This window comes from Panicum virgatum, chromosome 2N, assembly GCF_016808335.1.
Source record: "Panicum virgatum strain AP13 chromosome 2N, P.virgatum_v5, whole genome shotgun sequence".
Taxonomy (NCBI): Eukaryota; Viridiplantae; Streptophyta; class Magnoliopsida; order Poales; family Poaceae; genus Panicum; species Panicum virgatum.
The window spans coordinates 64,666,337-64,735,494 of record NC_053146.1 but is presented as its reverse complement, the minus strand read 5'-3'; the positions used below and the strand labels follow the sequence as shown (position 1 = coordinate 64,735,494).

The 69,158-nt window shown below is 43.2% G+C and overlaps 5 protein-coding genes across 13 annotated transcripts; 2 read left to right on the top strand and 3 right to left on the bottom strand.

The window, feature by feature from the left end:
- The first annotated feature begins 282 nt into the window (after positions 1-282).
- On the top strand, positions 283-3,494 carry LOC120658604 (40S ribosomal protein S3a-like). The gene is made up of 6 exons (XM_039936875.1): positions 283-425; positions 555-660; positions 2,380-2,517; positions 2,599-2,784; positions 2,884-3,084; positions 3,166-3,494. Exons 1-6 carry the CDS (start codon positions 367-369, stop codon positions 3,262-3,264), a joined length of 789 nt encoding a protein of 262 aa, XP_039792809.1. The 5' UTR covers positions 283-366; the 3' UTR covers positions 3,265-3,494.
- A 36,565-nt stretch (positions 3,495-40,059) lies between these two features.
- Positions 40,060-43,477, top strand: LOC120658560 (golgin subfamily A member 4-like). Of its 3 annotated transcripts, none has more exons than XM_039936822.1 (7): positions 40,060-40,441; positions 41,180-41,254; positions 41,383-41,488; positions 41,582-42,183; positions 42,547-42,714; positions 42,889-42,999; positions 43,119-43,477. In XM_039936822.1, exons 2-7 carry the CDS (start codon positions 41,180-41,182, stop codon positions 43,323-43,325), a joined length of 1,269 nt encoding a protein of 422 aa, XP_039792756.1. In that variant the 5' UTR covers positions 40,060-40,441; the 3' UTR covers positions 43,326-43,477. The 3 variants fall into 3 exon arrangements, with proteins under 3 accessions (XP_039792756.1, XP_039792757.1, XP_039792755.1); XM_039936823.1 differs by having other exon boundaries at positions 40,093-40,574; positions 42,889-43,009; positions 43,119-43,266; XM_039936821.1 differs by having other exon boundaries at positions 40,096-40,574.
- Positions 43,478-45,979: 2,502 nt separating this feature from the next.
- Positions 45,980-59,435, bottom strand: LOC120658505 (DNA annealing helicase and endonuclease ZRANB3-like). 4 transcript variants are annotated; one of them, XR_005668709.1, is made up of 25 exons: positions 58,893-59,435; positions 58,157-58,495; positions 57,658-57,790; positions 56,824-56,996; positions 56,420-56,493; positions 55,808-55,843; positions 55,614-55,704; positions 55,148-55,207; positions 53,638-53,857; positions 53,275-53,471; positions 52,878-52,979; positions 52,648-52,758; positions 52,328-52,393; positions 52,151-52,249; positions 51,587-51,671; positions 51,057-51,151; positions 50,818-50,949; positions 50,642-50,734; positions 49,745-50,050; positions 47,639-47,756; positions 47,442-47,544; positions 47,161-47,306; positions 46,908-46,987; positions 46,690-46,832; positions 45,980-46,333 (listed from the first exon to the last, which is right to left on the bottom strand). XR_005668709.1 is itself a non-coding variant. In XM_039936754.1 (25 exons), exons 1-25 carry the CDS (start codon positions 59,322-59,324, stop codon positions 46,217-46,219), a joined length of 3,615 nt encoding a protein of 1,204 aa, XP_039792688.1. In that variant the 5' UTR covers positions 59,325-59,431; the 3' UTR covers positions 45,980-46,216. The 4 variants fall into 4 exon arrangements, 3 of the variants coding, with proteins under 3 accessions (XP_039792688.1, XP_039792687.1, XP_039792689.1); XM_039936754.1 differs by having other exon boundaries at positions 46,911-46,987; positions 47,639-47,823; positions 58,893-59,431; XM_039936753.1 differs by having other exon boundaries at positions 47,639-47,823; positions 58,893-59,430.
- Positions 59,436-59,945: 510 nt separating this feature from the next.
- On the bottom strand, positions 59,946-62,906 carry LOC120658606 (EID1-like F-box protein 2). The gene is made up of 3 exons (XM_039936877.1): positions 62,741-62,906; positions 61,254-62,077; positions 59,946-60,328 (listed from the first exon to the last, which is right to left on the bottom strand). Exon 2 carries the CDS (start codon positions 62,018-62,020, stop codon positions 61,274-61,276), a length of 747 nt encoding a protein of 248 aa, XP_039792811.1. The 5' UTR covers positions 62,021-62,077; positions 62,741-62,906; the 3' UTR covers positions 59,946-60,328; positions 61,254-61,273.
- Positions 62,907-64,562: 1,656 nt separating this feature from the next.
- LOC120658561 (tRNA (guanosine(18)-2'-O)-methyltransferase-like) lies at positions 64,563-68,588 on the bottom strand. 4 transcript variants are annotated; one of them, XM_039936824.1, is made up of 6 exons: positions 67,959-68,584; positions 67,049-67,187; positions 66,472-66,533; positions 65,736-65,874; positions 64,969-65,236; positions 64,563-64,839 (listed from the first exon to the last, which is right to left on the bottom strand). In XM_039936824.1, the coding sequence occupies exons 1-5, from the start codon at positions 68,540-68,542 to the stop codon at positions 65,099-65,101; spliced, it is 1,062 nt and encodes a 353-aa protein (XP_039792758.1). In that variant the 5' UTR covers positions 68,543-68,584; the 3' UTR covers positions 64,563-64,839; positions 64,969-65,098. The 4 variants fall into 4 exon arrangements, with proteins under 4 accessions (XP_039792758.1, XP_039792759.1, XP_039792760.1 ...); XM_039936825.1 differs by having other exon boundaries at positions 64,989-65,236; positions 67,959-68,583; XM_039936826.1 differs by lacking the exon at positions 65,736-65,874 and having other exon boundaries at positions 67,959-68,588.
- Between the last annotated feature and the right edge of the window lie 570 nt (positions 68,589-69,158).

The window sequence follows — 69,158 nt, the reverse complement described above, 5'->3', positions numbered from 1 at the left end:
GGGGAAAACAGAGGATCCAGCTCGCAACGCTCGGCTGCGATCGGGCCGGCCGTCTCTCTCGCTCGCGGGGCCGAATTGCTGGCCGTGACTGGAGGCCCACGTCGCGATCGGATTGGGTCGGCTGCCGGGCTCCGCTCGGTCCAGGTCACCGAAGCCCAAGTGCTGTGCCACCAGGCACACGTCTCTCTCATATGCTACTGGGCTGTGTGCCACCAGGCCCCTGCGGCGTTCGCAGGCCCAACTATCAACGCGGCCCATAACAATCCGCCTACAAAAGGCCGCCCGGAGCAACCCTAGCACTCCCGCTCCCGAGCCTGCAAGCGCCTCCCCCCCGCCGCCGCCGCGCCGCCCTCCTCGCGCGCAGCCATGGCCGTCGGGAAAAACAAGCGCATCTCCAAGGGGAGGAAGGGCGGCAAGAAGAAGATGTGAGTCCCCGCGCCCTCTTCCCTTCTCTCCGCCGTCCGTTCTGCAGATGCGAAATCGTCGGTTTCGCGGCATCCTCTGGAGAGCCGGCGCTGATCTGTTTCATGGTGACTGCATGTCTTGCCTTGCAGCGTCGACCCCTTCGCCAAGAAGGACTGGTATGACATCAAGGCCCCGTCGGTGTTCAGCGTGAGGAACGTCGGCAAGACTTTGGTGTCCAGGACCCAGGGTACCAAGGTAGGCCCGCCACTCTTCTCTGGCTCGCTCTAGTTGGCGAATCGTGCCGCGGCGTCGTTTACCGTGGTGAAGTTGTTCTTGCTTTAGTCGTTGAGATGCGTAGGTAGGGTCGGTTTGTTAGATGCGTAGGTCCCTATTTTACAGTAGTCCAACAGGAACTTTGCTGTCTTGAATTGAAGTCTTGATCTTAAAGATGGGATGTTTGTAGGTTGTAGACTTGTAGTTGGTGTAAATATAAGCTATGAAAGCATTATGTCCTAGTTATTGGGTGTTATGAGTATTGACTTGATTTCTGATGTCCTGTTATGCCTTTCAATTCACTATTCTGTAGCAAGTTTACATAAGTTGATGCTAATGGCAATGAATCATCCTTTATTTGGTTTATTTCCTGATCATGCACAGTTTGGTTTGTTTTTTACATTCATCATTATATTGGCAAATGAATCAGTACCAGTGCTAGGATTTTTTTAACAACTCTTGGCCTTTGTCCTGGCTTTGCTTAGGTTACAGAACAATTTTCCATAAGTATAGTATCTTTTGTGAAATCATACGAATTACCAACCCTGGGATATTATTTCTTATTTTTTATGCAATTCCTTTGATTTATATGTAGTTCCTGTTTTATGGTAGTCTGTGTTGAATTGTTTGGTCTTCATTTTAGGATGGGATGGTTGTTGGTTTCAGTTGGTGTAAAAATAAGTTATGGATGCATTAAGGCAGAATTGTTTGGTGTTTATATGAGGATTATATTGATGTATATGCTTTTTGGTTCACTATTTGTAGCATGTCCACATAAGGATGCTGATGGCAATAAATTTCATCTTTTGTTTTGAATATCTGATTATGCACTGTATAGTTTAGCTCTTGTCCATCTCTGTACATGTAAAAGAATTGCTACCCATGCTTCTGAGAGCTTTAGCAACTATTGGCCTTTGCCCTTGGCTTGATTACAGATAATTTTTATTATTAACCATGGTTCCGCTAGGCGCTAGGCGGATTCTAGGCGGTGACCCGCAGCCTAGAGCCTAGTCGGGATTAATCGAGCCTAGGCGTTTCAAGGCGGCTTGCTAGGCGGTACCATATACGTACATATACATTCTTATATACATCATATATACCTCTAAAAGAAAAAAACAGAGGACCACTAAGCCTTAGAGTCAAAAAATAAGCCCATCAAAGCGGCTCGATGGCCCAACAGCCCACCTCCCACCTTATCTCCTCCCCTATCCTCCTCTCCTTCCCCTTCCCGACGCCCCTGCCTCCTTCCCTTCCCAACGCCGCCGCCCTGCCTCCTCTGCGCCGCTGCTGCCGCCCTGCCTCTTCCTCCGCGCCTGCCCCTGCCTCCTCCTCCGCCGCCGCCGCCCGTACCTCCGCCGGCCCGTCCCCTGCTTCCTCCTCCACTGGCGCCCTCCGCCGGACGCTTCTCCACCCCCACCGGCGCCGCCGCCGAGCTGTGCCCGCCTAGGGGTCCGCCTACCCCCCTAGGCCAGGCGACGGGCCTCGCCTTGCGATTAATTGATTGGAATCGCGCCTAGGCGAGCGCCTAGCGGAACAGGGATATTAACTATATGGAAGGATGTGTGCTGAGAGGATCAGTGAATTTATGTACCTCTGCTAGTTCCTCTGTAGTTTTATTAGAATTCTCTGTCTACACTTTTTAATTTAAATTTACTAGTGATTATAATTACCTGCAGCTCAGTTTCTTACTTTTGTTTTCAGATTGCCTCTGAAGGACTGAAGCACAGAGTGTTCGAGGTCTCCTTGGCTGATCTTCAGAGCGATGAGGATCAGGCGTACAGGAAGATCAGACTTCGTGCAGAAGATGTGCAAGGAAGGAACGTGCTCACAAACTTTTGGGTAATGATCTATGGTTCACTGCACACAGTTGCTCACCCTATGTTCTATATCATGTGCCTAAACAGCTTGGCATCTTGTTAGGGCATGGACTTCACCACTGACAAGCTCAGGTCACTGGTGAAGAAGTGGCAGACCCTCATTGAGGCTCATGTAGATGTCAAGACAACTGACAACTACATGCTCAGACTTTTCTGCATTGGCTTCACCAAAAGACGCCCCAATCAAGTGAAGCGCACCTGCTACGCCCAGGCGAGCCAGATCCGTCAGGTAACAGTTCTGGAGATATCTCATGTGTTAAAGAGGCTTGAAACTCCATGAGCTAGTCTAGTGGCTCTTTATATTGATTAACATAATTTCTTTGTGCAGATCCGGAGTAAGATGGTGGACATCATGTCGAACCAAGCGTCAACATGTGACCTGAAAGAGCTTGTGTCGAAGTTTATACCAGAGGTCATTGGCAAGGAGATTGAGAAAGCAACATCAAGCATTTTCCCACTCCAGAATGTTTTCATCCGGAAGGTGAAAATCCTGAAGGCACCCAAGTTCGACTTGGGAAAGCTCATGGAGGTAACTACTCTAAGCAAAGTAATTGGGTCTTCATGTAGTTTTGTAACTGTTGCTTGATCTAATACTGTGTGTGACTCCCAGGTCCATGGTGACTACAAGGAAGATGTTGGCACCAAGCTGGAGAGGCCTGCCGACACGGACGAAGCCATGGCTGGACAGGAGGTTGCTGCTGCAGAGTGATGATGCTTTTGGGTTACTTTCAGTCGTTTATGTGTCTAGGAATCTATCTTAAGTTGATATGAACTTCCCAGTCCATGTTTGATATTGCACCACACTTTTGTCGAGACCTGTTCTGTGGCTGCATGATTTCGGATGAAAACTGTTGAATATTTGCTGGGTTTTCCGTGAGTACGACTGAGCATATGAAATCGAACCTCTCACTCATTATGAATCCAGTAACCTTTTTTTCAGAAGAATTTTTGGCAGCAGAGTTAATTGTGAGGGTACTCCCTTTAGCCAGTGCACAGTGAAGATCACTGGCAGAAGATTTTTGGGTGCAGAGCTGGAAACCAGTCCGTCACTTGAACATACCACAATGATCTGCCTTACCACTTGAAAACGTGTTTTTATATGTATTTTTGAGAAAGTGAGCGTTTAACCTGAGGATCACAAGATCAGAGTACGGACAAGTGTTTTTGTTATATTTATTTTTTGAGAAATTGAGCGTTTAACCTGAGGATCACAAGATCAGGAGTAGTGTGTGACTGATGCGCGGACAAGTGTTTTTGAGGTGGCAGAAAGCTACTTTGACAAATTTATCAATCGAAGCATATCGAGCCATTTGAAATTAGCTTCACTGGGAAGGTTAAAACATTTCGAGTTCGTATGTCTGATTGACTAGCGGCATGGTTTTGGGAATTAGGAGTTCCAATAAATGAACTGTTTCTGCTATGCTTATTCCAAAATTTGCAAGGGTGAATTGACTCATTGGAATTTCATTGTAGTTTCAATCAACATGAATGAATTTAACATCTTGGGCATATTCTTTCCTCCTGCCTTCTTTCTTGTCATTCAGCATCTCCTTTTTATGCGCATCCCCAAATATTTTTTTTTCTGAAAAGGGCACACACCCTTTGGTGAGATCCATGTCTGATACTCGGGATGTCAGAAGCGATTTTTTTTCATACCACAACAGAGACACAACTGGCATCATGTTTTTTTTTTTGCGGGTGAAACTGGCATCATGTTTAGTAGGATACAATCATACAAAGTGATAAGGTAAATGCATTTGAGCAGCGTGACAAATTATTCTTCAACCATTGTATTCAGTCCGTAGATTGGGTAGGGAGCAAGGGAGCAAGGGCTTGACACTGCGTTTCCTTCCCTACGAATCCGAATTTGTGCCGACTCACTAACAACCTCAGTGGCTCTCTCAGTCTCAGACCATTGACGCTTCTCCATCGACTCAAAGCATCGAGTTTTATCACGCCTTGTGCGTCTGCCAATAAAAAAAATCTTCCTCCTCTCCTTTTTATGTATTTTTTTGGTCAGGAAAAATGAGACCTCGTCGAGCATCTGCCTCGGGCCTTCGTCGACCTCATACCATCCAGGGAAAATATTTCAGGCCGGGAGAGGTGAACTTTTATCGCAAAGAGACAGCATGTGTTCCGTTATCTGTGGCTGATGGCTGGTGCTGATCTATTATGAGAGAATAATACTGCTGACTGGCTGGTAGCTGGTGGTTAGTGCTGATTTAATAGGAGAGAACAGAACTGCTGGCTTGTTGGCTGACAAGCTAAGCGAATTGTGAGAACCGCCCAATTTAATACTATTTTAAACAAACCACCGGTCATTATTTTCCAGATGATAGTTAACACGTGCTTGCCAGAGAGCATGCCACGTGTTACCCCACATCTAGAGACACGAATAACCGACACGTCATTTGCCTAAAATAATATTAAATCCGGTAGTCCCGGTATGTGCTCTAACATACGCCCAGAATCAGCATATACACATACCGTTTACAATCGAATACATCGTCAATGAACCACAAAGAGCAGTTTTACATTACCAGAGTTCAAAACTTAATTTTACAAGTTCAACATAGGAAGGTTCAAACTAATCTCCATTACAAGCCTTGGGCTCACGGAAGCCATATTATACAGAAACTTAAAGATTATTATATTTACATGTTCTCACGGAGTTCTGCTGCGAGAAAAACTAAAAGATAATGGTGCCTTGCTCAAGGACACCATCACAGTCTCAACGACCTACTCCTCCCCAGCACCAGGATCGGCGGGTAGAAGTGGCCGAACACCACTTCGTGTTCACCTACAACTAAGTTTAGAAGCAACCTGAGTACAAAGGTACTCCGCAAGACTTACGCGATTAAACAAACAAGGATCATGCAAAGGCTCAAGTAAAGCCTTTAGGGTTAAGTAATTATTGCATAAGCAGGAGCTGTCTAGACTATCACCTAGCGAACTTAATTAATGTTGCCCAACCCCCAAAATATTTTAGTTGATTAAGAGAGTAATATAATAAACATAAGGTCATTACTATGACACGAATCCAAAGCCAACAACACCGAAATTCTCTATGAAGAATTCGACGAACCAAGAGATTGCTCAAATCCGAGAGCGCGGCAATTCAAATTGATTATAACCTTGCAAGGGTGTACTACTTTACCCACACGACGCGAGGACCATGCGACTCACCCAACCGATCACGTCAGGCAAGGGGGTGCTCACGTCAACCGTTCCCAACAAGGCTCAACCATTGAGGGTACACCCAGCTTGCGCGTGGAGACTTAGTTCCACCGAGGACATCTCTAAATTTTCCTATACATAGTTCCACTCGGGGACCCGCTAAGCCTCCATGCATAGACCTTGGCCACGTTGTACCGAAAATGGCCTCTCATACCATATTTTAATATAATGTTTTGGCGATTGATGACACACACAACACTTGGACTAATATATGTGTTAAGATGATCATTATCAGGCTTATAGGTCCAAGGGATGAAAAGATACAAAACCCCAAAGAAATCAGGTCGAAAGGACCAAGACAGAGGTAATTTGCACTCGCCGATTACACCGGCGTGAGGCAAATTACACTCACCGGTGCAATGGGCTCAGAGAAGGCTCAGTTAGCAGAGTGCACCGATTGAACCGACGCTGAAGAAAGTTGAATACGTCGGTGCAATGGATCCAGAAGCTAAGGCAAGGTCTATACACCGGATGAACCGACGATTGGATTTTGGTGAATGTCGGTGCAGTTATCCAGAGAGTTGGTTTTTCAGAGTCATCAATCAAATCATCGCCCATGAGTATAGTATGGGGATAACAAAGAAGAAGGAGCAAGAATCCACCTCTTCTTCAAGCCACGAGAGTCTCGCCGCCAAGCACTCATGCAAGCACCAACCAAGGCGGCAAGACTCATCAAGCTCAAGTGAACAAGAAGAAGGGGATGAGGAAGATAGTGATGATGAATCAAGTTCAAGTGATGAAGAATATCCAAGGGCCGTGGTATACCATCACCGCAAGATTGCCGAGCATGTACATGAGCTCTATGAGCTTGGGTACAAAACTCTCATTAGAGGGAGTGCGGTGGGGATGGAGAAGATGGTGAAGAAAAAGAACAAATCAAGATCTCAAGCTCTCTCCGCCATCTACAAGTCCAAAAAAAGTGGTGAAAGCTCAAGTCACAAGAAAAATTCCAAGAGCTCCACCACCCATCGCCCTCGGAAATCATCACCACCTCCCATGTGTCTCATGGTACAAGGTAATAACGATGTAAGTGATGACTCCTCCTCCAATGATGAATCCGATGTTGAAACTAATGAAATTAGTGAGATGATGACACTTCTTCATAATCAACAAGAACATCTCACTAAACAAAATAAAGAAATCAAAGCTCTCAAGGCTAAAGAAAAACTTCATGCTTCATTTGTCTCAAGATATGATAACTTGCTAAACAAATTCAATTTGTTAGACAATGAGCATAAAGATCTTAAAATAAAATATAAGAGTTTTCAATCTAAAAGTGAATCATCATCAGATAAATCATTTCCTTGCAATATTTCTTGCGCTATTCCCATTGTCAAAGTAGATGCGTCTACCTCTTGTGATCTAACCCCTTGCAATGAGAATGTGATTGTAGAAACATGTGATGATCTCATTGGCAAGGAGAATGATGAGCTCAAGCAAGAGGTAGAAAGGCTATATACGGACTTGAGGCGACTCAAAGGAAAGTACACTCAAGAGCAAGCCCAACCTTCTCAAGATAACACCTCCGCGGGCGTGAAGAAGGTTGAGAAGGGAGAAACCGTGACTTGCTTCAAGTGTTTCAAAGAAGGCCACAAGTCCTACCAATGCAAGGAGAAAGAGGGCAAAGCAAAGGGCAAAGAAAATGGCAAGCCCAAGAACTTGAACAAGAGCAAGAAGGGACACAAGAAGGCTAAGGAGATCAAGAAAAACACATCTCCAAACTTGAAGGCGTCATTGAAAGGCCCTTGTTTGGTTTTGGTAATTGAGTGACAACTTAGGTGGACTAATAAGTGTTTATGTTGAGATACACAGGAAATTAGTCCACACAAAGACACTAGTATGAGCAACATGTGCCATGGTGGAGAAATGGCTAAGGGATTGATGCTATGCTCATATAGTGTGATCGAGGAGCTCATTGCATATGAGACATGACATGGAGTCATGTGACCAAAGTGGAGAAGATCAAGACAATGCTTGGCTTGATGGACCGGTTGCAATGGAGAAGGGCAAGTCAAGGCTTTGAAGCGATGGACCGCGAGGCGGTGAAGCTTGGGCAAGATTTGGCGCCGATGGACCGAGGCAACGGTGAAGAGCGAGCAAGGTCAAGATCGATGGACCAAAGAGGTCATGTGATGATATGGAGTGGATCATATCATTTAAGAAAGATCAAGCCAAGTGTTGACTCATGAAGATGATCAAAAGGCTTGATGGAGTTTGGTGCTTGTGTGGCATCAATATTTGGAAAGATGAAATGGAATGCGCAAGGCAAAGGTATGACTTGTAGGGCATTTCATTTCACCGGTCAAAGGTTGTGTAGAGAAGTGCATGACCGGATTTAGGATAGATGGCCGTTCTATCAAGAGGGGCAAACTTGTTTGCATATCGGTCATCTAGTGCCACTTGAGTGATCTAACATTGCAATGTAGCTAGGATCGAGTGGCGTGGTGAGATCAAGTGAAAATCCTTTGAAAATGATTGTGAAATGCTAACACACATGCACATGGTGTTGTTCACGTGGTTGTGTTGGCACATTTGCAAAGGAGAAAGAGTTGGAGTTGATGTTGATCAACATTGGGAAGTAAGAAAGGTTTTTCGGTGTTCTCCGGAAATTAGGTGGCTCTTGGAGTGGAATACTGCTTTGATCCATTGTGTTTTGGATCAAGAATTCAGTTGGGTTGTGTAGCCCTCTGAATTAGCTTTCCATAGAGTCCAAGATCACCTAATTTGGACATCGGAGCTAAGAGTTATGGCCGTTTTACCGAGGTACATTTCTGCTGGAAATAGACCTGCGGACGGTCCGCTAGACCTGCGGACGGTCCGCCCTTGAGTGGCGGACGGTCCGCCGTTATCTCGGTTGAGCTCAAACAGAACCGTTTTTGGCTCTGTGGGTGGTCCAAAATGACCTGCGGACCGTCCGGTCCATGAGGGCGGACGGTCCGCCTTTAAAAGCTGAAACGGGCGCAGAAACTTGGTTGTTCTGTCTTGGGTGCCCAAAATGACCTGCGGACCGTCCGGTCCTTGGGGGCGGACGGTCCGCCTCCTACTGAAATTTCTGGGACAGAAACACTGCGGTTTCTGTGTGTGCTCATGTTTTGAACTGCGGACAGTCCGCCCCTGGGGAGCGGACAGTCCGCCGGTAACTTCCAGATTTAGTCAGAGACGTTTGCAAATCGGTTGGTTCGAAGTTTTGAACCGCGGACAGTCCGCCCCAGGGGCGCGGACAGTCCGCCCGGGGCTCTAACGGTCGACTCTGACACATAATCATTGCAGTTCTAGCCGTTGGTTTTAAATGGCGGACGGTCCGGTTTTTGTGAGGCGGACAGTCCGCGAAAACTCAGTTTTCACGGGATTTGAGTGTAACGGCTAGTTTGGGGCCTCCCTCTATAAATAGAGGGTGTGGCCGGCCATTTGAGAAGGCTTAGCACCTTGGGGACTTAGTGTCCATGTGTGAGAGTGCTTGAGAGCCCTCTACTCACTCTAACTTGATAGTAATCATCCGATCGAGTGAGAGAGCGATTCTAGTGCGATTGCTTTGAGAGATTGCATCGAGTGGCACTAGGTGATCGTGTTGCAAGCCGGTGTGCTTGTTACTCTTGGAGGTTGCCACCTCCTAGACGGCTTGGTGGCAAGAGGCTCCGTTGAAGCCCGCAAGAAGATTGTGCGGTGCTCCGGAGAAGAGATTGTGAGGGGTATTGTGCTCACCCCGCGGGAGCCGCGAAGAGCAACTCTAGTTGAGCGAGACTTGAAGAGCAACAAGTGGTTCGGCCGGATCATGTGCTAGAGCTCGGTGTGAGCACTCCACGTGGGAGAGTGTGACTTGAGAGTCACCACTAGCAAGAGGATCGGCGGCAACCTTGGAGCTTGTCTCAACGGGGATTAGCTTGGTGGCAACCAAGTGAACCTCGGGATAAAAATCACCGTGTCAACTTTGTCTACTCTTCTCGGTGGTTTGCTTTCTCCAAATCACAAGCATTGTATTTACATTCTTCTTTATCTTGTGCTTGTGTAGTTGCTCTCTAGTGATTAGTTAGCTTGTGTAGCTTGCTAATCAACTTCTTGCTTGTGTAGCTAGAAGTAGAGATCCTAGTGTATCTAGTTAGCTTGTGTAGCTTAATTAGTTGCTCTTGCTTAGATTGTGTAACTAAGCAAGTTGAGCTCTTGGATTTGGATTGTGTATCCTTGTCCTTGAGCATCTAGTGAGCTTAGGTTGGCTTTGTGCTTTTGCTCATTAGAATTGTGTAGGAGCTCCCCCGGTTTGTGTAGTACTAGTGCTTAGGCTTGTGTGACTTGGCTTTAGAATTTTTAAGAGAGCTCTTACTAGCTTGGCACTCCATTTGCTTTGTGTAGGATCTTTTTGGAGGTGCCTTAAAGTTATAGTTAGAGGGGTGTAGTCTTGGCTAAGCGAATAGTTTCAATTCCGCATAAGTTTCGGTTAGCCGACGCAATTAGTTTTAGAAAGGACTATTCACCCCCCCTCTAGTCCGCCATCTCGACCCTACAAGTGGTACCAGAGCCGAGGTCTCTCATTTGTGGTCCTTACCGACCCGAGAGGATGGCGACTTATGGGCTAGATGTTGAGTGTCCACATATTTTTGATGGCACACACTTTGCACGATGGAAAAATTGGATGATATGCAATTTTAAATTTATTTGCCCTCAAATGTGGTGGATGGTGGATGTAGGTTTTTCTCATGTGTTAGATGAAGGAAATCTAACTCCAACACAAGAGAAATGCCTAGATCTAGACATCCAAGCTACTAACATCTTGTTTAGATCTTTGCATAATTGCATTCTTGGTGAGATCATGGACAAGGAAACCGCCCATGAGATTTGGAGTTATCTAAATGAGAAATATGGGGCGGCCTCCGATGATCATGATGATTATAAGACCAAGGAGGAAGTGCATGAGGATGATGAGCACATCCATGACATGGTGGTTGTGGAAGATTGCTCCACTTCATGGTCAAGTGATGACGATGATAATCAATCTACAACAAGTTCACTTGACATGATTGATGATGATTCAAGTGTTGCAAATTATGATTCTACTCCAAGCACACTTGATGATCAAGTTGGCTCATGCACGGATGATATTGCTACGTCAAGCTTATCTCCATCATCACATTGCTTCATGTCACAAGGTGACACAAAGGTATCAAATTGCAATGTGATTGATCCTAATTCATATGATGAGCTCTTGAATAGATATGCTAGCATGACCAAATTATTTGAGGAAGTGTTAGCCAAAACAATCAAATTTGAAAAAGAAAACTCTTTTCTCAAAGACACATGTGAACAACAAAAGCATCTACTTTATGTCATGAGTTGTTCACATGAGGAGTTAAAATTGACTCATGAGGAGCTTAGTGTTGCTCATGAGAACTTGGTACTAGACCATGCTTTACTCACTAGCAAGCTTTGTAATAAAGGAATTAAAACTAGTGAGAGCTCATCACATGGGTCAAATGATCAATTGCAAAATATTGCTAACCCTTGTGATGTAGGCAAGAAACATGTATCCACCTCTTGTGATGATTTATTGTCTATGCCATGTACTTCACATATAGATGCTTGTTCTTCTTCTACTATGCAATATGAGACTAACCTTGTAGAAGAAAACAAAGAGCTCCAAAGTCAAGTGAAGTATTTAAGCAACAAGATAGAGAGATGGACAAAATCAAAAGTCACCCTTGAAAGCATAATCAAAAATCAAAGAAGTTTCGGTGACATGAGTGGCATTGGTTCCAACAAGAGCAAAGCCAAAGGCAAGAAATGGGGCAAAAATAAATATAATAGAAAGATGAAGAAGCAAGAAGAAATGAAGCTATCTCATTTCATGTGCTTTCAATGCCATGAGATGGGACATCTTGCAAATGGTTGCCCCAACAAAGAAAAGCTAAAGTTAAAGAAGGAAGAAGAGAAGCTTAAACATATCAAATGCTTCAAGTGCCGCACTTGGGGTCACCTCACCTCAATGTGCCCAACCAAGCAATTGGTGAAGCAACAAGAACCTCAACCAAAGCCACAAGTTGAGCAAGAGAAGGCACCCCAACCTCAAGTCAAGATCAACCATGATGATCAAGTTGATGACTTGAAGATGATGAAAAAGAGAACAAGAAGGGGTGGCAAGGCAAGAGCAAGGCATCCAACTCATATTCAAGATGCCAAGATGTTAAGCAAAGACATGATTCAAGATAAGAATCCACATGCTCACATCAAGTGCTATAGTTGTGCAAAATTGGGTCACCAAGCTTCGGGTTGCCCAAACAAGCTTGAGAAGAAGGCTCAAGCAAACTATGAGAAGCAAGGCAATGAGAAGCATCAAATGAGTAAGAAAGAAAAGGCTCAACAAAAGAGAAGATGCTACTTATGCCGGGAAAGGGGACACATGGCTTATTCATGTCCCTTAGGTAACAATTCTAAGCTTATTTCAATTGATGCAAATATTATGCTTAGAAAGGATGGTAATGGTACCTCATTTGTTACTATTGCAAAACATCCCGCTATTCATACTAAGGCTTTGCCAAAGTATGTTGCTCCTAACTTGAGAGGACCCAACCTAGTTTGGGTACCATCAAAACGTGGATAAATGTGTGTAGGTACCAATGACATTGGAGGCTTGACTCAATTGGTTTTATCTTGTTTATCATGTGATTGAGTCAAGTAATCGAAGCCTAGTGCTATTCTCATCCCAATGTCAAGTCAAAACAATGAAGTCCAAGTTCCACAACATACAAGTATCTGTTTCTAGTTGTGAAGATTTATTGGAAATATTTGATGGCTTGCAAATTTATTTGAGTTGAATCTCGTTTTTGGATGAAAATCTTTTTGCAAGTTGAGAAATGAGCTACTTGTCATTTGACTTCTCAAATATGACTTGAAAACTAATACTTATGGCATTTGGTTCATATATGCACTTCTTATTTCATTTTTCTGAATTTTTAAGCCATTTATGAGTTTTCATGATTCTACTCGATTTATTTTTGAATTCTTGTTGAAACTTGCTCATATGAGTCTTTTGAAGGTTTTCATGCAATATTTGAGATTTTTGGATTTTTATATGAGCAATGATCCCAAATTGAGGTTGAAATTGAGAAAGTTAGCACAATTCTGGACAGTCTGAAATTTGGCACTGCGGACAGTCCGCGGGTAAGGGGCGGACAGTCCGCCGTTCATGAGACTTGTCCTCCAGAGGCTCTGCAGAGAAGTTCTCAACCGCAAAAATACACTGCGGACAGTCCGCCAAAGGACCGCGGACGGTCCGCGAATGGACAGAAAGGAGGATCCTGACTTATCATCAGCTACAAAGAAAAGTGACAAATATTGGATTGATCTTGAGTCACTTAAATTGAAAGGTCCTCAAGTTGAAATCATCTTTACAAGTGGTTGAGGAACCTAGGTTTGGTTTTGAAATGATCTAGAAGCATGACAAGTATTGGGTCACACTCTTGGCACTTAATTGAAAGATCAAGACCAAGCTCAAGAAGAAAGAAAAGGACTTAAAGAAAGATGTGAAGATTTTTCATCATGACAAGTCCATAGTTTGATCAATCAATCAAAGTCACTCAAGTGAGTGTCAAGAATGGTTCTTGGAGAGATCACTTCTCCCTGGAGGGGGGCCGGGCCGCCCAAGAGTGGGATGGACAAGCAAGGTGCTTGGAAGGCCGACATGGAAGTGGTAATCTAGAGTCATTGGAGATGCTTAGTTGAAGCTATCAAATGGGTTGATCAAGAAAAGCAAGCAACACCTAACATAAGAGAGATTCATGATAGTTCAAGTATATTCAAGTGGTATTCTCTCAAACAAGCAAAGATAAAAAAGAAGAAGCAAGCCAACCACAACAAGATAGTGCACTTGATTATAAATAATTCTCAATTCATATGGGTGAAGGATGGTTTTCATATTGGTATTCATTGTCTTCACCAAGCTATTATAATTGGACTTCGTGATGCTAGTTGGAGAACTAAATTGGAATCTAATGACTATCCTCTACTCCAACATAGCAAGGTGAAATTGCTTGACATATGCATTCATTATATGCTAAGGACATGATTAGTGCATATAGTCATATATAGTGATCATTCATGAAAAATAAAATATTTTTAAATGTTTTATGATGCCACTATTGCTTCTATGGTTGATATGATCTAGTGGTAACATATGACATGTTCATGAGCTAGTAAACCCAAGTAGTTGATCTAGAAAATGAGTTTTCAAATGTTTAACTCAACATTGTCAAGATAACCCTTACAATGAGGTGTGAAGAAGCTTGTCATTGGTTCAAACCGAGTTGAATTATTTGGGCAAGTAGTCTAGATCAAGTCAAAGAGAAAGAAGCTCATGGAAACAATCTAGTTCAAGAATTGGTTATCAATGTCAAATTCAATAAAGTGGTCCATCATGATTTTACAAGTGATACTAGATTCAACAAAAGGTATATCATTGTATCTCTACAAGTGATATACATGGTCATACAAGTAGTATTCATTCAAGTAGATCTAGTGCAATAATGGTGGTTCCACAAGTGATCCTCAACTTTAAGTGATCAATTCAAATCAAGAAAGCTATCCTCATCAAGAAGAGCCCAAGATTCAAGTAGATTGACAAAACTCTTTGACATAGGGGGAGGAGCCCCACTACAAAGTATCAAGGTCAAGGATCCTACTAGTATCCTACATGTGGCATTTCAAGGTGATCTTCATGCTTCCACATGTTGTTGTTACAAGTGGTGTAAATTCCAATCAAATTGAAAGTGTCCATCAAAAATGAAGATTCAAGACTCAACCATCTACCCAAGTCCAACTCTTTGTATCAAACCACAAACGCTTCATATGATTGCCTACAAGAGGTATTCAAGTGGTAACCCTATAAGTACAAGAGGTACAACCTCAAGTGGTAGCCATTGATCTTCACATGGCCAATTTCATGTGGCTTCGGCCCTTTTTATGGTCATTGATGACAAAGGGGGAGAGAAATGAACAAAGATATGAATTATCCTTGGATGACAAAGGGAGAGATGAGATGAGAGTACGATCATGGACATGGATCAAGAGGGGCAATATTGAGGAGGATCAATATTCTTGGACAAGAGGAGCACACAAGTAGGGGGAGCAAGCTCATGAACTTAGTTGTTTGCATTTGATATGTGCATATTCATGTGCTTGCTTGCATTTGCATAAGTTTTAAAATTTATATATGCATTGCTTGTGTGTGATGTATGCTAGTCATAGAACTTAATTGATGATTTGATAACTAGCATGCATAGATTGTAGCTAGACATTTTTTTTACAAATGGATCAAGAGCCTTGCTAATATTGTTGATCTCATGAGGTATCTTGAGTTTTTGATGAATGTCTAGTTACTCATTGATGCTAAGGAATGAACTCCAAGGATGCAACTCAAATTGGTATCACGCTTCAAAGGTTTATCCTATATACCTTAGCATCACTTAGTAGTGATAACAATCCCACAAATTTCATATTTATGCATGTGTGTGAGTTTAAAACCAAATCTCTTGAGCACACATGTAGGGGGAGTTATCACTACCAAGTCGGATTTTTATGGTGTTTATCCAATCTTTACAAGTGGTCTTAATGGTGGATAAGAAACATAAAATCCAAACCAAGTTAGCTATTTACACATGTGTGAAGTGCTAGCTTGGAATATGCTTAATTTCCATATCTTTGTAGAGTTGTCATCAATTACCAAAAAGGGGGAGATTGAAAGGCCCTTGTTTGGTTTTGGTAATTGAGTGACAACTTAGGTGGACTAATAAGTGTTTATGTTGAGATACACAGGAAATTAGTCCACACAAAGACACTAGTATGAGCAACATGTGCCATGGTGGAGAAATGGCTAAGGGATTGATGCTATGCTCATATAGTGTGATCGAGGAGCTCATTGCATATGAGACATGACATGGAGTCATGTGACCAAAGTGGAGAAGATCAAGACAATGCTTGGCTTGATGGACCGGTTGCAATGGAGAAGGGCAAGTCAAGGCTTTGAAGCGATGGACCGCGAGGCGGTGAAGCTTGGGCAAGATTTGGCGCCGATGGACCGAGGCAACGGTGAAGAGCGAGCAAGGTCAAGATCGATGGACCAAAGAGGTCATGTGATGATATGGAGTGGATCATATCATTTAAGAAAGATCAAGCCAAGTGTTGACTCATGAAGATGATCAAAAGGCTTGATGGAGTTTGGTGCTTGTGTGGCATCAATATTTGGAAAGATGAAATGGAATGCGCAAGGCAAAGGTATGACTTGTAGGGCATTTCATTTCACCGGTCAAAGGTTGTGTAGAGAAGTGCATGACCGGATTTAGGATAGATGGCCGTTCTATCAAGAGGGGCAAACTTGTTTGCATATCGGTCATCTAGTGCCACTTGAGTGATCTAACATTGCAATGTAGCTAGGATCGAGTGGCGTGGTGAGATCAAGTGAAAATCCTTTGAAAATGATTGTGAAATGCTAACACACATGCACATGGTGTTGTTCACGTGGTTGTGTTGGCACATTTGCAAAGGAGAAAGAGTTGGAGTTGATGTTGATCAACATTGGGAAGTAAGAAAGGTTTTTCGGTGTTCTCCGGAAATTAGGTGGCTCTTGGAGTGGAATACTGCTTTGATCCATTGTGTTTTGGATCAAGAATTCAGTTGGGTTGTGTAGCCCTCTGAATTAGCTTTCCATAGAGTCCAAGATCACCTAATTTGGACATCGGAGCTAAGAGTTATGGCCGTTTTACCGAGGTACATTTCTGCTGGAAATAGACCTGCGGACGGTCCGCTAGACCTGCGGACGGTCCGCCCTTGAGTGGCGGACGGTCCGCCGTTATCTCGGTTGAGCTCAAACAGAACCGTTTTTGGCTCTGTGGGTGGTCCAAAATGACCTGCGGACCGTCCGGTCCATGAGGGCGGACGGTCCGCCTTTAAAAGCTGAAACGGGCGCAGAAACTTGGTTGTTCTGTCTTGGGTGCCCAAAATGACCTGCGGACCGTCCGGTCCTTGGGGGCGGACGGTCCGCCTCCTACTGAAATTTCTGGGACAGAAACACTGCGGTTTCTGTGTGTGCTCATGTTTTGAACTGCGGACAGTCCGCCCCTGGGGAGCGGACAGTCCGCCGGTAACTTCCAGATTTAGTCAGAGACGTTTGCAAATCGGTTGGTTCGAAGTTTTGAACCGCGGACAGTCCGCCCCAGGGGCGCGGACAGTCCGCCCGGGGCTCTAACGGTCGACTCTGACACATAATCATTGCAGTTCTAGCCGTTGGTTTTAAATGGCGGACGGTCCGGTTTTTGTGAGGCGGACAGTCCGCGAAAACTCAGTTTTCACGGGATTTGAGTGTAACGGCTAGTTTGGGGCCTCCCTCTATAAATAGAGGGTGTGGCCGGCCATTTGAGAAGGCTTAGCACCTTGGGGACTTAGTGTCCATGTGTGAGAGTGCTTGAGAGCCCTCTACTCACTCTAACTTGATAGTAATCATCCGATCGAGTGAGAGAGCGATTCTAGTGCGATTGCTTTGAGAGATTGCATCGAGTGGCACTAGGTGATCGTGTTGCAAGCCGGTGTGCTTGTTACTCTTGGAGGTTGCCACCTCCTAGACGGCTTGGTGGCAAGAGGCTCCGTTGAAGCCCGCAAGAAGATTGTGCGGTGCTCCGGAGAAGAGATTGTGAGGGGTATTGTGCTCACCCCGCGGGAGCCGCGAAGAGCAACTCTAGTTGAGCGAGACTTGAAGAGCAACAAGTGGTTCGGCCGGATCATGTGCTAGAGCTCGGTGTGAGCACTCCACGTGGGAGAGTGTGACTTGAGAGTCACCACTAGCAAGAGGATCGGCGGCAACCTTGGAGCTTGTCTCAACGGGGATTAGCTTGGTGGCAACCAAGTGAACCTCGGGATAAAAATCACCGTGTCAACTTTGTCTACTCTTCTCGGTGGTTTGCTTTCTCCAAATCACAAGCATTGTATTTACATTCTTCTTTATCTTGTGCTTGTGTAGTTGCTCTCTAGTGATTAGTTAGCTTGTGTAGCTTGCTAATCAACTTCTTGCTTGTGTAGCTAGAAGTAGAGATCCTAGTGTATCTAGTTAGCTTGTGTAGCTTAATTAGTTGCTCTTGCTTAGATTGTGTAACTAAGCAAGTTGAGCTCTTGGATTTGGATTGTGTATCCTTGTCCTTGAGCATCTAGTGAGCTTAGGTTGGCTTTGTGCTTTTGCTCATTAGAATTGTGTAGGAGCTCCCCCGGTTTGTGTAGTACTAGTGCTTAGGCTTGTGTGACTTGGCTTTAGAATTTTTAAGAGAGCTCTTACTAGCTTGGCACTCCATTTGCTTTGTGTAGGATCTTTTTGGAGGTGCCTTAAAGTTATAGTTAGAGGGGTGTAGTCTTGGCTAAGCGAATAGTTTCAATTCTGCATAAGTTTCGGTTAGCCGACGCAATTAGTTTTAGAAAGGACTATTCACCCCCCCTCTAGTCCGCCATCTCGACCCTACAAGTGGTACCAGAGCCGAGGTCTCTCATTTGTGGTCCTTACCGACCCGAGAGGATGGCGACTTATGGGCTAGATGTTGAGTGTCCACATATTTTTGATGGCACACACTTTGCACGATGGAAAAATTGGATGATATGCAATTTTAAATTTATTTGCCCTCAAATGTGGTGGATGGTGGATGTAGGTTTTTCTCATGTGTTAGATGAAGGAAATCTAACTCCAACACAAGAGAAATGCCTAGATCTAGACATCCAAGCTACTAACATCTTGTTTAGATCTTTGCATAATTGCATTCTTGGTGAGATCATGGACAAGGAAACCGCCCATGAGATTTGGAGTTATCTAAATGAGAAATATGGGGCGGCCTCCGATGATCATGATGATTATAAGACCAAGGAGGAAGTGCATGAGGATGATGAGCACATCCATGACATGGTGGTTGTGGAAGATTGCTCCACTTCATGGTCAAGTGATGACGATGATAATCAATCTACAACAAGTTCACTTGACATGATTGATGATGATTCAAGTGTTGCAAATTATGATTCTACTCCAAGCACACTTGATGATCAAGTTGGCTCATGCACGGATGATATTGCTACGTCAAGCTTATCTCCATCATCACATTGCTTCATGTCACAAGGTGACACAAAGGTATCAAATTGCAATGTGATTGATCCTAATTCATATGATGAGCTCTTGAATAGATATGCTAGCATGACCAAATTATTTGAGGAAGTGTTAGCCAAAACAATCAAATTTGAAAAAGAAAACTCTTTTCTCAAAGACACATGTGAACAACAAAAGCATCTACTTTATGTCATGAGTTGTTCACATGAGGAGTTAAAATTGACTCATGAGGAGCTTAGTGTTGCTCATGAGAACTTGGTACTAGACCATGCTTTACTCACTAGCAAGCTTTGTAATAAAGGAATTAAAACTAGTGAGAGCTCATCACATGGGTCAAATGATCAATTGCAAAATATTGCTAACCCTTGTGATGTAGGCAAGAAACATGTATCCACCTCTTGTGATGATTTATTGTCTATGCCATGTACTTCACATATAGATGCTTGTTCTTCTTCTACTATGCAATATGAGACTAACCTTGTAGAAGAAAACAAAGAGCTCCAAAGTCAAGTGAAGTATTTAAGCAACAAGATAGAGAGATGGACAAAATCAAAAGTCACCCTTGAAAGCATAATCAAAAATCAAAGAAGTTTCGGTGACATGAGTGGCATTGGTTCCAACAAGAGCAAAGTCAAAGGCAAGAAATGGGGCAAAAATAAATATAATAGAAAGATGAAGAAGCAAGAAGAAATGAAGCTATCTCATTTCATGTGCTTTCAATGCCATGAGATGGGACATCTTGCAAATGGTTGCCCCAACAAAGAAAAGCTAAAGTTAAAGAAGGAAGAAGAGAAGCTTAAACATATCAAATGCTTCAAGTGCCGCACTTGGGGTCACCTCACCTCAATGTGCCCAACCAAGCAATTGGTGAAGCAACAAGAACCTCAACCAAAGCCACAAGTTGAGCAAGAGAAGGCACCCCAACCTCAAGTCAAGATCAACCATGATGATCAAGTTGATGACTTGAAGATGATGAAAAAGAGAACAAGAAGGGGTGGCAAGGCAAGAGCAAGGCATCCAACTCATATTCAAGATGCCAAGATGTTAAGCAAAGACATGATTCAAGATAAGAATCCACATGCTCACATCAAGTGCTATAGTTGTGCAAAATTGGGTCACCAAGCTTCGGGTTGCCCAAACAAGCTTGAGAAGAAGGCTCAAGCAAACTATGAGAAGCAAGGCAATGAGAAGCATCAAATGAGTAAGAAAGAAAAGGCTCAACAAAAGAGAAGATGCTACTTATGCCGGGAAAGGGGACACATGGCTTATTCATGTCCCTTAGGTAACAATTCTAAGCTTATTTCAATTGATGCAAATATTATGCTTAGAAAGGATGGTAATGGTACCTCATTTGTTACTATTGCAAAACATCCCGCTATTCATACTAAGGCTTTGCCAAAGTATGTTGCTCCTAACTTGAGAGGACCCAACCTAGTTTGGGTACCATCAAAACGTGGATAAATGTGTGTAGGTACCAATGACATTGGAGGCTTGACTCAATTGGTTTTATCTTGTTCATCATGTGATTGAGTCAAGTAATCGAAGCCTAGTGCTATTCTCATCCCAATGTCAAGTCAAAACAATGAAGTCCAAGTTCCACAACATACAAGTATCTGTTTCTAGTTGTGAAGATTTATTGGAAATATTTGATGGCTTGCAAATTTATTTGAGTTGAATCTCGTTTTTGGATGAAAATCTTTTTGCAAGTTGAGAAATGAGCTACTTGTCATTTGACTTCTCAAATATGACTTGAAAACTAATACTTATGGCATTTGGTTCATATATGCACTTCTTATTTCATTTTTCTGAATTTTTAAGCCATTTATGAGTTTTCATGATTCTACTCGATTTATTTTTGAATTCTTGTTGAAACTTGCTCATATGAGTCTTTTGAAGGTTTTCATGCAATATTTGAGATTTTTGGATTTTTATATGAGCAATGATCCCAAATTGAGGTTGAAATTGAGAAAGTTAGCACAATTCTGGACAGTCTGAAATTTGGCACTGCGGACAGTCCGCGGGTAAGGGGCGGACAGTCCGCCGTTCATGAGACTTGTCCTCCAGAGGCTCTGCAGAGAAGTTCTCAACCGCAAAAATACACTGCGGACAGTCCGCCAAAGGACCGCGGACGGTCCGCGAATGGACAGAAAGGAGGATCCTGACTTATCATCAGCTACAAAGAAAAGTGACAAATATTGGATTGATCTTGAGTCACTTAAATTGAAAGGTCCTCAAGTTGAAATCATCTTTACAAGTGGTTGAGGAACCTAGGTTTGGTTTTGAAATGATCTAGAAGCATGACAAGTATTGGGTCACACTCTTGGCACTTAATTGAAAGATCAAGACCAAGCTCAAGAAGAAAGAAAAGGACTTAAAGAAAGATGTGAAGATTTTTCATCATGACAAGTCCATAGTTTGATCAATCAATCAAAGTCACTCAAGTGAGTGTCAAGAATGGTTCTTGGAGAGATCACTTCTCCCTGGAGGGGGGCCGGGCCGCCCAAGAGTGGGATGGACAAGCAAGGTGCTTGGAAGGCCGACATGGAAGTGGTAATCTAGAGTCATTGGAGATGCTTAGTTGAAGCTATCAAATGGGTTGATCAAGAAAAGCAAGCAACACCTAACATAAGAGAGATTCATGATAGTTCAAGTATATTCAAGTGGTATTCTCTCAAACAAGCAAAGATAAAAAAGAAGAAGCAAGCCAACCACAACAAGATAGTGCACTTGATTATAAATAATTCTCAATTCATATGGGTGAAGGATGGTTTTCATATTGGTATTCATTGTCTTCACCAAGCTATTATAATTGGACTTCGTGATGCTAGTTGGAGAACTAAATTGGAATCTAATGACTATCCTCTACTCCAACATAGCAAGGTGAAATTGCTTGACATATGCATTCATTATATGCTAAGGACATGATTAGTGCATATAGTCATATATAGTGATCATTCATGAAAAATAAAATATTTTTAAATGTTTTATGATGCCACTATTGCTTCTATGGTTGATATGATCTAGTGGTAACATATGACATGTTCATGAGCTAGTAAACCCAAGTAGTTGATCTAGAAAATGAGTTTTCAAATGTTTAACTCAACATTGTCAAGATAACCCTTACAATGAGGTGTGAAGAAGCTTGTCATTGGTTCAAACCGAGTTGAATTATTTGGGCAAGTAGTCTAGATCAAGTCAAAGAGAAAGAAGCTCATGGAAACAATCTAGTTCAAGAATTGGTTATCAATGTCAAATTCAATAAAGTGGTCCATCATGATTTTACAAGTGATACTAGATTCAACAAAAGGTATATCATTGTATCTCTACAAGTGATATACATGGTCATACAAGTAGTATTCATTCAAGTAGATCTAGTGCAATAATGGTGGTTCCACAAGTGATCCTCAACTTTAAGTGATCAATTCAAATCAAGAAAGCTATCCTCATCAAGAAGAGCCCAAGATTCAAGTAGATTGACAAAACTCTTTGACATAGGGGGAGGAGCCCCACTACAAAGTATCAAGGTCAAGGATCCTACTAGTATCCTACATGTGGCATTTCAAGGTGATCTTCATGCTTCCACATGTTGTTGTTACAAGTGGTGTAAATTCCAATCAAATTGAAAGTGTCCATCAAAAATGAAGATTCAAGACTCAACCATCTACCCAAGTCCAACTCTTTGTATCAAACCACAAACGCTTCATATGATTGCCTACAAGAGGTATTCAAGTGGTAACCCTATAAGTACAAGAGGTACAACCTCAAGTGGTAGCCATTGATCTTCACATGGCCAATTTCATGTGGCTTCGGCCCTTTTTATGGTCATTGATGACAAAGGGGGAGAGAAATGAACAAAGATATGAATTATCCTTGGATGACAAAGGGAGAGATGAGATGAGAGTACGATCATGGACATGGATCAAGAGGGGCAATATTGAGGAGGATCAATATTCTTGGACAAGAGGAGCACACAAGTAGGGGGAGCAAGCTCATGAACTTAGTTGTTTGCATTTGATATGTGCATATTCATGTGCTTGCTTGCATTTGCATAAGTTTTAAAATTTATATATGCATTGCTTGTGTGTGATGTATGCTAGTCATAGAACTTAATTGATGATTTGATAACTAGCATGCATAGATTGTAGCTAGACATTTTTTTTACAAATGGATCAAGAGCCTTGCTAATATTGTTGATCTCATGAGGTATCTTGAGTTTTTGATGAATGTCTAGTTACTCATTGATGCTAAGGAATGAACTCCAAGGATGCAACTCAAATTGGTATCACGCTTCAAAGGTTTATCCTATATACCTTAGCATCACTTAGTAGTGATAACAATCCCACAAATTTCATATTTATGCATGTGTGTGAGTTTAAAACCAAATCTCTTGAGCACACATGTAGGGGGAGTTATCACTACCAAGTCGGATTTTTATGGTGTTTATCCAATCTTTACAAGTGGTCTTAATGGTGGATAAGAAACATAAAATCCAAACCAAGTTAGCTATTTACACATGTGTGAAGTGCTAGCTTGGAATATGCTTAATTTCCATATCTTTGTAGAGTTGTCATCAATTACCAAAAAGGGGGAGATTGAAAGGCCCTTGTTTGGTTTTGGTAATTGAGTGACAACTTAGGTGGACTAATAAGTGTTTATGTTGAGATACACAGGAAATTAGTCCACACAAAGACACTAGTATGAGCAACATGTGCCATGGTGGAGAAATGGCTAAGGGATTGATGCTATGCTCATATAGTGTGATCGAGGAGCTCATTGCATATGAGACATGACATGGAGTCATGTGACCAAAGTGGAGAAGATCAAGACAATGCTTGGCTTGATGGACCGGTTGCAATGGAGAAGGGCAAGTCAAGGCTTTGAAGCGATGGACCGCGAGGCGGTGAAGCTTGGGCAAGATTTGGCGCCGATGGACCGAGGCAACGGTGAAGAGCGAGCAAGGTCAAGATCGATGGACCAAAGAGGTCATGTGATGATATGGAGTGGATCATATCATTTAAGAAAGATCAAGCCAAGTGTTGACTCATGAAGATGATCAAAAGGCTTGATGGAGTTTGGTGCTTGTGTGGCATCAATATTTGGAAAGATGAAATGGAATGCGCAAGGCAAAGGTATGACTTGTAGGGCATTTCATTTCACCGGTCAAAGGTTGTGTAGAGAAGTGCATGACCGGATTTAGGATAGATGGCCGTTCTATCAAGAGGGGCAAACTTGTTTGCATATCGGTCATCTAGTGCCACTTGAGTGATCTAACATTGCAATGTAGCTAGGATCGAGTGGCGTGGTGAGATCAAGTGAAAATCCTTTGAAAATGATTGTGAAATGCTAACACACATGCACATGGTGTTGTTCACGTGGTTGTGTTGGCATATTTGCAAAGGAGAAAGAGTTGGAGTTGATGTTGATCAACATTGGGAAGTAAGAAAGGTTTTTCGGTGTTCTCCGGAAATTAGGTGGCTCTTGGAGTGGAATACTGCTTTGATCCATTGTGTTTTGGATCAAGAATTCAGTTGGGTTGTGTAGCCCTCTGAATTAGCTTTCCATAGAGTCCAAGATCACCTAATTTGGACATCGGAGCTAAGAGTTATGGCCGTTTTACCGAGGTACATTTCTGCTGGAAATAGACCTGCGGACGGTCCGCTAGACCTGCGGACGGTCCGCCCTTGAGTGGCGGACGGTCCGCCGTTATCTCGGTTGAGCTCAAACAGAACCGTTTTTGGCTCTGTGGGTGGTCCAAAATGACCTGCGGACCGTCCGGTCCATGAGGGCGGACGGTCCGCCTTTAAAAGCTGAAACGGGCGCAGAAACTTGGTTGTTCTGTCTTGGGTGCCCAAAATGACCTGCGGACCGTCCGGTCCTTGGGGGCGGACGGTCCGCCTCCTACTGAAATTTCTGGGACAGAAACACTGCGGTTTCTGTGTGTGCTCATGTTTTGAACTGCGGACAGTCCGCCCCTGGGGAGCGGACAGTCCGCCGGTAACTTCCAGATTTAGTCAGAGACGTTTGCAAATCGGTTGGTTCGAAGTTTTGAACCGCGGACAGTCCGCCCCAGGGGTGCGGACAGTCCGCCCGGGGCTCTAACGGTCGACTCTGACACATAATCATTGCAGTTCTAGCCGTTGGTTTTAAATGGCGGACGGTCCGGTTTTTGTGAGGCGGACAGTCCGCGAAAACTCAGTTTTCACGGGATTTGAGTGTAACGGCTAGTTTGGGGCCTCCCTCTATAAATAGAGGGTGTGGCCGGCCATTTGAGAAGGCTTAGCACCTTGGGGACTTAGTGTCCATGTGTGAGAGTGCTTGAGAGCCCTCTACTCACTCTAACTTGATAGTAATCATCCGATCGAGTGAGAGAGCGATTCTAGTGCGATTGCTTTGAGAGATTGCATCGAGTGGCACTAGGTGATCGTGTTGCAAGCCGGTGTGCTTGTTACTCTTGGAGGTTGCCACCTCCTAGACGGCTTGGTGGCAAGAGGCTCCGTTGAAGCCCGCAAGAAGATTGTGCGGTGCTCCGGAGAAGAGATTGTGAGGGGTATTGTGCTCACCCCGCGGGAGCCGCGAAGAGCAACTCTAGTTGAGCGAGACTTGAAGAGCAACAAGTGGTTCGGCCGGATCATGTGCTAGAGCTCGGTGTGAGCACTCCACGTGGGAGAGTGTGACTTGAGAGTCACCACTAGCAAGAGGATCGGCGGCAACCTTGGAGCTTGTCTCAACGGGGATTAGCTTGGTGGCAACCAAGTGAACCTCGGGATAAAAATCACCGTGTCAACTTTGTCTACTCTTCTCGGTGGTTTGCTTTCTCCAAATCACAAGCATTGTATTTACATTCTTCTTTATCTTGTGCTTGTGTAGTTGCTCTCTAGTGATTAGTTAGCTTGTGTAGCTTGCTAATCAACTTCTTGCTTGTGTAGCTAGAAGTAGAGATCCTAGTGTATCTAGTTAGCTTGTGTAGCTTAATTAGTTGCTCTTGCTTAGATTGTGTAACTAAGCAAGTTGAGCTCTTGGATTTGGATTGTGTATCCTTGTCCTTGAGCATCTAGTGAGCTTAGGTTGGCTTTGTGCTTTTGCTCATTAGAATTGTGTAGGAGCTCCCCCGGTTTGTGTAGTACTAGTGCTTAGGCTTGTGTGACTTGGCTTTAGAATTTTTAAGAGAGCTCTTACTAGCTTGGCACTCCATTTGCTTTGTGTAGGATCTTTTTGGAGGTGCCTTAAAGTTATAGTTAGAGGGGTGTAGTCTTGGCTAAGCGAATAGTTTCAATTCCGCATAAGTTTCGGTTAGCCGACGCAATTAGTTTTAGAAAGGACTATTCACCCCCCCTCTAGTCCGCCATCTCGACCCTACAGTCATACATGTACACCAAGCCCACCGACAAGAACAAGTAAAAGAGCAACAACTACATACTTGAAAAGAAGAAGAATGGCAAGGTGGTAGCTCATGTCATGGGGTGGAGAACATATGGATGGAACCGGCCTATTTGGGTGCCCAAGGATATTATTCATACCATGGATGGCTCTCAAAAGGTTTGGATCCCTAAAACTTAGGCGCCAAACAAGCATAACGGGGAATTTGGAGGCTTGGCAAGGTTTGGGATGCATAAGTAGGGATGCATCATGCAAAGTTGAATTAAAGCCAAGTTATGGATTAAAGATTAGTGACCCAAATTCCCCTCCCCTACATATGAGGTAATGAGCAAGGTAAAAGGATGATCTCATTTCATTTGATATCCTTCATGCACCATTGTAGCTCAATGCCTCTCTAGGATATCATGATCTTATCTTTACTATTGTTATCTTTCATTTGATATGCCTTTTTAGAAATTTCACATGGTAGGTTATCCATGCCTTATTCATATCTTGTTGTAACCTACATGAGCTTAATTGATTCTCTTACATGGCATATGTCTTTCATAGCATATCTTGCAATTTGATATCTCTCATATTCGTGGTAAAAATGCTTTTGATATCAATTGCTTGCTTATGATGCCATGATTAGCAAGTTATGAAGTTAAATCCCCATTATGTGAATTACAAATGCATACATTTGTTTAAAGTGATTCAAACACTAATGCACACATTTAGGGGGAGCTAACTCTATAACTTACGTTTGTGTGACTAATATGCTTTACAAGTGCTATTTGTTGTAGTCACCTAGAGCTATCTCCATGAGTTCAAATTTCTTTTGAACACTACCCCTACAAGTCACAATTGGCACCACAATTGGTGTTAAGATGAGAAGTGCCACAAGCTTTGAAAAAGGGGGAGCTTGTTCAAACAAAGAGAGATATGCCAAATTTAGTGGGTATAACACTCTATCACTAGTAAATTCCTTTTGCTACTAATGCTTCTTGTTGTTAGTGGTTATGAAGCTTTTAGGTGTTTGATGACAAAGGGGGAGAAATGTACCCTAAAAGCAAGCAAATAGTTTGGAGTAAATGATGCCATTAGCAAGGGGGGAATGGAAAATGCAATGCAAAAAGATGCATGGTGATAGGGGGAGGTACTTAGTCAATATGTGGGAGAAGTGCAATTTGATGATCCCATAGACTAAGGTACAAAAATTTTCATTGCTCATATGGTTCAAACCACACAATTGTCTTACATTGGCCACAAGCCATTGTTTCATAATTGCTATCAAGCCGGAAGCATCTCGTCCTATGGACTAATCAAATGCCGGTGGCTTTTAAAATGAGCATTGAAATGTCATCCGAGCAAGCTAAATAGTTTCTAACTTTTCAATTTGGTACCAATTTCTTATTCTTGCAATTCATCTTGCTTGCTTTGGTTGTGTTATCATCAATCACCAAAAAGGGGGAGATTGTAGCGAAAATGGCCTCTCATGCCATATTTCAATATAATGGTTTGGCGATTGATGACACACACAACACTTGGACTAATATATGTGTTAAGATGATCATTATCAGGCTTATAGGTCCAAGGGATGAAAAGATACAAAACCCCGAAGAAATCAGGTCGGAAGGACCAAGACAGAGGTAATTTGCACTCACCGGTTAAACCGGCGTGAGGCAAATTACACTCACCGGTGCAATGGGCTCAAAGAAGGCTCAGTTAGCAGAGTGCACCGGTTGAACCGACGCTGAAGAAAGTTGAATACGTCGGTGCAATGGATCCAGAAGCTAAGGCAAGGTCTATACACCAGATGAACCGACGATTGGATCTTGGTGAACGTTGGTGCAGTTGTCCAGAGAGTTGGTTTTTCGGAGTTCACAGGACAACTACACTCACCGGTTAAACCGACGCAGCATCGGTTGATTGCCCGTATACGTAACGGCTAGTTTTTGAGGCGGGCAGTTTAGTATCACCGGTTGAACCGACGATGGCTATTGGAGGAGCGTCGGATTAACCGGCGTTAGGGGCTTTTCAAGCAGCTTTTCTCCAACGGCTATATTTGCTTGTGCTGCCTATATATACCCCCATGACCGGTTGTCACATATGGTTGGAAGCCTCAAGAGCTGAAGAAAGTGCTGCCCAAGCAAAGATCCATCACCAACCATCCTAGAAGTGCTTAGTGTCATATCTAGCTTGTGATAAGCTTTGAGAGAGTACTTTGTGCACTTGTATAGGCTTAGTTCTTGAGAGAGCTAGCTTAAGAGAAGTCTTGCCGAGGCAAGCAAAGCATTCCCGTCGACGACCCTCCGACTTGGTGTAACACCCCAGGTGTTAATCACCTGTAGTTAAGGTTAATCATGTGTTTGGTATCGTCATTAACACTAACCGTGCATGCAAAAAATATTTTTTAATTACATTTTTGCTAGCTTGTTAACACATGAAATGATGACTATTTTTCAAATCCAATGAAACATGTTTTAAAAATAACTTTTAAATTTTTGCTTAAATAAACTTTTGCCTAAAAAACAAACTTGTAGAGTTTGGAGTGGTGAAAAACTTTCGTGTTTATGTTTTTTTTAAGTTTCAGCACAAAATTTGAAGAAAACTTTTCATTTTGCTTTGAATAGAAAATTAATGCTTTGGTTTTAACATTTCAAATTTTAAACCATGATTTGATTTTCAAATGAAGTTTTGCCTAAAACAAAAGTTGGAGAAAATCAAATTTTGAACAACTTTCATTCTTGGAATTTTTCAAGTTCCTATATGAAATTTGGAGTTTCAACCGGTCAAAATCGAGTCAAAATCGTTCAAACGTGTTACTGTGCTTCTCCTGTGCATCACTGTGCTCGTACGCCGCCCATACCGGTGCTGTGGCCGCCGGCGAGCTCTCCACGCGTCGGCCGTCGCGACGATCGACCGCCAAGTGAGCCCGTGCTTATCCTGTCCCGGTGCCGTCTCCGTTCTTCCCTCCCCTTCGTCTTCTCCCTCGAGCTCACACCGAGCAAGCCGAGCAGAGCCCGCTGCCGGCGCCGCGCCGGCCACTCCTCACCGCCTCGTCTCGACTCCTCGCGCCCCAACCTTCCTCACCTCGCCCCGCACCCACGCCGCACCACCCCGACCTCGATTAGGTCGTTAACCGGCCGGAATCGGCCGCCGCCGCCATCCGCCATCGTCGTCCGCCCCTGAAGCTTCGCCTCGCCGTTGAACTTCCCTCTTCGGCCATCCTCCGACCGATTCGAGCCCATGGTGAGCATCCCCGCAAGCTCCTCCTACTCCCCGGCATTTTTTTCCCCTTGATTCCGAGGCCGCCGGTGTCGGAATGTCACCTCGCCGCCGTGGCCGCCGCGCGCCACCGTCGGCGCACGCCGCGGGGCCCCTCTTGCACATGCCCGCACGCCCCGCCGCGCGCTGCGGGACCGCCGGGCTTCCCTGGGCGCGAGCCCGCCCCTCTCCCCGCCGTCCTTCGCCGAGCTGGCGAGGACACCGTGCGCCGTCGTCGCCCCTACCATGGCACCGCAGCGGAACGCCTGCATGCGCCACTGCGCCGCCCCGTGAGCGCGCCCTGCTCCGCCGGTCTGCCCTGGCCGCGGCCTTGCCGCGCCGCCGGCCGGGCACCGCCGACGGGAGCGCCGCCGCCGCCGTGCATGCCCGTGGCCACGGCCATGGCCACGGCGTGGGCAGAGCAGGGGAGGGGGAACTGGGAGCTGGGCCGGCGCCCACTGACATGTGGGGCCTGGCTGTCAGCCCCCCTATAATGTTTTCTTTATTGTTTATTTTGGCTAAAATTTCATAAATGCATAACAATTCACAGAAAAATGCAGAAAATGCAAACTAAATTTTTTTAGGTTTCTAAAACCAAGATCTTCAGAAGAAAAATACTGATGCTTGTGACATGTCAATTTTTCCCCTGCTAAAAATGCGGTTTGTGATTAAGCTAGTTTGTTTCATACTGGTTGTTCAGTGGATCTAAAAATTATGAAATTTATTCAGTAGATTACTCTTTGTATGTGTAGTCCACTGAAAAATTTTCAAGTGCATGGCCTATGTGCATATTTGTCGATCTATTGTTGTTTGATTTTCTTTTCTAGGGTTAAGGTAAATACTCTTCTATATCAATAAGTGTTGGTAATTTATTTATGCACTCCTTATCAGTAGTTTTTCATGATAGAAAAGTTGTGCTACTAGAACTTTGTGGCGTGTTAAGTTTTGATCTTTAATTAGTTCCTAGCTTCGGTTTTTATCCCCGATTCTTGTGGTTAGTTAATTTTAAGTCTGTAGTTTATATTTTCCTTGTGTTCTAGATGTGCGATTAGTCATCCTAAGTAAGTTTAATAGCTTTGCTTGAAAGGAAACACTTCAGGCTAAAATACTTGAATGAACTCTCGTGTTGCAGCACCAACTCTTTTGCCTTTTGAGTTTGTTTGTTGTGTTTACTCGATAAATGATTGCCCAGTCATTTCTTTCCTCTAATTGCATTGCATTTGCATTGTTGCATATCATCTAGGTACGCTAAATATGCGACACGTGGAACCGGAGGGCAATGTTGAAGCCGAGACAGAAGATGGTGCATGGGTGGATCAATCCAGAAGACGGAAGGACCGACTGGAGTGCATGCTGGAACTGGGATGATGTCAAGCCGGTGCAAGACTACAAGCTAACTAACTGACTTTGTGTCAAACCCAGGCAAGCCCCGGAGCATAACCCTAATTTTAAGTATTCAATATTTATTTTAAGTATTTCGTGCATTTACGTTCTAGGAGTTGTATGGAACTCTAGTATGCATGTTCTCCCTAGGTACCTGAGGGTCAATACTAGTATGCAGATGTCGTTAGAAATGCTTTGCTAAGTAGGATCTCGGTAGAAGTCGAGTGATTCCTGTCACTCGCGAGATTTAAGATCTTGTTACTTGTGGCAATGTGGTTTGAGAATGAATCAATGAGGAAAGAGAAATGAAGACCGGGCGGAGATGAATTGGTTCTGGATATGAAATGGATGGAAAGTAAGCCTCCGCCTGTGTCGATTGAGGACCATACCGTTGTTGGCATTGCTGACCGAGTTTGAACAGTACTAACCACATGCCGGAAGTAGGAAGCAGTCGAAAACGGTAAACTAAATACCTGATTTGCAACGATACTTTGAATCGCGACCTGCTATTCTGGGAGTGGAATGATAGCGGGTGTTGGAGTGCATGTCGCCTCCTAGTTCTCTAGGAGTTCACTGTGAGGGACCCTTCACCCGGGTTTTGGCAGGCGTGATTCAGACGTCGGGGCAATGATGGGAACGGTTGACATATGTGGTCCAGCGTGGCTGCACGTGTCGTGTGAGTTAGATCCACCTTGCATGGTTAAATCGGATCGATTCGCCGTCTCTCTCGGTTAAGAGAACATTGGTCACTTTTTCACATCGTAGTAAAGAAGTGAAAATGAGAAGAGAAGTATGATGAGATATGTTTGTGGTACTCTGTAAAGATTAATGTGATCAACCATGCTTATTTTAGATGCTCAGGCAAATCTAGTTGGTACTTGATAAACTTAAATTGAGCTAAAATATTGAAAGTAAGGATCCAGTATTAGTAGCTTTTCAGCAAAACAAACTCCAGAGCCAAAAAGCTTTGCATGTCTAGATAGTGGGCAAAGTATACCCGTGTCGGGTAAGTCTTGCTGAGTATTAGTATACTCATGGTTTGTTGTTACCCTATTTTCAGGTATTTATTGTTGGTGGAAGCTGATCAGGATTCACGTCGGTGGGCTCGATGTGACATCCTCCCGACTTTGTAGATCTCGTGGTTTTCAAACTGAACTTCCTTTCTAAATTTCCGCTGCACTTTTAACTCTAATAACTTTTATTTAAACTTAATTGTAATACTTTGCTTTGTAAACTTAATTTTGAGAACTTTAGTCTGCTTGTAATCATCTGTGCCCGCCTTCGGGTGAGACTTCCGTTGTTTTCGATCCTTAACCCAGCAGGCTGCCGGATTACACCGTTTTAAGTGCGCGGTGGCTTGATTAATACTTAAAATGATAGTTAGCGCACTTAAGCTGGTTTAATTTGGGCGGTTCTGCTACAGCTGGTATCAGAGCCGAAACGCACTGGGGATGATTACTTGCATGCTTAATTTAGTTTAAAACTGACAATTGTCTTGCCAATTTGTTGGTTTCAAAAACTTGACGCTAGTTGCGCTAAGGAATAAGATAGATAGCTCGTATGCCCTATCTAGGTTTTATTAACTATGGTGGCATCTATATATCTATTTTATTCCAGCACTTCCAGTACTTTACTTTCTGTTAAACTTACTTTTTGGCACCACCAATATTTAATATCTGTAACGACACACCTACGCTCAGGTAAGCAAGGTAAGCATTCTTGGTAGTCCTTTAGAATAGCCCACGTGTTTCATACGTGCGCGGGTCCCGTATGGTGAGCATACGAGAAGGTGATAAGGTTTAATTCAAACGAGCCTGTCGGTATCTGCCGCCTGATATGGAGTGCGGATTTCCCACCGTGTGATTGTAATCACGGCCATCTCGTAAGGCAATGTTACGAGGTGAAGACCTGTTATGTGGTTAGACATAACTGTGTACCTTAGGACACGTGTACCCTTGGGTGTCCCGTAAGGCGATTTGTACGGGAAATGAATACGTTGCCCTGGTAACGTATGAAGCGCTTCCCATTCAGCGTCGAACGTTTGGGTGCCATCTCTATAGTGGATGGTAATGTATGTGTGAATATGTGGGAAACTGCATAAGCGTTACACGTGTGGCGTAGGACACATGGGGACCGTTCGTGTGTGCTGGCACGAAGGGTCCAGAAATGGAATTGTATATCTCTTTATATCTTGTGTTTGTCTACAGGTACGCTAACCACGTTACGTAAGCTTTGAACGTAAGAATGACTAGTATATATAGGGAGAGTACATATTGTGCCACCGGTTGTCCCCGTATGCCTAGTTATTGGCAATTGTTTCGTGAGGAACGATAGAACGTGCATGCATCATAACATATCTTGAGTTTGTGTGAGTGTCATGCTTGTTGCGTCGGTTTACCGAAATGTGTTGCTTGTACCTAATTCTCCACCTAGATTTTGTGTTGTTAGTAGTGAGACCCATGCAATCTGCTAGTCTGACCTTGGTTGAGGAGATCTTCCTCAGTGGCTTTGGATCATGTGAGAACCTTTCCAGTAAATCTTAGCTTGTCATTCAAGTCAACCTCTTGATCCATGTCTTGGACCTATTCCAACAAAACCACTGTTACTTTTCGTGGCTAAGCCTTGAATTTGCCAACAAAGTCCTTCAATCCATTGTTCAATGACCGGCCTATCATTGATGTCGTAATCTATATTGTTGGCTATTTTGATTCTAACACCGGAACCTTGTACATTCCATTCTTGCTCAATAGTTTTGGATAAATTAAAAAGGTTCATGACAAAATAACTTTTTGAATATAGTCATTGCAACAATCATGCATCACGTCATTGGTTAGTGCATGTTGTTGCATCATCATTGAGAATCCATAGATTTACTAACGGGAATGCGTTCGAGTGTAACATCGTGGGTTGTCTTGGGTTTCCTCTAACCTATCTTGCCTCTTCTGGCCTGTTGGGTTGCTACTCTTGATTTCTCTTGTGGATGTGATTAATCACATGACTCTGATGCCGCGACGGAATCTAGAGCCTCATGTGTGCTGCAGCCACATGATTGAGCCACTAGGAGCGCACTGGTGCTAAGGTATATGTGACATAACTCACTACAATCCCCTTTTATGCAATCTTACTATTGTCCTAACTATTCGGACCTCACTCAAGAGTGTAAGGGTAATGAGGATTAGTTCCGAAATAACGGTTATGGGGTGCATTTTGCATGTGCATCATAAACTCATGTGTGTATGCATCATATTTTAAGCACCTCATACATGCATAAAACAAGAGCATCATCATCTTTGCATCATGGTGTATGCATCATTGAGTCGGCATCATGACAAATGCACCATGTCATGTGCATCATTTCATTCGCATGGAACATTCCATCATTGTATTGCACCAGTATTGCAATCATACATCTTAAGAGTGCATCATTATCGTGGTTATTAAGCATATGCATCATGAGTTTGAACATTCTGTCACTATCCCTAAGCATAGTGACATTTCATTGGCATAAAAATCATGATTTGTGACTAGCAAAATCCTGAGCAAGGATGTTCCAAAAACTCCTCATAAGCCAATCATCAGTACTATCTTCCTCTGCTATCAATAAATGTTAAAATAACTCTCATCGATATATGCAAACATTCAACACTGAAGGATGTTTTTATCTCGACTCTGCGAGAACTTGACCACTTTGCTTCATCGTCATTGATTATCCTTTTACCTTTTCTTTCTGGACCTGAAAATCGTGCATGGCGTGCTTGTACAATCTACTTGAAGTGCCGTGCAAGAATCGAGTTCGGATGTCTTCTTGAATGAGCCGTCGTCATTAAGAGGTGGTAGACAAGCGATCTTGTTGAAGATGCCGGGATGATCAAGCTACCTATGCCATTGCTGTTGGAACGAGAGGGCATACAACACTTGAAGTCGGACAAGTTACCAATCGAATAAAATCGTGGGAGATATCGTGCTTCTTATACCTTGCTTCTTAAACTTTCTCTAAGTTCTCACTCTTTATCTGCAAAGGATCATATCGTCAACATCAATCTTCTCTAGTGTGACTTTGTCATGCTGGCTTTGATGGTTGGTCTGCTCCTCTTCCCTTAAGAGTCTTCCATTCTGAATCTCGGGGCGAGATTCTTTTAAGGGGGTAGGGTTGTAACACCCCAGGTGTTAATCACCTATAGTTAAGGTTAATCATGTGTTTGGTATCGTCATTAACACTAACCGTGCATGCAAAAAATATTTTTTTAATTACATTTTTGCTAGCTTGTTAACACATGAAATGATGACTATTTTTCAAATGCAATGAAACATGTTTTAAAAATAACTTTTAAATTCTTGCTTAAATAAACTTTTGCCTAAAAAACAAACTTGTAGAGTTTGGAGTGGTGAAAAACTTTCGAGTTTATGGTTTTTTTAAGTTTCAGCACAAAATTTGAAGAAAACTTTTAATTTTGCTTTGAATAGAACATTAATGCTTTGGTTTTAACATTTCAAATTTTAAACCATGATTTGATTTTCAAATGAAGTTTTGCCTAAAACAAAAGTTGGAGAAAATCAAATTTTGAACAACTTTCATTCTTGGAATTTTTCAAGTTCCTATATGAAATTTGGAGTTTCAACTGGTCAAAATCGAGTCAAAATCGTTCAAACGTGTTACTGTGCTTCTCCTGTGCATCATTGTGCTCGTACGCCGCCCATACTGGTGCTGTGGCCGCCGGCGAGCTCTCCACACGTCGGCCGTTGCGACGATCGACCGCCAAGTGAGCCTGTGCTTATCCAGCCCCGGTGCCATCTCTGTTCTTCCCTCCCCTTCGTCTTCTCCCTCGAGCTCACGCCGAGCAAGCCGAGCAGAGCCCGCTACCGGCGCCGCGCCGGCCACTCCTCGCTGCCTCATCTCGACTCCTCGCGCCCCAACCTTCCTCACCTCGCCCCGCACCCACGCCGCACCGCCCCGACCTCGATTAGGCCGTTAACCGGCCGGAATCGGGCCGCCGCCGCCATCCGCCATCGTCATCCGCCCCCGAAGCTTCGCCTCGCCGTTGAACTTCCCTCTTCGGCCGTCCTCCGACCGATTCGAGCCCGTGGTGAGCATCCCCGCAAGCTCCTCCTACTCCCCGGCCTTTTTTCCCCTTGATTCCGCGGCCGCCGGCGTCGGAACGTCACCTCGCCGCCGTCGTGGCCGCCGCGCGCCACCGCCGGCGCACACCGCGGGGCCCCACTTGCGCGTGCCAGCATGCCCCGCCACGCGCCCCGGGACTGCCGGGCTTCCCTGGGTGCGAGCCCGCCCCTCTCCCCGCCGTCCTTCACCGCGCTGGCGAGGACACCGTGTGCCGCTGTCGCCCCTGCCATGGCGCCGCCGCGGGCTGCCTGCGTGCGCCCCTGCGCCGCCCTGTGAGCGTGCCCTGCTCCGCCGGTCCGCCCTGGCCCCGGCCATGGCCACGGCGCGGGCAGAGCAGGAGAGGGGGAACTGGGAGCTGGGCCGGCGCCCACTGACATGTGGGGCCCGGCTGTCAGCCCCCCTATAATGTTTTCTTTATTGTTTATTTCGGCTAAAATTTCATAAATGCATAACAATTCAGAGAAAATGCAAACTAAATTTTATTAGGTTTCTAAAACCAAGATCTTCAGAAGAAAAATACTGATACTTGGGACATGTCACTTTTTCCCCTGCTAAAAATGTGGTTTGTGATTAAGCTAGTTTGTTTAATACTGGTTGTTCTGTGGATCTAAAAATTATGAAATTTATTCAGTAGATTACTCTTTGTATGTGTAGTCCACTGAAAAAATTTCAAGTGCATGGCCTATGTGCATGTTTGTCGATCTATTGTTGTTTGATTTTCTTTTCTAGGGTTAAGGTAAATACTCTTCTATATCAATAAGTGTTGGTAATTTATTTATGCATTCCTTATCAGTAGTTTTTCATGATAGAAAAGTTGTGCTACTAGATCCTTGTGGCGTGTTAAGTTTTGATCTTTAATTAGTTCCTAGCTTCGGTTTTTATCCCCGATTCTTGTGGTTAGTTAATTTTAAGTCCGTAGTTTATGTTTTCCTTGTGCTCTAGATGTGCGATTAGTCATCCTAAGTAAGTTTAATAGCTTTGCTTGAAAGGAAACACTTCAGGCTAAAAATACTTGAATGAACTCTCGTGTTGCAGCACCAACTCTTTTGCCTTTTGAGTTTGTTTGTTGTGTTTACTCGATAAATGATTGCCCAGTCATGTCTTTCCTTTAATTACATTGCATTTGCATCGTTGCATATCATCTAGGTACGCTAAATATGCGACACGTGGAACCGGAGGGCAATGTTGAAGCCGAGCTAGAAGATGGTGCACGGGTGGACCAATCCAGAAGACGGAAGGACCGACTGGAGTGCATGCTTGAACTGGGATGATGTCAAGCCGGTGCAAGACTACAAGCTAACTAACTGACTTTGTGTCAAACCCAGGCAAGCCCCGGAGCATAACCCTAATTTTAAGTATTCAATGTTTATTTAAGTATTTCGTGCATTTACGTTCTTGGGGTTGTATGGAACTCTAGTATGCATGTTCTCCCTAGGTACCTGAGGGTCAATACTAGTATGCAGATGACGTTAGAAATGCTCTGCTAAGTAGGATCTCGGTAGAAGTCGAGTGATTCATGTCACTCGCGAGATTTAAGATCTTGTTACTTGTGGCAATGTGGTTTGAGAATGAATTAATGAGGAAAGAGAAATGAAGACCGGGCGGAGATGAATTGGTTCTGGATATGAAATGGATGGAAAGTAAGCCTCCGCCTGTGTCGATTGAGGACCGTAACGTTATTGGCATTGCTGACCGAGTTTGAACAGTACTAACCACATGCCGGAAGTAGGAGGTAGTCGAAACCGGTAAACTAAATACCTGATTTGCAACGATACTTTGAATCGCGACCTGCTACTCTGGGAGTAGAATGATGGCGGGTGTTGGAGTGTATATCGCCTCCTAGTTCTCTGGGAGTTCGCTGTGAGGGACCCTTCACCCGGGTTTTGGCAGGCGTGATTCATACGTCGGGGTAATGATGCCAACGGTTGACATATGTGGTCCGGCGTGGCTACACGTGTCGTGTGAGTTAGGTCCACCTTGCAAGGTTAAATCGGATCGATTCTCCGTCTCTCTCGGTTAAGAGAACCTTGGTCACTGTGTCACATCATAGTAAAAAAGTGAAAATGAGAAGAGAAGTATGATGAGATATGTTTGTGGTACTCTGTAAAGATTAATGTTATCAACCATGCTTGTTTTAGATGTTCAGGCAAATCTAGTTGGTACTTGATAAATTTAAATTGAGCTAAAATATTGAAAGTAAGGATCCAGTATTAGTAGCTTTTCAGCAAAGCAAACTCCAGAGCCAAAAAGCTTTGCATGTCTAGATAGTGGGCTAAGTCTACCCGTGTCGGGTAAGTCTTGCTGAGTATTAGTATACTCAGGGTTTGTTGTTACCCTATTTTCATGTATTTATTGTTGGTGGAAGCTGACCAGGATTCACGTCGGTGGGCTCGATGTGACATCCTCCCGACTTCGTAGATCTCGTGGTTTTCAAACTGAACTTTATTTCTAAATTTCCGCTGCACTTTTAACTCTGATAACTTTTATTTAAACTTAATTGTAATACTTTGCTTTATAAACTTAATTTTGAGAACTTTAGTCTGCTTGTAATCATCTGTGCTCGCCTTCGGGTGAGACTTCCGGTGTTTTCGATCCTTAACCCAGCAGGTTGCCGAATCACACCGTTTTAAATGCGTGGTGGCTTGATTAATACTTAAAATGATAGTTAGCACACTTAAGCCGATTTAATTTGGGCGGTTCTGTCACACTTGGTGTGGAGCGGTGCCGACACTTTGTACGGGGGAAGAGGAGACCCCCCTCCTTGGTGGAGAAGCTCCGTAGTGGATTTCGGCCGGGTGACCGAGAGAGACGGTGGCGGTGCACGAGACTCGGTGTCTTGTGGGCACTTGCCATTGCTTGCCGGTGCGCCTTGGTGGCCTAGTGCAAGACGGTGATCGGAAGAGCCTCGGTGTTCCGTGGACGTAGGCGTTTGAGCCGAACCACATTACATGACCGTGTCTACTCGGGAGTTTGCATCCCTCTTGCACTTACCTCTTTACTTACAGCATTACGTTTCCGCACTTACTCTATCTTGCGTGCCTTTACTTTCCTAGTTAGTTTGATTAGGATTGGCTATAGGTTGCAAGTCTTTTGGGGTAAGTAGAGAGTAGCATAGATAAAACTTAGTCATAACTAGCATGTGTAGGACGTGTTAGGTTTATCTTATGCAAGTAGATTGAGCCCTAGGTTAGAAAGCGAATTAGCGACCCTATTCACCCCCTCCACCTCTAGGGTCGGACACCCCGGTGATCCTTACCCAATATTACTCGATGAGATAACTAAACTAAATCAGGTTAAATAAGAGTAAGGATTCATGCTTAGCTGCTTGCCTTGGTTAACTTCGGGTCCGACCACGAACTGGACTCCGGGCTCGGGCTCAACGGTCTCGGTGGGCTCCATAGATTCGACCTCCGACGGTTCGGTCACTATAATGCATGAATGAGATGCATGCATTAGTGCGATGTTATGCTTATGTATAAAATAAAATGCATGAGATGTTATGTGCGAAAAGATATACATGAGATAACATTTTGGATATGCAATCCTGACAAAACCGGAGGTTCCGGTTGCAAAACCGGATGTTTCGGTTTTAAGCACTTGTCAGGCCAAAACCGGAAGTTCCAGTTTCTAAAACCGGCGATTCTGGTTTCAGCGACGGCGCAAGGCAGCGCGGCGAGGCAGGGCTGGAGAGGGAAAGGGGGCGCGCGCACGGCGTGTCCCAGGCGGCGGCGAGTCACCGGCGGCGGCACGAGTGGAGGGGAGCAACGGCGGGGCGGCGCGACGACGAACGGGGGCGGCGGGCGGAGGCGCTGACCGGCGGGCCTGCACGGCCAGAGAGAGGGAGGAGATGCTCCCCAAGCGAGGAATCGAGCCGCGGCTCACCGGAGAAGGCGAATCGCGGCCGGCAGTGAAGCTCCAGGCGGCGGCAATGGAGGGCTAGGATATGGGGAAGAAGAAGGAGGTCGCGGAGGATAAGGCCGGTGGTACAGTTTGTAGACACGAGGAACTCGAAATCTGATTCCCATCCGCTTTTGCCCTCACAACTGTCACTTTTCTATGCCCACCCTCCTCCGTCCTGCATTTCTATCAGCAAACTAGCAAAGGTCCATGTCCTCTGTGGCTCTGTCGCTCTCTCTGTCTCTCTCGGCCCTCCCGTGCTAACTACGATTAGGGTTTCAAATCGCTTTTAAGCGCTGCAAAATCACTGCCGGGGAGGCGTCGTCCTTGGAGTTGTCCTGCTGCTGGATGCCACCGGGTGACCCGCGCCGCCGCCAGTGCGTGTCCTCGGAGCCGCGCCGCCGCCAGAGCTCGTCCTCGGGGCCGCCTCACTCCGGCGATCGACGGGGACGGACACGGCCGGAGCCACCGCAGGCGGCGCTCGTGCGCTGCCTGCCACCAGCATCGTAGCAGGTCAGCTGCCGAAACCCGCTGCCTTCCCCTATCTTTCCTTGTGGATTTTGCTCTCCATATTGCCAGGATCTGGTGAGATAATATCGCTTGGTTAGGGAACCAGTTAGCAACTGAAAAGGAGGATCCTTGTCAGGTAGACCTTTACAAGTTTAGATTTGGAACAATTTGGTGTTCTCAAGTTTGGGATATGTCTTTCTTGCATCTGCTGTACCCAAAGTTCCTTGCTTTCTGAATGAGATAGTGAGCTTAGTAGTTAGTACATTAAACATTTAAACATGAGAGCTTCCGCCCGCCCATTTTCAACTGGGTGCTTACCAATTGCTGTGGCTGCGATACCATGAAAGGTTAATTTGCTCGATCTCGTGACAGGATTAGCACCTGCTCTAGCTTCCTTTTTCTCTGTTTTCTTACAAAAGAAGTCTAACGATATGCTGATCCACACCTGCAAGCTGTGATGCTTGTTTTGATCTGCTCTGGTCAATTCTTGCTTCCTCTCTTAAATGAACGAGCAGCGCTCCTGCCTACTTTTCAAAAAAAAAAAAACGCCCCTGACCACATTTTTATATCGGCATCTTCCTATCTGACAAAAGGTTGTAGGGTAGTGTAGCATGTCCATTATATGTTCTAGGGACAAATTTGTTCACCATGCGTTGTAACTTATGTACTAGATGCACTTTTAGCTTAGCCATGGCATTTGTGTGTATTATTCTCAATGGCTTGCGATTTTTGCTGCGACAGATGTCTGGTAGATCCAACGGTCACTATCCTGCTAATGGTGCAAAAGTTCTTCATATGAGACATAGGAATAAAGAGGTACCCATGATCGTATTGTTCCTGTTTTTTTCCTAGGGTGTTTCACAAATGAATAATGCAAGAAAAAGTAAAATTGTGTCATTATTTTGTTAAACTCTCTTGTTGAGTTCATAATATTTTTAATGCAGAAGGTACAGCTTGACAGAAATGATGCAGCTTCTAGGGCCTGTCAGAAGGACAGGCAACATATTGAGAAATTGGAAATAGAACTGATGAACTGCTATCAGGAAATCGGTATGCACTAATAATTCTTATGTTTCTCATTGACCTGGCTACCGTGCATCAAGTTACCTCTAGCAGTCTTTGCTGACTGGACTGCAAATGCAGACTATTTGCAGGATCAGTTAAATATACGGAATGTTGAAGCAAACATCATGGGTGAACATATTCACAGCCTTGAACTGAAGCTGACTGAACTTGAAAAGTTCCCGGAAAGAGTGAGAGTTATGGACAATGAGCTGATGCGATCTGATTCTCAGTGCTGGATTCTGATGGAAGAAGTTAGATGTAAAGAAGAGGAGTTGCAAAAGGCATCCTCACAGATAAAGAAGCTTGAAAGTACGGTTTTAGATTCACAAAGCGAAATTGAGAGCTTGAAACTTGATTTAACTAATCTTGAGCAGAGACTACTTGATGCTGAGAGCTTTGCCCAACATGCCGCTGAGCACAAAGCTCGCATCGACAAACTATTGGGAGAACATGAGCTCCAGCTGCGCGAAGCACAAAAAACTATCGATCAACTTGTACTGGAGAATAAGCAATTGAAGGAGTTTTCACCTGTAAAAGGTCCCAAACCTTCTACATCTGGGGAGCAACTTGACAAAACATTGGAGAACGGTGGTCATGCAGAATATGGAAGTGATAATTTAATTCTTGAAAGGATGGCAAAACAAAATGTAGAATCTGAACTTCTAATTGAGCAGCTCAAGGTAATAATTTGTTTACCGCATGTACTTAAGAGTTTGATATTAGCTCTTAATTTTTGCAAGTGCTGTAATGCCATCCTTGCTCCCAAGCATGTTCCAGAAATAAATTATTCGACACATTTTGCTGCAGTGCATGACATTCATTCAAACCTGGATAAACTGAACTAGCTATCTATTTTTCTGGTTCTTACTTGAATACTGTTTTCCCTTTTTGTTCCAGAAATAAATTATTCTTAACACATTTTGCTGTAGTGCATGACTTGCATTCAAACCTGGATAAACTGAACTAGCTATCTATTTTTCTGGTTCTTACTTGAATATGTTTTCCCTTTCCTTTTGTAAATCAAGTATTTTTCTGTTTGTTAGGAAGAGCTTCGAGAACAAAAGTTAAAGGCAAAAGAGGATGCTGAAGATCTCACCCAAGAAATGGCTGAACTAAGATACCAGATAACAGGCATGCTTGACGAAGAATACAAGCGTCGATCTTGCATTGAACAGGCAGCTATTCAACATATTCAGGGGCTGGAGACTCAGGTAGTAATTAGAAAAATTTCACTGTTTAATTGCACCTGAAAATATGGCTGCAAATGTTATGAAATTTTTATCCTGTTATTTCATACTTTAATTTGAGGACATCACTAGGTCTTATTACGACTTCCTCATCCAGTTTCTCTTACATTTCTGTTCTTTTCACAATGTTTCAAACAGGTTTCCAAAGAGAAGACAAAATTGAGTGGGGCACTTAGGCGATTGCAGGAATCACGTGAACTAGCTCACAAACAAGCTATGGAGATTAAGAAGTTGAAGGATGCTTTAGAGGTATGGGCATGTAGGTGAATGTGATACTTGGCATCTGAGATGAATACTCTTTACAGTATTCTCCATACTTGAGATTGGTCATTCGTCCTGCTACTGATAAGCACTTGTATTCACTGTAGAGGTTTAACTCCGCGGTGAACCTGGGGACAGTTTGCAAGTCTTGCTCTTGCGGGTTCTGTGCAATGTTGATAGAGTTGTCTAATTGCTCGATCGAAGGGTCATCGGATGCCAGATCTGCCAAATCCAACCACATTGATGAGGAGTTACAGAACCACGCGCTAATAGAATGGCATCCTGATGAAGCTTCAGATGGTGACGATGGGTAGGAAGTTAGATCGCGCAATGGCATCATGTACATTTGAGTGTGCGATTGACCAATTGTTGTAGATAATTCTTTGGGTTCGCCATTGCTGCCTGTAAATGCATATGCATTTTTTTTTTGATAATTGCATTTTGTTACCTTAGCTGTTCGATTTCCCATAGTAAGCTTCCAATGGGAGTTGTGAAAGGGTGCCTAGCCGGATTGGTTAGGTGGCCTCAGTAGCACTCTTCAAGTTATGGGTTTGACTCCCAGTGGGAGCGAATTTCAGGTTGAGGTTAAAAAAATCCTCTCGCCTGCCTATACACCAAAGCACATGGAAATAGGTCCTGGCTCATTCCATCCCGCTCTCACACGGGTTATGGTATAAGTTACGGCTCTCTTGTGTAAGAGTATAAGGGTGGGGCAGGGTTCGGAGATTTTCTCGGCCTGCATGAGAGGTAAGGTCAATATTTCTTTTTTATCGTCCAATGGGAGTTAAGCTCCACTGCTGATGGAGTAAAACATTCATCCGTACTGGTTGGGATCGCTCTATTTTTTTACTAGTCGTACATGCTCTTAGTTTTTTTTTAATTATGTACATGCTCTTAGTTTAGAGGGGAAATGACATTAGGTACCCCTACTTATTAGTTGTACTCCCTGTGTCTTAAATTGTTAGTTGTTTTGATTTTTTTTATACACAGATTTTGCTATGCATTTAGATATAATATAGATATAATATATATCTAGATGCATAGTAAAAACTATGTAGCCAAAATGATTGGGATGGAGGGAGTAGTTGCTATTTCCAAATGTCATGCCGCCTGAGCAATTGGTTGGGAGTAATTACCGCATTCTTGTACAATGCACTAAGATTAGCTTTATTGGACATTTTTTGAAAGCAAATGCAAAAGCATCACTGTTTGTGGGATGAATGTAGTACATTTAAGAACAATCATGAAGATATGTTTTGATACACACATCCATAGTACTCATTCATCCCAAACTATTAGTCATTTTGATTTTTCTAGATACATTTATTTTACTATGCACATAGAAAAGATAAAACAATTAATAATTTGGGATGGAGGGAGCAGTTCTTATGTTGGTCAAGAGTCATTTGAACTTTTATTTTTTGCTTCCTCTGTTCTCAGTGGTGAGGGTTTGCACTATTTTTTGGTTGGTTTGCTACCTAAGATTAAGTTTTCAATTTTACGACACCAAAAGATTGATGGGTTCAGAAATTGGACCTCTCTCTTAACAACACCTCCCCGGTAATTTCTTGGTCTCTCCGGATTCTTGTGTTGATAACGGTCTTAATTAGGTGGTCGCTGCAGCTGCAGCAAGAAAACATTGTTCCCCATGTCTACAAGGTGTTCCACAAAATGTGCAGCTCCTAACACAGCTCCTGAGTTCAGACACATCTGCGATCTGTCTGACTGTATACTTATAAAAAAGTTTCCCGACCTGATATTTTGATGTAAGTTATGAAATCTAAAGTGAGGTGGTTTAGCCTCAGTTGTCGGCACTTCAATAATCCATGTGATGTCTGCGTGATTCAGCCAAATCTTCAAAAAAAAAAAAGTTTTCTGCAAGGATAGGTGAAATATGGTAGTTTTATCATCATCACGTGTGTAAGGAATATGCAAGTTCCTCCTTATTTGTGGCCAATTTGGCGCAAGTTTTTGGTATTTAATGAGCGTCAACAGCAGGTAGTAGGATTTGGATAATCATCTTAGGCAGTGGAGATATTTGGGTTTGCACAAATTTCAATGTGATTGTCCCTAGTACAAATTTATAAAATCTAAACACGGATCAATTAGACTCTAAAAAAAGGCAAATGTCCTAAAATAGCTATTAGCTATGTACGGAGAAATGCACTCTTATGTACAGTACAGGGAAAAAACTGTTAACAGAGAATCTGACTCCATGTTGAAGAAAGGACCATAATGTACTTCTGTCGAGTCGCTTATCTTTGTTTACTTCTTTTGAGACTATGGCCCCGTTTAGTTGCGCTCCGTAAAATTTTTGAAAAAGCATCTTTCAACATTTGAAGTACTAAACATAAACTAATCACAAAATAAATTACAAAACTCGTCTGTAAATCGCGAGACGAATCTAATGAGTCTAATTAATCCGTCATTAGAGGTTGTTTACTGTAGCATTACTGTAGCAATTTAGCTTCTGATTACGGCCTAATTAGGTTCATTAGATTCGTCTCGCGATTTACAGGCAGCAGTCGTAATGCGTTTTTTATTTCGTCTAGATTTAAGTCTCCATGCAGGTGCCGGAAAAAAAATTTGGAATTTTGATTTTTTAACTAAACACGGCCTATATATTCTCAAGTTTGGAGCTTGTCAATCAACTGTTGAAACTATGGAGATGGATTGTTGAGATTAATTAATTATTCTAGACATAATTTTGTAAATTGTCATGTTGACAAAATCGTGCGACTTTCAGCTCCATGCACAACAAATTTAACAATGTCAAATACTCATATTTTTTTTTCTCCTCCAAGAAACTGATGTACTCTCTCCATCCCAAACAATTAGTTATTTTAACTTTTCTAGGTGCATAGTTTTTGGGATATATAGCAAAATCTATGTATCTAGAAAAGCTAAAGATACTTTACTTATAACAGCATCTGAAGTCAGGTTGATTGATTGCATACGGGCAAAAAGATGATAAGTAAATATCGAATCCATTACCCTGTTGAAACTGCTACATAATTTGAGCAATATTCTTCACTTGACAACAAAGTCCTTACTGAAGAAGGAAACAGATTGTAGTCGAGTGAAATACATACAAAGGTACAACACATGTCATGTTACATTGGACACACATTCACAAAAAGGGGGCGCGGTAACTGACCTGCACCCTTTGCAAAGAATGACCTAGGAACAAGAAAAAGACCCACCCCTATTCTGCAACTATTTTGTGAGCATTGCCAGTGACCCCATCTCCTATGGAGTAGGCACTGCCAGGGACGGTAACCAGCAAAAAGCTATCATCTATTTCTTCTGTTGCCTCACTTGCCTACAGTGAAAAAGTGAATAAACAAAGACAAGAAATCCGGTCAGCACTTCAGAGTATCAGTAAAATAGCTATTGTTCATTTTTGAACTAGTAAACAATTTTCTCAATCGTGCTACTCTGAGCATTAAAAGTGTTATCTACGAAAAAATTACCCTTCTCTCATGCTATAGGAAATGGAGCGATGGTGACTGCAGAAGCTAATGTAGGAGAAATACAAACACATGGGGGGCATCAAAAGATGGTAAGTTGAACATAGCTGTTTCACTTTTAAGAGAAGAGTAGCACAAAGGATATGTGCTCCTTTGAATTTGAAAAAAAAGGGTTTAGAGATGACTGAAACCCAGATAGAATACTAACTTTATCCTTTTGTTGATTCAGGGCAATTTTCAGGTGCTCTTTAGCCTTCTTTCTTATTTCCTTTAGTTCCTTGTGCTGAGCTCTGGTGACCTCATAATGACAAGCCACACATAGTGTTCTCATGTTCTCAAGTTTACATTCCCCTGAAAAAATCAGAAAATATTATCATGCTGTGCAAGCATCAACCGCGCAAAAACTTGTGCACATATAAACCATACCTCCTCCTTTATAAACAGGTATTATGTGATCTGCATGCCAAGCATTTCCATCAGTTGGCTCACGGACAAGCTTATCCAGCCTGTGTATTAAAACAGGGCATCAGAATCAAACTAACATATATTAACACTGATAATTATCAACATCTGATAATATTTGGTGTGTTCAAACTATAGTACACTACTAACCCCATGTATACATGCAAAAGGGTTAATGAAACATTGTAGAAGCATGGTATCAATGTGCAGAACTTACAGTTTCTTTCTATTTGCAATGTTTGGAGCAGCCTTTTGGATGTATTCTTCTCGCTTTTCCATGGGCAAGGGCTTAATGTGTTTGACAAGCTTGCAACAATCAAGCTTGCACTGGGCACACTTACCACGCTCTAATTGAAACAGCGCCTACAGATTATTTAACAAGAAGTATATGATATAACTTGCAACTTTCCTTGATTTCATATAACTGAACATTAGCCTTGACTATTCAATCACACCTTCAGATTTTGTTCATATACAAGGATAATCAATAAGACTGACCTGCCGCAGGGCCCTGCCACTTGTTCTTAACCTGTATTCCTGGAAACAAGCCAGACCACAGAATAGATCTTCAAAATATTCTGGTGACTTTGCAAGCTTTCCACTGAACAAGTAAAACAAAATTATTATAAGCAAATATAATTTGTGTATAATAAAAAACAAGAATTCCATATGAAGACAAGTTAACGAGTCGTTACTTGCAGAGTCTTTGACAAAGTTTGCACAGAGGTTCACCATCAATAGTCCAGCCTTGATTGTACTGTCTCTCTTTAGTGGTGCCATTACGCAACACCACCTGTCTCCATTCTGCATTTTCTGGCAAAGGATTACTGACATCATTCAATGGTGTGGCACGCCTCTTACTTCCCCCTTTAAGTAATCCCTAAGAAAGCAGAAAAGAATAGGAGAAAGAAAGGCATTCATCAAGCTGAGGAAAACCAAAATAAGTACTTGTGCATTTCATTGCCAGGTGTTAGAAGATTGTGTAGCTGCCCGTAATGGGCTGTGCTTGGGCTGGCCCTTTGGGCCATAAGCGCCTGGCCGCACCAGCCTTGTTGGCTGCTGCGCCGGCCCTAGGATTGATAGGATAGGCAAGGATCCCCTTGATTGGCTCTGTTTCTATAAGCCCTAGGGTTCCTTGCCTATATATGTGTACCTCCCTTGTACCCATAATCAATCAATCTGTTATCCGGCCATACTCGACTTTCACCAGACCAGATATTGCTTACACTGTCCAGCAAGTTTGCCTATACATGCATGATCCTAGGAGCCTCATCTAGTCGCTTTGAAGCGCATCCTCCGGTACATCTGTGGTACTCTACACATGGGACTGCTCCTGCGACCCACATCTACAACTGAGTTGACAGCCTACTCCGACGTTGACTGGGCCGGTTGTCCCGACACGCGCAAGTCCACCTCGGGCTATGCTGTGTTTCTTGGTGACAATCTCATCTCCTGGTCATCCAAGTGCCAGAACACTGTCTCCAGGTCTAGCGCTAAAGCTGAGTACCGGGCTGTGGCAAATGCCGTCGCTGAGGTCTCCTGGCTGCGCCAACTTCTCCATGAGCTCCATGTGCCGCTTCGACGGTCTGTCCTCGTCTACTGCGACAACATCAGCGCCGTCTACATGTCTTCCAACCCTGTGCAACATCAGCGCACCAAGCACATAGAGATCGACCTGCACTTCGTTCAGGAAAAGGTAGCTCTTGGTGATGTCCGTGTTCTTCATGTGCCGACCACATCACAATACGGCGACATCTTCACCAAAGGACTTCCTTCATCGATCTTCTGTGAGTTCAGGTCCAGTCTGAACGTCCGCGGTGCTGCCGATCCGACTGCGGGGGCGTGTTAAAAGATTGTGTAGCTGCCCGTAATGGGCTGTGCTTTGGCTGGCCCTCTGGGCCATAGGCGCTTGGCTGCACCAGCCTTGTTGGCTGCTGCGCCGGCCCTAGGATTGATAGGATAGGCAAGGATCGCCTTGATTGGCTCTGTTTCTATAAGCCCTAGGGTTCCTTGCCTATATATGTGTACCTCCCTTGTACCCATAATCAATCAATCTGTTATCCGGCCATACTCTCTTTCACCAGGCTCTAAAAATAGGCACATGGTATTAGTTCACAGTTGACCAACCAACTGTTAGTATTTGGCCTAACAGGGCAATTATAACGTGGCATGCATGGGATGCTGCTCCTTGTATAGGTAAAAGTAGATCTGTATTTAGAACAACGCCTCTCTGTGTTCGTGCTTTGGACATAATGAGCTTTCAGTGTGTACACCAAAACTACCAACATTTCAGGAGGAGGTAAAAAGGTAAAATTAAACTAGAATGTGTAAAATCATGCAATACTTAAACGGCACTAAATGCTAATTAAGGTATGGGCAGCTGTAGCATGCTATCAGAATTCTTCCTGTATGAATTCTGACATAGGTAGCTTGATCTTAATAACACCATCAACTAACATAGGTAGGTACAACAATTATGATCCATGCTCAAATATGCCATGCTGCAGAATAAAGATAGACAGATGGTGTATCGAAAAGATAGTGCTAGTTTTGATTGCCAGAAGCAGATTTTTTGTGATTGTAATCACTTGAAAATGTTTTTTTTAAAAAAAATCGTAATGTTGTAATATCCTTGAGTTTATCCCCATAGACTTGTATCATTGTGCAAAGATATATAGCATAAAGATATGTTGAATTTCTTTACAAAAAAGAAGCATAGCTGCTTTGAACATATCGTGTTCATAAGAAATGCTGGATTGATCCTGTAAAGCAAAGAATCAAATGAAGCAAAAGGCACATACTTCTGTGCTATGGTTGATGCTTTCTTTCAGAAAACACAACTCAAGGCTTAAGGGAAGTTGTAATGGCTTTCGAAGCAGTCTGCTCTGATCAATTGGTCTTAGTGCCAACCACTCTTTGATGAATGCCTTGAACACATTGCAAAAAGCAGGAACATTTTTCAAGATCAGAGTTCTTGATTTAACGTCACTGGAACATAAAGGTGAATTCAATTCTTCTGGTAGAAAATTTTCATAAAGTGGTTTGGGTCTTGAATCATGCCCTGGAACACAACTGTACAAGTGGATTCGGCCTGTATGCCGGCTAACCTGCAAAAGATGATGACACGTTAGAGGATATATAGAAGAAACTGTCAATTTACACCGCTCAACTCTTCCCTGGGTCTAGATCTCATATTCCCCAACTATGAAACAGCATGCTTTACACTATCAAGAAAGGTCAAAAGTCACCCTTCTCAACCTAAACCATTGTGATTTGGCTGAATGGACATCTACATGTCCACGTTTCATTGACATGGCATCCACGCACATGCATAGTTACCAACGAGGGGTTCCCCACATCCTCCTCCTTAAATAACTTTTATCTCCATTTTTGTTCTCCCTTCATTCCCATTCCTACATCAATATCCAAGAAGAAAAACAAATCAAACATTGTTTTTTCTCCCAAATACAACAACTACAAATCCTTTTAGTCTCAAGCAAGTTGGGGTAGGCTAGCTGAACCCCAACGAGCTACCGACAATATTTTTTTTCTTTTCCAAATACCAATTCAGATCTGCACTACCCCTGCCAGTTCGACTAGAATATTTTAATAACATGTGCGGCCAATAGATATTAATCATAATGCATAGCACAAGTCATAATAACAGCACAGAAATTAGTAGGTCATAGAGATTCAACCTCAAAACGCAGAGACTCCACTTGAATTGGAAAATCTGAAATAGGTGCATTCTGACTTAAGGTCCCAGAATTTCCAGAAAGCCTCCTACGAGCCTAACATTTTTGAAGTGATTTAGATCGTCACATAAATATTTAATATCATATAATTTTTTAAAAAATCAAGGCAAGTTTATTACCTTCATTGATTTACAACTTGATATTGCAGTGCAAAAGGCTGCAGCTGGCGAAAGAGAAACATCAATGCAAGATCTATCTTCAAGTACTGTTGGAGTTGTATTATTTTTCAAGGATGTCCCAAGGCTTTCATCCTAATAAGGAAACAAGCACATGCAGAATCATTTGTCAATCAATCAGAAATAATACGCAACGAGTAGTAAGCAGTTCTCAAATGTTGAATGGAGTGTCTCCTTTTTACCTCAAATTCAAGAGGAATTGTCCTAATAGTGAAATCTGAGTCAAGTTCCAAATCTTCGATGCCAGGAAAACATTCAATAGACATATCATCACTTTCTGAAAGGTATTTGGTCTATGGGTTAACTTTGATGAACCTCAAATAACTCACCATTTTAGAAAATAAGAATTATTGACATGGGTTCAGATATTTCTTTTTTCAGATCATGCTTGGTTAGTAGCTTTACAAATATTTTTGGAAGAAGTGTAATTTTCATCCCTCAAGTATTGCAAAAGTGTGATATTCATCCCAAATGCTTCATTTGGTGCAAATCAACCCCTCAACCAACTAAATCGGTGCATTTATCATCCCCACCTTAGTTTAATAATGGTTTAGTGGCCTAACTGGGTGCATTATTAAACTAAGGTGGGGATGATAAATGAACCGGTTTAGTTAGTTAAAGGGTTGATTTGCACCAAATGAAACATGAGGGATGAATGTTACACTTTTGTAATACTTGAGGGATGAAAATACACTTTTTCCAATATTTTTACCTGTATGATTCTCCAAAGGATGAAGTTTGCATTCTATTTTCTCCTCAGTATTCCTGATTTCCTCAAGATGGCACACTTGATCAACCTTCCAAAGAAAGAACGAAGACTAAATAAAAGAGAATGGTCCTTTCAACCTTCTGGTTCCTTCTCAAACAACTGATATGAACAGTGTCTAGATAGCCAGTTGTCAGCTGGGAAAGGTACATTAAGCAGGACATCAAAATTCAAACTATCCTCAACAAGTTCAAAAATTTCATAGAGGTGCACTGGCATCTAAATTTCATTGTTGCAATGTTATTTGACGGGTAAGCAGATGTGCCTTTCCCTAACCCCTAATAAAAAAACAGTAGCAGCAGCTCCTGCTACCAATATTCAAATTAGTGCACTTTTAAGGTACTGAATGTTGCCTGTTATATATCCCAGATTAACTAAAAACACCGGCTGCAGACTACATGCTCACAATAGCCCCTCCCAATCTCCCAAAACAATAGCATAACATAGACAATTTACAAATGATAAAACTTCAGAACTTCATCCAAAACAGCTACTTAATATTTAACTTACCTCGATCTCTCTTATAGCATCTTTTTTCCCATTCATCAAAGATGAGACACGGAACAGACTCTGATTTAACTGGAGCCAGTGTGATTCATCCGATGTGTTCTGCAAGACCAACAATATCGTTTTCGCAGTTGCCATGAAACGTTACAGGATAAATTGCGAGGGAAACAAAGAACTAACCTTTGCGCAGAATATATATATGTTGACCGCATTTGTTTGGCCACGTCTATGAGCTCTATCCTCGGCCTAATAGCAGCAGAGTGAAATTTTTTCTCAGCATCTTAATCCACATGTGTGCACACATAAAAATCATGATCAGGTTGACATTTCAATTCTAACCCTACTAGGATAACTGTGAACATAACTAAATATTCTTACTTGCCATCTTATTTCAGTTCGATACGTCCACCTACGAGACTCACCTTTGGCTTTTGACTGCATTCTGTAATGGTCAAAAAGAAATTGCAACAGCAAAGAGCGGGAAGAAAATGGCTAAGGACCTGAAGCAATTCCGAAGCTGATTTTGGGAGCTCCACGAAAACAACATTCTGAGCAGATGAGAAATCTAAGCCAACACCGCCAGCAGTAATTCCAATTATTACAATCTCTACCTTTTTTGAAAAGAAAACAAGCCAATAATGGATAAATATTAAACCAAATTGGGAGTTATTAGATACATGGACTAGGAAAAGTGAAAATTGTAACAAAAAAAAAGGAGGGAGGGGCAAACCTCCGGATCCAGACGGAAAGAATCAACAGCTTCTTTCCTTTCCCTTTGAAGTGTTCTTCCATCAATGCGAACAAACTTGATCCCATTCTCAGAGACAAACACCTATGCAAACAGTCTAAAGTATGAAATTGCCACATCCTGGATGATACTGTTCAATATGATTTTTTAATCTGAATAGTATGCAATTATTCACAATTGTTGTTGAGAAGTACTGAAGCTGAAAAACTCTGAAAAGTAAACAAACATAACAATTTTGATTGAAGCCTTTGTTTACAGTCCACAATGCTATCATCTATTATTGAGTGTGAAAATCTATCCTTGAGTGAAGTCGAATTTCCTAATAACATGATGAATTGATGACAGATAAAGCATATAAGAGAAACATGAAATGATTTACCTGTATGCCATCTAGAACCTTTAAATGATGTGCAAATATTATTGTTTTCTGGCAACTAGACTGGGGATCCAGGTGGTGGTTAGCACCCAATCCATTCATGATGAAATGATTTGAGAACCATTCGCTGAACCCAGATAATTTTGCAATACCAATCTCTTGTGGGGTGAGATGCCTTGGTGATTTCTTGCAACCATTATCTGACCACAAAAATAAAGATAACCTAGTTTATGCAGAGCTACCAGAACAATCACACTAGTCGTGAATGCTGAAGAGAGAAAATTACAAGGTGATCATATTATCATGATCGAGGCATTGACATTTGTAACTGAAAACTCCTGTTAGCACTTAGCACCATGAAATTACCTTCTTCATCTTTTATATTTTCATCATCACTGATTTTGCTTTCATCATTGCTTTTGCTGGGCAAGTCAACTGCAAGAGTTCCATTACAGCTGATAGAGTTCATATCTTTGATCAATAAAGATGTGGCTGTCCTGATATCTGGTGCCTTTAGCTTCAACCTAATAATCTGTCGCCGCTTGGGGGGCAGTTCATTCAACAAGTGCTCTTTCAGTCGCCTAATCTACAACAGTGAAGCACTAAAGCAGTTAAGTTTAGCTGTTAGGGGAGCTGATGTCAATAAAGAATCAAATTTCAACACAAAAAAATCATGCTGTTGCGTGGCTTGTGACAAACAATCCAACAGTCTTTAGTACCAGCAAGTACACTATTAGAAAATGATAGCTTCATCTCTTTATAAATCAGACTATAGAATAGTAGTAGAACCTTTTGTCAGAATATTTACCGAACAGTACATACCTCTCTGCAATTGCGTTTAAACCCATAAAAAATCTAAATGCAGAGGGTACACTCATAAATAATAAACTAAAGAATAGAACCGAAAATAAATAATGCCTGATCCCTTCTCTGGCATTAATTTTAAATGTGGATACCGTACATACCACTACTGTTATATTTGTCTTAGAACTCCCAACTGTACCTCTGCATATTGTCAGGTTTTTATATATTGCCCATTTTACCCAGGCACTATGCTGTTTCTGGCTCCTTCGTTCAGAACCGGTCTGCCTCCCCAGATCAATCCCCATTCACAAATCCTGCAATCTTTCCTTCTCATTGGATCCACAAATCAATCCACTAGCCTACATCCTGTCCCTGCCCCATTGCCCGTTGCCACAGCCGTCCCCATCCTTCTTAGCGGACTCATCAGGCCACGCCCACTCGCTCCATTCGATGGATTCCCCAAGGCCGCGCCCAGCCCTCCATCCTCTGTGCTGTCACCTAGTCGTGCCCACCCATCTGTCAGTTGCCTCCATTTGCCCGCCCGTCCCCAAGCCACGCGCCTCCAAGTTCCAGGGGAAGCAAGACAAGCAAGAGCAAAGGGAGACAAGTGGGCAGGCCATATCAAAAGACTGCTGATGGCCTGAGGATACCTAGCAGGCTAATACTCCTCGAGTGCAGTGGCAGGGAGATAATAAAGCTTCATTGAGCGCGATGGCAGAGAAGGAAAGTGTCCAGAACATCACATTTACAGGGGTAAACTTGTCATTTCTACAACAACTTAGACAGCTATCTAACAACTAAGTAAGGTAGTGGTAATGGCATGTAAGGGACCTAAATTACAACTAATGGCATACAAGTGAACCTATTTTCCAAAGGCGTGAAGGGATAAGTACAAGTTTTGATTGCATAGAAGGAATTTGCTCCTAAAAGAAATCCATGGGACATCATCAAGTAATTACCTATGTAAATCTACGAGTTAACATCATATAACACCAAACGGTATGGATAAAACTGACACAATGGAGCAAAGCTATGCATTCAAGTCTAAGTAGCTAAAAGAGCAAGAACAAACCATGACTGTCTGACTGAGCAAAACATTTAACTCTGTCAAGCGCGTACCCTTAGAGTAGTCCTGCATATACAACAAATTTCATATTTAAATGATAATAAAAATATTCCATAAAAATACTAGTTGCAATGTTGGCATTCTCTATTTCTCTTTCATAGTATATAATCTATAACGCCTGCTCTATTGGAATTTAATGTTGATATAATCTATAACGCCTGCTCTATTTTCATGTTGTAAAACCCTACAATTCTTAATTCATTAGTAGAGCTCCAGATGCTTCTTTACAGGGGGGACACTAACTGAAGAAAGCATTTTTTTCACACACTATTTCACGATTTGCTATATTTAAGTTCCACATGCAGAGCACAGATTTTAGCCCACATAGCAAACAACTCCTCTGTAATCTCCAGAGGAGCCATGAGTAGAACTAGTAACAGTGATCCGTATTGACAAACTGGCAATTGCATACCTTAAACAATTTTCCCTGATAACTTCGAGCAACTTGCGTTAAGCAATATTTCCTCGCATAATCAAATTTATTTTTGCCAAGCATATGGGGCCTGAATGCAGTGGCATAGGGTAATCAGCAACAATATTGCGACAAGGAAAATGGAAAGAGCTTCATATGACCAATACAGTAAGATCCCATTTTCTTTTACTTACCGTAACATGTTTATCTGATGGTAGATATCAAAAGGTCTATCATCACCTAGGAGAAAATAATTAGTAAGTCACAATTGACTATTTTTAAAAATATATTCAAGTACAGCAACATATAGCGAAACGGAGTAGCAAATTTTCTGGATCTCAGTGTATCACAACCGACTGCTTTGATTTAAGGAATCATTGAGATAAAACATGCTACAAAGCAGAGAAATGCACTTGACGAAAGACTTCATAACATCCTCAGCATGCAAAACACAGGCATTAAGCTTTGACATGGTGAACTGAAGATATCACATCTCATTCCATAGCATAATCAGTACATGAACTAAACATGTAACACATTAGGCAAGGTCAATTTAAATTATGCCATATTGACATGTATGTCCACAAGGTCACTGCTCACAGCAGTGCCATTGACATTATTCAAAAGAATGGGACCAAAAAAGCACCAAGATAATTTTGCAGTTGCTGAAATATTGAAGTGATCAAATGATCTAAACAAAACATATCTCATATTGCAACTATTTTCATGTATCCTGGTTGAAATATAAAAAGTACAATTTCAATAGGACAAGGAACTCTAAGAGGAGTTTGGTGGATCTTTACAACCTTGACAGAGAGGGTGTCCCCGAGAGCAATACGATGCGATCAATTTTTGAAGCTAGATGCAGCACAGCTTTTGTCTATCACAAGACAAGCGAGTCAGTACAAGAGGGAGTGGAATGTTCATATATCAAACTAGTAATATGAAAAGCTCAATGAATCAGATGTTGTACTAGTTCCTTATATGATAGAAGCACATAAGCATGTGGATAATCAAGTTGAATGATGAAGAAAAGTGGAAATACACTAAATCAGCTCAAAGCCCATTTTGCTAAAAGGAAAGTAAGCCTAAAAAGTTATGATCTACGATAGGAATAATAATAGGATGTGTCAAATAATAATGAAATAAACCTTGCGCATAGACTGGGGCATCCAAGGGTTGTATGCTTTTACTGAAACAATATCAATACCTCATATTTTTCTTCTGTCTTTGTGCAGCGTATATTGTGTGATTCATCAACTATCATCAGTGCCCACGTTCTATTCGCCATACTTTCCCTAAGGCGACTTAGCATCTGGTATGAAATAATCACTGCCCTTGGAGTAGCACTTAGATGTTCAAGACTATCTTGACGACCAAATACTGAAAAATAAAAAATAAAAGCAGATATAATTTAAGCATTCAAAAACATGCTCTTATACAAAGAAACATTAGGCGCACAATAGTACATTGGTGAACAACTGAACACATGCACAAACCATCCTTTGGAATTTGGATCCAATCTGAATGGTTTAAGATGAATGTGGGAGTTCTCTCATCCCTCTTGGGCCGACTCAGGCCCAATTGGATTTAGAAGTAAAACGTGAACATGGGGAAAAACAATTCAAACTAAATAAAAAAAATTGGCCTAGATAGATCAAGCTGCCACTAGGTATCAGACATATGATTAGTCTCGTCTTGCTGCTTCACAGGGATATAACATTTCAACCATCCGCTGAAATCCAAATTTCAGCATTTTGTTTTACAAGAACACAAAAGGTAAGATTGATACAATATAGTGCAGGATTCCAGGCTTTATTAGATGACAAGGTATGTGCTAATAAATTTTGTAACAAGAAAAATGCAAACAAAAAGCATATACTCAGCTTGAATCACATAAAAGTGAAGAACCTGTAGGGTAACAATACAGAATGTGTGATCAGACAAGACTTCATAATTATAAGCAAATAATGAATTGTACAATTTACAAACAAGTGCGACAAATACCAGTTTTCACATCAACAAAAGCAAAGATGTTCCGTACCAAGATGAATATCTTTTGGCATAAATGAAGGATCCCAACGCTCCAATTCCTCTGCCCAAGTATAACGCAATACGGCTGGACACACTATTAATATAGAACCCTCATCCTTGTAGCAGCATGCTATTGCAATTGCCTGCATTAAAATGCATGAGAATTTACTCCCCCCCCCCCCCCCACACACACACACCCGCTCACCCGCTCACAAGTCATTATAATCAAAAGCCAAGCTTATTTATATTGGCATGTGTTGATGTGTATTCATATCTTTTAAAGCAAGTCTTAATATTCGAGATAAAAAATAAATACTAATGTAGTATTGTTCAATTAGTAATTCTGCAAACTTTTCATATCAGTGTTCTCCATACTAACTTGCCAGGCAGTAACATTTTGTTGCCTGTGAAACACAACAATATTCTATGCATACACAAGTATATCCCCAAGTTTTCATACATGAAACAGCAAGAATTGCAGTATGCAAGCATTCTTGTCATATGCTCACCTGGAGAGTCTTGCCGAGCCCCATCTCATCTGCGATTAGGCAGCGTCCCCGCCTTCGAAGCCCAAATCTCACGCCTTCAAGTTGGAAGGGTAAAAGAGCATCTTTAACTTGCTGTGGCAGCTTCTTGAGAAGCTCGTCTATTTCTTTATCAGAAGCCCATTTTTGGCTAGCCAACATTGGATTCTGAATAAATCTCCTTGTGTTACAAGGTATATCTTCCACAACAGCTCCAGGCAATTTCCTCAGGCATTTCAACACCACATCATAGTCCACGAGCTTATATACAGGTCGAAGGTGACCACTTTGACTTTGCGACTGTGTTGCAGAGTATTGTACAACCTAAAAGTGTCAACATTAAAGGGAAAATCAGTTCCAATTTATACCAAAATCTTTATTTCACGAAAAGAAAGATAAAAATATCAGAAATATAGCATCTGAGCATGCCCCCTCCTTTTCCTTTCTTTAACGTTGCATTCATTTAAAAATTACAAGAACGATCAAGACAAATGGGATCAGAGAGCAACTATTTATCAAGAAACTCTCGTAGAGGTCCACGAATTTGCCAAACTGGTGGCTAGAAACACGAAAATCGCCAGAATTTCGCAAACAAGTGCATAATCGTATCCAAGAAAAAAAAGATTTCGGGAGTAGCTCACCAATTGTACATCCTGATCAAGAAGAAACCAGAATAATACATCTAATGCCTATGTCAGGCAAGAACCGCTGCGAATCGTACCGAAGCCACAGAGAGGCAGTCCTGGACGGCGCCGAGGCAGTTGGCCTCCCCAGGGTAGGCCTTGCCTTCCGCCGGCCCCACCGCCACCAAGAACTCGTCGGGGCTGCACACCTCAAGAACCACCTTGAACCCCACCGGCGGCTGAGGCGGAGTTGGCGGCGGCGGCGGTGGAGAAGGACGCGGGGGCAGCAGTGCAGACCGATGCTGGGGCGCGGGCGGGGCGATTCTTGGGCACTTGGCGAGCCTCCACTCGGCGGCGGTGTCGTAGGCTGGGAATGCGGGCGTTCCGGAGGCGGGGAAGACGGTGGTGTAGGAGGTAGAGGCGGTGGCAGCCGCCGCCGCGGCCGCGGCTTCGGCAAAGCGCTTGCGCTTCTCAAGGGCCGCGAGGCGATTTGCCTCGGCGCGGCGACGCTGCTCCTCTGTGATCCCCATGGGCTGCGCTCACGGGCTCACGGCTCCACGAGGGTTGGAGTCGATCGGGGAATGAGGAGCGGGAGGGCGGGCGGTTGGGGGGGAGGGAGACGACTGGAGCGGGGGGAGAGGGAGAAGAGGGGACATAGGCTCTGTTTTTTCCGCTTATAAGAGGATTCTAGTTGGAAATAAGCCCATTTCATTTTTGCAAATATGGGGGGTGAGCCCATTTCTCATATATGTTGGTCTTAGTCTGAGCCCATTCTGTAAATACGCTGGGGAGGGCCCTATTTTGTAGGCATGTTTTGAGCCCGTTCTCTCAATTATTCATTCAACCATTCATTTCCGCAAATATGGATTTTGAGGCATCCATGAATTTTGCACCGTTCCAATCCAAAATCCATATTAATTTTTTTTAAGGAAAAAATCCCTATTAATTTTGGACGTCTAGCATACCACATCCAAAACAAGTCCAAACCAGTTACTTAAGTGGAAATTGAGGAAGTCCAATCGGACTTTTGATTGTCCAAATCCAATCCCAAAATCAGTGTATGGTTACAAGTTTATGACCAGAACCTGAGCACGCACAACAAAATCAGTTAAAAGTCTGCAAAGAAAAAAAAGAGGGTAAAGTCAACAACATAAAACAGCACAGTAAGAACAACACGTCAATATCACGAGCACAAATTCCACATCACAAGTGTCAACTGAACCGAACACCTCATTACACATGATGTGAACATGTTAAAACAGGCAAGCGGGTAGTGTCCTGCCTTGATTGCAATTACAAGAACAAGTAATGATGTGTCAATAAATAACGGAGAGAGACTGTAAAATAGCTCTTCTTTTTTCCCCATCCGATGCAAGGCTCCCTTGAAGAACACCGCAGCAGTCCGATGCAAAGCCCATCACAGATTCCTGTCATGCCCCAGTTTGCCGAACCAATGCCATCCATCTGTCTGCTAGTCACAACCTAGATTCGGGACCATACAGCAGGCACAAGCCCTGGGCTCAATCTTGCAAACCTGTCAACAAACAACAGAACCAGACCATATGTTGTTTCACATTGCCAAAACCTTTTATCATGTTTCTTATCTATAGTAAATAGCTTTGCCTTTGCAACAAGATTCTTGGTCGCAGCTCTGACATCATTTATTCAAGAGGAACTCTGCTACCTTACTTAAACTAGCATACTTGTTGCCAAATGTTGTTATGGACTGAAGTACAGAAAGCGACAGAAACAAATAAATCACAAATCAAACATGATATTAGCAAGGCAGGTTTCCCTAATAATTTTTACAAATAAAATAAGAGGAAAACACTGGCTGGACAACCAAGGCTCCACATTTATCTTAAGGAATGCTTGTCATGTGGATGATTTGGCAAATTAAATTTAACAGCAACATATTAAGAGTTTAAGACCTGCATCATTATTAATGGATTGATTGTTATTCTAACTTCAAGTACCAGAAGTGAAAATTGGAGTAGTGATTCTTTTTAGATGTTCAGGAGCACTCTAAACTTCCCCCCAAAACTTCTGTGCTGCCATTTCTGACATAGACATAATTATAGCTAATTGTGACTTCATTGACCATACAGATATCAAAGTAGTTTAAACTTCAAGCTAGGGCCAAACCAAAAATGTTGGTATATGGCATATTGGGCAAGCCAAAAGCATGTAAACCTTGCCATACACTAACATTGACCACCAATCAGTCTATGTACTGACATATCTCACATGAAAATTGATGTTTATAAAAAAGAATAGATTGAAGAAGTAATCTGACATGGAATATGCCTAGTTGTGTTTCAGTGTATGTATTTTAATATCGTAAACAAATCTATCTTTTCTTTATAATAATCAACAGAGAATTGAACTTTACAGGTTAATTTGTCCAATAATTTCAAGTTAAATAGAAATAGAAACGGGAGAGCATAATTCGTGATCACCTGATTCAAGTTCTAGATGATTATTCATCTGCTGCCTCCTCTGAATCTGAGAGCGGTAGAAGAGTACTAATTCCAATAACATGTCCATTCAAGCATACAAAATACTCCACAGAATCATCATAAGCACCCAGCCTAGCAGAAGCACTCCTCGGGATCATATTCTCCTGGAACATGTTCCATAGCTTGGCCTTACAATAAGGGCACAACTCCTTTGGATGAAATCTAGCCCGCTTCTCAATCAACATTCTCTTTACCCTTGAAGTGGCGAATGACTTAAAGATGCCTCGGAAGAAACCCAAGTCGCCTTCTTCCCCCTGATCAAGATGCTCGCATGGATCTGAGACATACAGGACGTCCGACTTACATGGCAGAGGCAGGAAACTCTTGCCTGCAGTCCTCGAAAAGCGTGTCCTGAACACAAAATGGCCTGGGACATGAATGTTGTTAAAAAGCCCCCCTTTTGTGCAGCCATTGCAATAGATAAGCAGCTTCCCGAGCGCTTTCCAGTTCCCGTCAACAATGTGGCTACCACCTGAATGCAAGTCCAGCATCATCTTCGGCGCCCTTGCATGACAGAACTCCTTCCATAACACCTGCTTGGCAACCTCATCAAACCACTTGCACACACATGAGAGGATAGCTATTAGCCTTGGGTTCCAGTTCATGTGACGGAAGACAAGGAACAGAGCATCCTCACTGAGGTGGCCCTTGATGCAAACGCAGCTCGCTGAGTGTGTGCAGCGGTGCTGTTTCACCACCAACACCATTTCCAGAAATCAAATCACGGGAACAACAATGTGCACCTACTCTTAGCTCCTTCAATCCTGTTTTACATAAGTGTCTCAGTTCCATGTATACCAGTCGATAGCAACTACTATAGAAAATCAAGTAAAGTTGAAAGTTGAATCGTTTTGACATTTCTAATTGACTGGCCGCCAGTTCTACCATCTTGAAAAAGGTATAACCAGAGCAAAATTAGTTCGCCTTTTTTGTTCGGAAATCTCAGAAACCAACATTCCACTGATAAAGAGACAAATTCCCCAACAGACAAGCTCGAACAAACAGAACCAAATGCTTCATAGTTCCTATCCCAAGATTGAACCCAAAAGGAAAACTCAATGTCGCATAATAAACCTAGTGGCCAGACTGCAGCTACTAGCCAAGTGCACCAAACAACTAGGCTCAATCAGAGTGAGCAGGTGGGGTGGGGCATGCGCTCGCCGAGGTTATCCGGCCACGCCTGGATCGAGAGGTCCTCGACCGAGCTGTACCCAGGTGCGATTCTCCGCGAGCGGAACGGGATGACCGCTACCCGAGGTGGAGCTCCTCCCGTCTCGGTATTCGCCGCCCGACAAGAGTGCGAGACGGGGCTCGCGGCCAAGCGAGCGCACGGCGAGAGGAGCGCGGGCAGCAATGGACTCGCGCAGGGCATCCATTTCCGCGGGAAGACACAGAGCGACGGCGAACCGAACCGAGCCGAGGCTTACCTGGCACGACGCCACGGGGCTGGCCGCTACCGGAGCGGGAGGGGGGCGGTGTCGCTGTGTCCGTCGCCGTCGCCTGCGCGGTGCCTGCTCCGGTCGCCGGCGTGGAGGGGAGGCCGAGACGGGACGGGATCGATGGGAGGTGGGTGGGGGGGGATCGGAATCAGCGGGACGGATCGAGCCGCACCAGATAGCCACCAAACGGGTGCGTGCGCCGCGCGAGGGGCAGAACCGACCATCCACGCGGGGTCGTGACGGGGCAGGTCCAGCTGGCGGGGGCGCGATGCGGGGACGGGGCGGGCGGAGGCGGCGGGGCGGGGCTTGGAGTTAGGCTAGCGCGAAGCTAGTTTTGTAGCGTGTCAGTATTAAATAAAATCAATTTATAAAATTAATTTCAGAACCCCGTGCTAGTGATTCTGGAAAATCTAATAAGGTTTTCGACCGCGCGATTAGAAAATGGTTACTGTAGTATCACTATAATAAATTATTGATTAATTATTGTCATTAGATTCGTAGTGAAAAATTACACTTATTTCTAAAAATATTTTATAAATAAATTTTATTTAATATTTCATATATATCAGATTTTTTTTTCAAGAAACGTGCATGCTAGTTTTGTAGAACGATCCAAACAAGACCGCTGGTGCCCCCGGGCCAGTCGGCGTCCGACTTGGTGCGATGAGGCCGACACCGGTGGGGCGTGGCCGGCAGGGGCACTTCGGGGAGGCCGAATTAAAAACTGAGGTCGAAAAAAGGTGAACCGCGCGTGGCCGCGAATAACTTCAGTGGAGCCGCCTCGGGATACGGGGAAGGGCCGCATGAGGCGCGTGGTTTTCCGCCGTTTTTTTATTAGCCGTTAATTATGTCTGGTTTAATCGGGCTGGACGCTGGGTTCGTACGGCCCGAGCGCGGACCGCAGGTCGCTTGGATATTTTTGGGTCGCGACTAGGAGAGGAACGTGTACATAGTAGTGTCCTCGCAAATAAGGCGGAAAAATTGTAGCGTATTTGTGAACTTTGTCCCTTGGCAAGTTGGCATGGAGTAAGATGATCATCCCTCTGTGGTCATGTTTCTTCACCCATGAATTGATGGATTTTCTTTGCCTTGGAGATTCTCTTCCATCAGCTGAACAACGTATTTTATTGCAATTTACACGATCACAGCGTATTATTCCCTAATAAACGGTGACCGTGAAATGAGATCTCTGTACATGAAATCAAATATCAGGGAAGACTATGGCCAAGACCCTCGTCTTTTCTTACAGCTCTGAACTCACACTGGCACATTTTATTTACTTACGACCTGCATCGCCAAGTTTTTTCTTAGTTTCGGTGTATTTTACCGGCAGTAACTTTCATATAGGCTCTTATCTTATAGCCGTTCGATTTGCATCTGTTCGCTTTTGCATAAACGCACCAGGCAGGGAACAGTGTCTTTCAGCAATAATTACTACGTACGACCTGCACCAAATTTCCTCGCATACCCACGGGCAAGTTGCTCGCCTGAGCGATCACCCCGTGCCAGGCAGTCGGGCAAGCGAACAATAGAGTACAGCCCACTTGACCACTTGAGCCGTCAGCTTGCCAATTTGCGCTCGAGCCCCAACCCCAAAGAGGCCCCTCCCATCGATCGCTTTCCTGCAGAGTTCGGTGGCGAAATTAAAGACGCATCCCACCGTTACTAGTTGCAAACGTGACATTACGTAAACGCAGGAAAGAACAGGTCGTACTCCCAAGTTGCGTTGCTTTGCGTTACGAAGGCACCATCCTTGACGTAAACAAAGCTGAGCTCTTTCACACTGCACCTTCGCAGTCCTAGCCGCCAGTTGAAAACGGTGAGTTGCCAAGATTTGTGAAAGATTCCGAGTGGAAAGATACCATGCATGCTCAAGTGCTTAACCCTAACAATAGCATACAACATAACGTCTATATTTGGGGAGCAAAGATCAACGTCACTGAAAACCGGGTGCGTACTAGTAACTGTTAACAGCTCTGCACAATGGTTGGGTTTAGGTCATATTCTTGCCGGCAATCCTGTGCGAGTCACTGTCTTGAATCTCTTGAAGACCAAGTAGCCCAACGGTACTCTCCAGGAAAAATGACCTTCAAACAAAGTTCAGAAATTCGTGTTCAGATAACTGTGTGCAAACATTTGCAAAGATGAACATATAGAGATGGTCTGCGAGGAGTGAACACCCAAGGTATAAAAAACGTTTAAGCAAACAAAGCTACCTTATGGCTAAAGAACCCACCAATTTGTTTGATGTTAGAAAGATGCACCGGGTAAGCCAACATCTGATTGCCAAATAAATCATTCAGGTTGATCACCTGCGCCTATGCATAAGTCGGCCTCAGGATGCTCTCAAAGTCTGGCCATAAAATTTTCCGCTTTCCTTTTGGCATATTCATGAAGTATGGTAGATGTGCTTTCCCTATGTCGCAGATAGAATTCAGCAAGCAATATTCTATTTTCTTCTGGTAACAAATCACCGTGATGACCCTGAAAAACATCAATCATAAGATGCTGACAGCTCACAGGTAGCCTGCATACCACAATTGCCTCATCCGGAAGTACACTTAAAAGACAACATATATGGATTGGAGAGTCAAAAGGTGACCATTATTTAACCATCCATTGAAAATCAGATTGGCAAATAGGCTAACATTCCATGCTGGATTTTTATGTCTCAGAATTTGTTACAGATCGGGTGAAAGCACAAACCTAGTGAGGCCTAGAATTCATTCCAAAAGGCAAGTGATTGTTTGGCATGAATTTAAGCAAAGGTAAAAGTGCCCCTACCGCTATGAGCACTATCCTTGTGATTCTGTTTTCCATAAAATTCAGTGAAAATAATAACAATATCCATTTTATCTTGGCCGAAAGCTAGAGGTAGCATTACCTACCATATGATGACAGATGGAATTTTAATATAGGGTGTTGGGGTTATCATGTCTTCTATAAGGTATGATGTTATCTAGAATGGAGAAAATGAACTTACGAGGCGGGAAACTCTATCACAAACAGCATGGTGCATGAGGATTCCAGCTGCAACAGATACATTAAACGAGTCCACCATGCCTTTCATAGGAACACTACAGTGCAAGTCTGACAACTCTAGAGCATCATCACTTATACCCCTGGCACCAAACAATTAGTTAAAACCCAACCATAATTATACGATGAATTAATGTACGTATTAGCTGATCCACAAATACATGATGGCAACGAAATGCCTAAACTAGTTTGACAATTTTTCTATTTTGTGCAGAACTTTTTGAGGCAGAAAGGCCTCAACCTCTCTCCATAATGAGGTACTCAAATTCGGAAATGCTAGCAAATATGAAATTTCTAGTTTCTGGCCTGAAACTTCAAGGCCACATAAAGAACGATATACAATATCTCATTCATCGCCTACAGCTAATCTAATCACCAGGGAATGTATGTTAGTCCTTTTGCAAGAAGAGGGACTCAAATACCACATTGCAAAACTTTTTCTCAAATGTGCAGGAGAGCTGTGCATCAATATAGTACTGTATTAAGAAGAAACCACATTACAAAACTAGTAAGCAGATCCACAAACCATTTTTTGTAAGCAAAAAAATTCTTTCAGAAAGAGGGATAGAAAAATACAACAGAAAGCTCAACCTAATAATCAAGTACTTCATCAAGTATTTCTAAATGTAGCATAACTTCAACAAAAAGGTACATATCTGGATAGCAGAAACAACCCCTACCTTAGCTCATTGCCCACAACAATAGCCGTTGGTTGAGACCAATCCATGTCATACACACAAACCTAAGCAAAATTCTGAATATAATTATTCCTTTAACAAATAACCATATTACTAATATATGTGGATGACAAATCATATTTCTGTGAGAGAAATTAAATCCTGATTAATGGTGAACAGCTGAATGAAACATATTTATTTAATTTCACTACAAAATTCGTTGAGATACACATAAATTTATATTCTGGATACCCTCAAATAGATCATAATGATAAAATTCAAACATACTAACAACACAATGTTACAGCAACAAAAAATCTTAATAAATGCATGATGTCTCTATAAATCAGTGAACATGTTATTTCCCCTGTTTGTTCAAAATAACTCTAGCTTTTCAATGAAAGCAACAGATGAATGTGAATTGAATGATATACAACGTATGGAATTCGTGTATAATTGTGGATCGTAGATTCCATAACTGGTGACAAGTACTCATCTTGCAACGAACCAAATAGAATACGATGTAGAAGAGTAAAAAAATATCAAACCATTAAAATGTAGAAGAGCGAAAAAGAAATACCGAATCCGTTCCCAAAGAAGTGGTTGCAATGCGATAGCCACGCTTTTTTAATGCACTGAAACATTCTGCTGGTGAATCCCATATCTCAATGTCAAGCCATTTTTCAGCACCCATGCTCACATGCCTGTTGTCTCTATACCTGCAAAAGTAAAGACGCATTTGATTGGGATCAGGGGCAGTAGTTTTTTCGAGTCACACCTACCACTTTCAAACTGTGAGGTGAAACTTATGAATTTTCACCTATACAACTGATGTCTAAATCTAACGACATATATATGCCAAGAACATTATAACAAAGCCAAAAAAAACCACGTAAAAGACACAAAGAATAATCTGCAGAAGATCCTTGTCATTGAGCAATTTTTGTCACATGCATGACTCATCCAAGTTGAGAACTAATTGGTGCAAGTGCCAATTGCCCAATACAATAGCCAATGTGGCAACTTGAAGCATGCCGATCATTCCATTTATATTGGGACTTCTTTTAACATTTCTAGAATGCAATTGCATTTCCTTCCTATAATTTTCCCAACAATCATGACACCACAAAATAGAGTATATGAATGGCATCAAGTATTACTGTATTATGCAAACTACTCATTTGGAGGTACGGGAAGTTATTTGACAATAGGTTAGATGCAAACTCTATGCGGAAATGTGCCACTATGCCACTATGAATCAGCAGCCTAAAATCTCTTTACGGGATTGCCGATTGCACCAAACTCGTCCCATTCAACTTGTGTCCTAAAGATGTGTTGATTCTCCCATATCACTCACAGTTTCGGTTTGATCAACTAACTCTAACACCTAATGGTAAGTGATAACTGTACACGAGTAATCCCCTCACAAACGGACAACACTGTTAGCTAAGTGATCTATAGCATTTCGGATTCACTCTTCACCTCTGCACCTTTTGCTGCTATCGCAGGAGATGACGTGCACAGACTGCACGCCGAGCGCGTCGGCGGAGCGGAACGCTGCCGAGACGTTGCCGAAGTCGGAGAGGCCCTCCACCACAAGGCAAACAGCATAGCTCCGATTATCAACGGCGCGCCGGATGCGATCACGCCGCGCCTCGAGGATGTACGGCTCCAGCACCTCGACCACCTCCCGGCTGGACAGGTCCGCGCTCCCCGCCGCGGGCCGGAACGTGTCCAGGTACGGGAACCACCTCCTCCGCCCCCCGGGCCCCGCCGGCCCGGGGACCGCGTCGCCGTCGGCGCGGCGCTGCAGCTTCATGAGGCGGTCGATCCGACCGCGCGGGGCACCGGGGGCTGACGCGGACGGCAGGCGGGGGAGGAGGAGCTGCTCGACGGTGTCGACGCCGTCGTCATCGCCATCGGGAGCGGCGGCGGCAGTGGAGAGAGGGGAGGCGCGGAGGCGCGGGCCGAGGAGGCGGGGGAGGGGAGGAGCAGATGGGGGCCTGCGGGGTCGCTGGAAGGAGGCGAAGGCGGTGGAGGTGAGCGAGGAGACGGATAGTGTCCTGGTCGCCATTGCTGCTGCTCGTCTGCAGGGTTTGGGCTGGGGCTTTGGGGTTTCGGATTCGGGGGAGGGAAAGCGCTGAGCTGTCGGAGCCGGAAGCGCGAGTCCTGGGCCTGTTTTGGTACCAGGCCAGACGACGAAAGTAGGCCCAGCCCAGTTCCTTCCGCGCAACAAAGATTCCAGCCCACCCATCGTCTCGAAGCCCGTCCCCCCTCGGCCAGACAGACCGCGAGCAACCAAGAGCGAGAAATTTCAGAATTTGTGTCTCAACCAGAAATTGTGCCTTGACACCTGTCTGCCGCGCCGCGCCGCGCGGGTCGATCGCGCAACGCCAACGGCCACGGCGCCTTTCGGGGCCTCGTGTGGCGAGGCCCCCGGCCCGACGGCGGCGGCGCCGATGCCGGCCATGGCGCGCGCGCATGTGCCGCTGATTGCGACGGCGGCGGTGTGGCAGGAGCAGCGGCCAGGTCGCGCCGACACCGAGAGGGGGCCGTTTAGTTCCCCAAAAATTTTTAGACTGTATGAGTAATAAGTATAGATTAATTATAAAACTAATTATATGGATGGACGAAAAATCGCGAGGCGAATTTATTAAAACTAATTAATCTGTCATTAGATATTACACTTG

Excerpts from the sequence above, each read along its gene's own strand:
- LOC120658604 (XM_039936875.1), top strand. The coding sequence starts at position 367 with ATGGCCGTCGGGAAAAACAAGCGCATCTCCAAGGGGAGGAAGGGCGGC. Across the intron at positions 661-2,379 it reads CCAGGACCCAGGGTACCAAG|ATTGCCTCTGAAGGACTGAA; the intron begins GTAGGCCCGCCA and ends TTTTGTTTTCAG. Across the intron at positions 2,518-2,598 it reads ACGTGCTCACAAACTTTTGG|GGCATGGACTTCACCACTGA; the intron begins GTAATGATCTAT and ends GCATCTTGTTAG.
- LOC120658560 (XM_039936822.1), top strand. The coding sequence starts at position 41,180 with ATGTCTGGTAGATCCAACGGTCACTATCCTGCTAATGGTGCAAAAGTT. Across the intron at positions 41,255-41,382 it reads TGAGACATAGGAATAAAGAG|AAGGTACAGCTTGACAGAAA; the intron begins GTACCCATGATC and ends TTTTTAATGCAG. Across the intron at positions 42,715-42,888 it reads TTCAGGGGCTGGAGACTCAG|GTTTCCAAAGAGAAGACAAA; the intron begins GTAGTAATTAGA and ends TGTTTCAAACAG.
- LOC120658505 (XM_039936753.1), bottom strand. The coding sequence starts at position 59,324 with ATGGGGATCACAGAGGAGCAGCGTCGCCGCGCCGAGGCAAATCGCCTC. Across the intron at positions 56,494-56,823 it reads AGACAGAAGAAAAATATGAG|ACAAAAGCTGTGCTGCATCT; the intron begins GTATTGATATTG and ends GTCTTGTGATAG. Across the intron at positions 46,334-46,689 it reads TGAATCAACAAAAGGATAAA|GCAAGTGAGGCAACAGAAGA; the intron begins GTTAGTATTCTA and ends TTTTCACTGTAG.
- LOC120658606 (XM_039936877.1), bottom strand. The coding sequence starts at position 62,020 with ATGGTGTTGGTGGTGAAACAGCACCGCTGCACACACTCAGCGAGCTGC.
- LOC120658561 (XM_039936824.1), bottom strand. The coding sequence starts at position 68,542 with ATGGCGACCAGGACACTATCCGTCTCCTCGCTCACCTCCACCGCCTTC. Across the intron at positions 65,875-66,471 it reads GTTGTGGGCAATGAGCTAAG|GGGTATAAGTGATGATGCTC; the intron begins GTAGGGGTTGTT and ends GTTTGGTGCCAG. Across the intron at positions 65,237-65,735 it reads GTGATAGAGTTTCCCGCCTC|GGTCATCACGGTGATTTGTT; the intron begins GTAAGTTCATTT and ends GATGTTTTTCAG.